Here is a 71256-nt window from a genome sequence, read left to right on the forward strand (position 1 = left end):
GGCTGCAGATCGGGCAGCCGGCTCGCCGTGAAAGGACGAGGGGGTCGATCGGGTCCACGGGGCAGAGGTCCGATAAAAAGGTCCATGGGGCCCGGGGTGGAAGGTGGGCGGGGCATGCCCTCTCGCAGGACCCGGTCGAGGTAGGCCCGAGCAGCGGGCAGTAAAGCGGCCTCCACCTTCTGAAGTACGCGCCGGGGAGTACGAGGGCTGGAGAGCCCCATGCGCTGAACGAGCGTCAGGGGATCCAGCCAGTCTCCCCAGTCGTAGTCCAGGAGGTCTCCGACCCTGGTAACTTCTGCCAAGACCAGCCTCTGGCGTACCGCGGGGGACTCCGCCACCTGCACACGAAGCTGGGGGTTGTGTAGCAGGGGCTCCGCGAGGAGATCAACCCCCACGGTGGCCGCCACGGACCTGGTCGTCGAAAAGAGCTTCCAGGTCTGGAGGAGGTCTTGGTAGAAGACCGGCAGCCCGGAGAGGTCTCGCAGAAGACCTCTCGGATGGAGATAAAAGAGCTGCCGGTCGTATTGGAGCCCTCGGAAGCGGCGGAGGAAGGCATGCGCCAATACGCTCCACGCCGGACTACCCGCACCATACAGGAGCCTCTGCAGGGCCTGGAGGCGGAAGACGCGGACCTGAGTGCGCAGGCACTTCAGGCCCTGCCCCCCCTCCTCCAGGGGCAGGTGGAGGACCCCTGCAGAGACCCAGTGCGTTCCTGGCCAGAAGAACTCCAGAACCGCCGTCCAGAGGTTGGCCAGGAAATCCGGGGCCGGGACCAGGGTGTTGAGCCGGTACCAGAGCATGGACAGGACTAATTGATTCAGCACCAGCGCCCTCCCCCGGAGAGAGAGGCACCGGAGTAGTCCTGTCCATTTCCGGAGCCGCGCCCTCACCCTGCCCTCTAAACCATGCCAGTTCTCCGGCGGAGACGGATGCATGGCAGAAAGGTAAACGCCAAGATAGAGCAGTGGACCCACACTCCACCGGATGGCCTGAAGCGCGGGTGGGAGGGAGCTCGCCTGCCACCCGTCCCCGACCACCAGGCCAGAGCTCTTGACCCAGGCGGAGGAGGCCGCCAAATAAATGGCCTGGCAGGCCTCCACCTGCGCCAAGTCGCCCGGGTCCTGGACCACGAGGAGCACATCGTCGGCGTACACCGACAGGACCAGCCGCAGCTCCGGCTCCCGGAGCACCAACCCCGTCAGCCTCCGACGGAGGAGACAGAGGAAGGGCTCGATTGCCAGAGCGTACAGCTGACCCAAGAGGGGACACCCCTGCCGTACTCCTCGCCCGAAGCTGACCGGCTCGGTCAGGGTCCAGTTGAGCCTGACCAGACACTCCGCGGAAGCGTACAGCACCTGGAGAAAACCCACAAACTGGGGTCCGAAGCCAAACGCTTGCAGAGTGCCCAGGAGATACCCGTGGTCCACCCTGTCGAACGCCTTCTCCTGATCCAGGGACAAGAGGGCGAACGACAGACCATCCCTACACCCTAATTCCAGAAGGTCCCGGACCAGATACAGATTATCAAAGATCGTGCGGCCCGGGACGGTGTAGGTCTGGTCCGGGTGGACCACGTCCACCAGCACGGACCCTAGCCGCATCGAGATGGCCTTTGCAACGATTTTGTAGTCCGTGCTGAGGAGCGAGATGGGACGCCAATTCCATAAATCGCGGAGGTCCCCCCTCTTCGGCAATAAGGCGAGCACGGCTCGCCTGCACGAGAGAGGGAGGACCCCGCCCCGCAAAGACTCGGCCCAGACGGTGACCAGGTCTGGGCCGAGGACGTCCCAGAACACGCGGTAGAACTCCACGGTCAGCCCGTCCATGCCCGGAGATTTATTGGTGGGCATGCGACGGAGGGCTTCCGAGAACTCGGCCAGAGTGAGAGGCAGCTCTAGCCGGTCCCGGTCGCCCGCGCTGACCGTCGGGAGTCCGTCCCAGAGCACTGTGCAAGTGTCAGGATCGGTCGGATCCGGGAAGAAAAGAGCCACGTAGAAGGCCCTGGCCCTCCCGCATATCTCCACCGGATCCGTGAGGGGGGTGCCGTCCTCCGCCAGGAGGCAGGTGATGTGTTTTTTGGCCCCCCTCCTTTTCTCCAGGGTGTAGAAGAAGCGGGAGCCGCGATCCATCTCCCGAAGGAGGCGGATGCGGGATCGAACAAAGGCACCCCGGGCTCGATGATCCTCGAGGGCCCGGAGCACCTCCCGCTTCTCCCGGCATGCTCCGCAGAGGGATGGATCCTCGGGGCTGGCGGCCAGACGCCTCTCCAGCTCCAAGACCTCCCGTTCCAACTGCTCTATCGCTGCATCCCTCCGTCGGCTGGCGCCCCGGGTGTAGTTGCGGCAGAAGAGCCAAGCACGCACCTTCCCCAGGTCCCACCATCGCCGCGCCGAGGGAAAGGCACGCCTCTGCCCTCGCCAGGCCAGCCAGAACTCCCGGAAGGATGCCACGAAGCCCACGTCCTCCAGCAAACTATTATTAAAGTGCCAATAGGCCGGCCCCAGCCTCTCCGCGCAGAGAGAGGCCGTCACGGTGGCAAGATGGTGATCCGAAAAAGGGGCCGGCCGGACGCTGGAGGAGAGGGCTCGCGAAAGGTGGAAACGTGACAAGTAAATGCGGTCCAGCCGGGAGTGGCGCGACCGATGGGCCTCCACCCGGACGAAGGTGAACGTCGAGATGTCATCCGGGTGGTGGTCGCGCCAGACGTCCACCAGGAAGTGGCGTTCGACGATCTCCTGGAGGACGTCTGCAGCGGCCGGGCACTGCTCGGTCCCCGAGCAGTCCCGTTCCTCGAGGGTGGTGTTAAAGTCCCCGCCCAGGACCAGGCACTCACGAGGATCCAGGGAGCCGAGGAAGGCGGATGCCTGCTGATAAAAACGCAAACTCTCCGGGCCCGATGTCGGGGCGTAGACGTTGACAAGATTAACCACAAGCCCCTCCATGCGGACCCGGAGGTGCAGCAGGCGGCCCGGCACAGCCTCGGCAACCCCCAGCACCTCGGGCCGTAGGTCGGGGGAGAACAGGGTCGCCACTCCTGCCGAACGAACCGAGAGGTGGTTAAAGTAGATCGTGTCCCCCCACTCCAGCCGCCAGCTAGCTTCAGCGGCCGGATCCGTATGGGTCTCCTGCAGGAAAACCACAGAGTACCCCCCGTCCCGAAGGAAGGAGAGCACCTGGCTCCTGCGGAGACCCATCCTACAGCCCCGGGCGTTCAAAGTGGCAAAGATGATCCTCGCCGGCAGACACGCCCACGGCCTCCGTCGGGCCACGCAGCAATCCGTGACCAAACCTGTAGGTGAGCAGAGAGTCACGGAAAAAGCAGATCCGCCGGTAGGCCGCGGCGGCCCGCTTCCCGGTCCCCTTACCCTCCCCCATGAGGGCCCTCGTGGCCCGGAGGATCAGGTGGAAATCCCCCCACCGCTGGAGCACAAGATGGACTTTGTTATGGGAGCCACGGATGTCCTCAAGGAACTCCCGCAGCTCCTCCCTCAGCGCATGGGGGGGTGGGGTAACGGATCGACGACCGTCCCCCAGCGGGGCCCCCGTCCCAGCCCCATGGCCCACTGAGGTGGGCAGGCAGGGGGCAGACCCTCGACGTGGCGTCCAATGGGACGCCACGCGGCCCGCCACGCTCCCCGGTTCAACAGGGGGCGGCGGAAGGAGAACAGCAGCCTCAGATGGGTCAGGGCAGGGAAAAACAACTAAGGCCACGCCTTGGAGGGTATCCCTAGGGGCGGCAATGGCATCACGGGAGGCGGAGGGGACAAGGGTGGGGCCGGCATCAGGGATAGGGCAGGAGTCAGGAGTAGAGGTGGGATCAGGATGAGAATCGGTCAGCAATGGGGGTGGCCCACACCCAAGTGGGACACCCCCTGGGATTCGGGTCTGGACAGCGGGGCACCGGTCGTCGCCCCAATGGGCCCGGCGGCCGTCAGTGGGGTGCCACCTGCAGCCGGGCTGATGGAAGACCCCAGGGGACCCTCAGAGGCGGGAGCAGAAGCGGCAGTCAGGGCAAGGGAACCCGGGGACAGAGGGACCGAGGTGAGGTCACACAGATCGAGGCCCGCTGGCAAAAGGTCGTCCTCCCCCTGTGTAACTGGGGTCAGACCCAGGGCCTCGATCTCCTCATAGATGGAGGGGAGATCGCCGTCTGCCACACCGGGGCCCTCCCTGCCAACACCCGAAGCGATGCCCACCTCAGCGCTCACGGGGGCTGCGGATGGCAAGCAGGCAAGAGGGGCTCCCTCGGGAAGGGACCCTGGAGAAGGGGCAGTGTCACCGTCCGGTGCTGCCACGTCATGCCCAGCCGGCACCACAAAACGGGCGTCGTCAGGGGGCAAGGCAGAAGGCCCGTCATCAGAGACCCCCTTCCTGCTCTTCCGGGGGGTCTCCAAATCCGAAAGATGTAACGGGGCCTGAGCCTTCTGCTTGCCCCGCTTCCCCTGCACTAAGGACCAGCCCTCCATGGCATCATCCGGGGGCCGGCTAACAGGGGTCAGGTCTGGGGGCAAGGGCGATGGCTCAGAGACTTGGGGAAGCAATGGAGGGGCAACAGGAACGAGGGAGGAGTCTCCCTGGGGCGGGCCCTCTCCCACGCCCGGCGTTATCTCCGTCATACCCTCTTCCACAGCGGTGGACCGAGAAGGAGGAGGGGCAGCTTCAGGTGCTGGGCAGCCAGGGGCACTGGCGGTGACAGGGCCGGCGCTTTGCCGGGGCTCGGGGGTCCCGGATGCTCCTCCGTGCTGGGCCAAGGGGCAGTCCCTCCGGACGTGCCCCATCGCCGGCAGAGGTAGCACCGGGCCTTCCCCGTTGAATAATGCACCCAGTAGTGGGCTCCCTAGTAGGGGACCACAAAGGACCCCTCGAGCGCCTCTCCATCATGCGCCGCCGGCGGCAGTTGAAGCTGCACTTGCCAGCGGAACGAGAGGACGTGACGGAGGGCGGGGTCCTTGCAGCCCAACGGGAGAGGGCTGATGACAGAGATAGGGCACCCCAGGGCAGGAAGGGCGGGCAGCAGGGAGGCATTGGGCAGGAAGGGAGGGACGGAGGTCAGGAGCAAGCGGACCCCCAGGTCTTCCAAGGGCTCAAGGGGCACGAACACGCCCCCCCACTGCCAGACCCGTCTCTACCGCCTCCTAGGCGGCGGCCTCCGACGCCAGGAAGAAGACTACCTTCCCGTACATCTTGGAGGCCGCCACGATGGCCGTGGGCCCCACCACCCTCGCCAACGCCCGCACGTAGGTCTCCACGTGGGGCGAGGCGGGCACCAGGAGACAACGGACGCCGTGCCTCCTGGTCAAGGTGGGGAAGGGGCCCCGGCCACTATAGATGGAAGCGGAAGCGGCGGGTGGAGGAGCAGCGGCAGGCAGGGGGGCCGCCGTCACCTGGGCATACGCCCTGGGGGCCGGGGGAGGGACACCTGCGGAACTGGTAGAGGGAACAGCGGGGAGGGATGCCACGGCTGGCAATCACCCCTCCCCGCTAGGCTGCAGGCAGGGGAGGAGGGTGCCAGAAAGGGAAGGCTAAAGGGGCGAGGGGAGCAATCAAGGACCCAGGGGCGGGAGGGTGGCAGGCCACCGACCCAGAGGGGAATTCCGGCTCCTCTAGTTGCAGGGGGGCTAACAGCATAGGGGGTGCAGTGAACAAGGGCAAACTCAAAAGGGGGAAGGGCACAAGCGCATGGGAGGGAGCATGGGCGCACGAGGGGAGGGACCAATCAGGGCTGGGGGATCACAGGGCTGGGGAAGGTCGAGCTAGGAACGGGGCAAAGGGACCACGGGGCTAGCTGCAGGGGAGGGGCCAGGCCAAAGGGGTGGGGAGGGGCGTGCCGCACTCAGGCAAAAGTCAGTGGTGGTGGCTGCTGCTGCAGGCCCAAACGGTGGAAGTGGGTGGTGGCAAGCAGGTGAGCAGCTCAGCAGCCCAGCCACGGTGGTCTTCAGAGTCTCCACATGGTCCTCCAGCAGCAGGCGGTCCTCTCCTTCTCCTCCTCGGGGCTCCAGCAGTTCCCCAGTAGCAGACACAGTAGCTCCAGCAGCTCCAGGCAGTGGTCTGGTGGCCAGGCAGGAGGGACCCCGCTCAGAAAATGGCGGTGGTGGAGCCCTCAGCAATAAGGGCTGGAGCTGGGGTCCCTCACTCCCCTCCTCCGGGGAGCAGGCCAGCAGCCCCCCCCCCAAGGGGCTGTTGCTGTTACTCCACCTACAACTGGGCGGTGGGGGGGGAATCTACTAGCCAGCCAGCAAGCAGGTAGCAGAGAAAGGGGGTGGGTGGTGGTGTCTAGCCCAGCCAGGGGAGCAGCCGGAGCAGCAGCAGGAGCAGCAGCGAGGGCCCAGCAGGAACAGCAACAGCAGCAGCAGCCGCCCTCTCCCTCCTACCCTCTACAGCAGAGTAGCAGAAGGGAGGTCTTCTAGCCACTGGAGAAAGAGTTTTCTGTTCTCTGAGTGACCAGAGCAGGGGCTGCACTAGAGTAATCAAGAACCTGCTAGAACCAATTAAGGCAGACAGGCTGATTAGAACACCTGCAGCCAATCAAGGCAGGCTAATCAAGGCACCTGGGTTTAAAAAGGAGCTCACTCCAGTCAGGCCAGAGGAGAGGAAGTGCATGTGAGGAGCTGGGAGCAAGAGGTGTAAGGAGCTGTGAGAGTGAGTGAGCGAGCGCATGCGTGCGCTGCTGGAGGACTAAGGAGTACAAGCGTTATCAGACACCAGGAGGAAAGTCCTGTGGTGATGATAAAGAAGGTGTTTGGAGGAGGCCATCGGGAAGTAGCCCAGGGAGTTGTAGCCATCATGCAGCTGTACCAGGAGGCACTCTAGACAGCTGCAATCCACAGGGCCCTGGGCTGGAACCGAGAGTAGAGGGTGGGCCCAGGTTCCCCCCGAACCTCCCAACTCCTGGTCAGACACAGGAGGAGTTGACCCAGTCTGTGGGGAAGATCACTGAGGTGAGCAAAATCTGCCAATAAGCGCAGGACCCACCAAGGTAGAGGAGGAACTTTGTCACACCACCACAACTCTGCCCAGTGGATAGTGGGGACTACAAAGGAGCTGGTTGATCCTTTCATACTTTAGAGCAGACTTAGGGCTTCTCTGAAGCATGCTGGCTGACTATGGCCTCTCAGAAGCTGTTCTGCCAGCCCAGAAAAGCTGGAATACTGTACCACTCCAGCCCCCCTCCTCTACTCCAGGGACTGCAAGTAGCTGGTGTGGAAACCAGCTATGGAAGCTCTACTCCAACTGGTGACTCCTCCATGCCAGAATACCCCACTGGGAAAGTTCAGTGGCCTTTTCAGAGGCTGCTGTGAAGAAAATAACCTGGTTCAAAAGAGATGCCCTAGTTATGAGCACCAGCCTATAGATTAGCCACCAGACACAATCTAATATTCATTCCTGGACAGCAAATGCACATTTATCTTCCAGCAGCCTGAAAACAGGAGCCCTAAGTCTGCTCCTGTAACTTAATTTCCCACATATTAAGAGTCATGCATTATATTTTATGAAGCTAGCTGACATAGGAACTGCAGCAGTGCATACAAGTAGACTTTGGTTCAAACATCAAAAGTAGAGATCAAGGGCTATCACAAAACTTGATGTGCTGAATAAAAAGTGAAGTGCTAAGTAAATATTACTATTATTAAGAGCTTAGATAATCTGTCCATTCATATTTGATAGATTAGAATATTAAGAATGACTTTTTAAAAATTATATCAGCTTTCTCTCTTTAAAAAGAGTCTAAGATAACACTTTCATCCAAAATAATTAACATACAAAAGCATGGTCCTGAAGGTCAGCAGAAAAAGCAGTCATCTTTGGGTGGGATTTTTATTTTTTTATTTTTTTTTAAGAGAGGAGGAACAGGAAAACAGAACTGAAACTCTTTATCCAAAGCCATAAGAGAGAAAGAGACAAAGGCTTTTATTCTAGTCCAACTAAACCTAAGGCAAATCTATCTGGCTTAGTTTTTGCTCAGTACTGTGATCTGATAGACACAGGTGGAAATAGGACCATAGATGAGAATCATGTTTAAGGAGCATAGTAACTGATATACAAAGAGAGCCTGAATATTTTTGTGGGGGAAGAGTGGGAGGGGCTTCTGCTTGTTGTTTTTGCATTAGAAATACCAGGTCTTGTGTTCTCTATTTTGGCTCCAGCCCTTCCCTGACCTTGAAGGACTAGAAAACTAGTTTTTTGGGCCTCAAACATGCAGCAGTGCTGAGTCTCTCAAAAAAAGCTCTTCTCTCAAGTGTTTGCCAAGAAGTTAAATAGGTATTAATAAAACCAAACTAAATTCAAGTATCAGAGGGGTAGCCATGTTAGTCTGTATCCACAAAACCAATGAGGAGTGTGGTGGCACCTCTTCAGATGCATGGAGTGAGAATTACAGATACAGGCATAAATATATAGTAACAAATTACATATATCTATATATATTTATGCCTGTATCTGTAATTTTCACTCCATGCATCTGAAGTGGGTTTTTTTACCCATGAAAGCTTATGCCCAAATAAATCTGTTAATCTTTAAGGTGCCACCAAACTAAATTCAAGGAGTTTTAAATAGTGATACACAAATTCTCTCTCCCAGTTGCAGATTTCAACCTCCTCTGATCTCACACTAGCTCTCCAGTCTTCCAAAATGCCCTTCTACAAAAAATGGAAGGGAGGGGGATATTCAGGCTTTTTTGATATATGATAAAGCAGCAGAAAGGACACAAATATTTTTATCCCCAGGTCACCATTAAGTCCTTTGTTTTGTCTCATTTCTCAGAAAGAGTGAGTGACTCTGGTGTAAGGAAAGTCTTGATAATTTGCAAACACCTATACCAGTAGACATCTCTCCTAAATCATCATTTCTGCAATTTTGCCTAAAAGGAGTTAATTAAAATAAGTTAACTCAATTTAACAAGGCTATCAAGATGTGTATATGCCCTACTGAGTAGCTGGGTTACCTTCATATTGTAACCCAGGTCCTTCCTCTTCCCTCTATGACTCTGACTTGTTTGTCAATCTGAATTTAGATGTAAGCTACTCAGGTCCAGGGCTATGGGCCTGGTTCTGCACTGCCTTGCACAATGAAGTCCAGTGAGAGTAAGGTAGATGCAGATCAGAGTGCTAACATTTTACACTAATTTTATAGATGTATAAATGACTCCACTGCTTTGCACTTCATTGTTTCAGGCTTCAAGACATTACTTGTTTCTGCAAAGCAGCTTGCCAACCACTGGCAAAAGAATCTGACACATCAGAAAATGGCAGACAAATAAACAGGGACAAGTTTTTAAAGTGCTTGTACACAAATGCTAGAAGTCTAAATAATAAGATGGGTGAACTAGAGTGCCTTGTGATAAAGGAGGATATTGATATAATAGGCATCACAGAAACCTGGTGGACTGAGAGCAATCAATGGGACACAATCATTCCGGGGTACAAAATATATCAGAAGGACAGAACAAGTCAATTATAGTGAGGGATTTCAATTATTCCCATATCGACTGGGAACATTTCACTTCAGGATGAAATGCAGAGAGAAAATTTCTTGATACTTTAAATGACTGCTTCGTGGAGCAGCTGGTATGGGAACCCACAAGGGGAGAGGCAACTCTAGATTTAATCCTGAGTGGAGCGCAGGAGTTGGTCCAAGAGGTAACTATAGCAGGACCACTTGGAAATAGTAATACAATAGCATTCAACATTCCTGTGGTGGGAAGAACATCTCAACAGCCCAACACTGTGGCATTTAATTTCAAAAGGGGGAACTATGCAAAAATGAGGGGGTTAGTTAAACAGAAGTTAAAAGGTACAGTGACTAAAGTGAAATCCCTGCAAGCTGCATGGGCGCTTTTTAAAGACGCCATAATAGAGGCCCAACTTCAATGTATACCTCAAATTAAGAAACACAGTAAAAACTAAAAAAGAGCCACCGTGGCTTAACAACCATGTAAAACAAGCAGTGAGAGAGATAAAAGGACTTCCTTTAAAAAGTGGAAGTCAAATCCTAGTGAGGCAAATAGAAAGGAGCATAAACACTGCCAAATTAAGTGCAAGAGTAAGACGCCCCACTTTTCTAACCCCCCATTCAGGTTTTTTTTTTTTTTTCTCCCTGCCGCGCCCGGCCATGCCCCAGGTTTTTTTTTTTTTTTTTTTTTTCCCAGCTGCCTGCAGCGCTCCCCCCCTTTGCTGCTCAGCCAGAGGAGGGGGAGGACGGGGGGGGGGGGGGGGGAGGAGGAGAGGAGGGCGCCCCGCCTGGTCTCCCGGCAGCCCCCCCCCCCGGCGCCTGCCTCCCCCCCCCCCCGTCCGACTCCCGCCCCCCCCCCCCCCCCCAGCCCCCCAGCCCCCAGCCGCCCCCCCCCCCCAGTCCCCAGCCGCGCCCCGGACGGGCCGGCCTCGCCCCCGCCCCCGCCGCGCCCCCCCCCCCCCCCCCCCGCCGCCCCCCGCCCCCCCGCCCCCCCCCCACCCGCCGCACTGCCGACCACGGGCCGGGAGGAGGGAGGCGTGCGCCCCGCCCCCCCAGTCCCCCCCTCGGCCCCGCCTCCCCCCCCCGCCCCCCCAGCCGCCAGCCACCGCACGCGGGGAGCGGGCAGCCGGGCGGGGGGGCGGGGGGGGCGGCGGGAGGGCGGCGGGGGCGGCTGCCCGCCCACCCCCCCCCCGGCCCCCAGCCCCCCCCCCCGAGGTCCGCTGTGCCCAGCCCGTGCCGGGACCGCGCGCACCGGGCTGGGCCGGGGCTGGGGAGCCCGGGAGCGGGGAGCCGCTGCCCGAGCCGGCTGGCCCCCCAGGCCCCCCGCCCTCCCCGCCGTCCAGCCTCCCCTCGGGTCCCCGCCTCGCCCCCCAGAGCCAGCCCCCGCCGGAGAGCCGGCGGGCCGGCAGGCTGGGACTCGGGGCTGGGAGAGCGCCGCCCTGCTGGCCGCCCCCTGGCCCCCCGGCCCCGCCGCCCCCGCCCCCCCCCCCGCCTGCCCCAGCCCCGCCGCCTCCCCGGGACCGCGCCGCCGGCCCGGGGGGGCGGGAGCCGCCCGCTGGGGGAGCCCGGGCCGCTGGGGGCCTGCCTGGAGCCCGCCCCCCCCCCGCCCCCCCCCCGCCCCCCCACCTCCCTCTCCCCCCCCCCCTCCCCCGCCTCGCCGCCGCCAGGCCCCCCACCCCCCGGCCGCGGGCTGGGCCCCCGCACCGGGCAGCTGCGGAGCCGGGCCCGTGCCCCCAGCCGGCCGGCTCCCCGCCAGCCGCCCCGCGCCCCCCGCCCCCCCCCTCCCGCGCCCCCCCGACCGGCTGCTCGGGCCAGGGCAGCGGGGCTTGCCGGCGGGCCGGGCGCCGGCGGCCTCCAGCGCCCCGCCGGCCGCCCGTGCCCCCCCGGCGGCCCCGGCCGCGCCGTGACCTCCTGCCCGGCGGCCCGGCCCACCTACCCCGGCCCCCACCTCCGGGCTCCCGGGCCGGATGGATCCAGGCGCCAGCCAGGGATGGTGGCAGGCGCCACCAGCCACGGGAGGGCAGGATGAGGGGCAGGGGGTGGGGGGGGAGGGGCAGGGGGGGAGGGGGGGGGGGGGGGTGGGGGGGAGGGGGGTAATAAGAAAAGCCAAAGAGGAGTTTGAAGAACTGCTAACCAAAAACTCCAAAGGTAATAACAAAATGTTTTTTAAGTACATCAGAAGCAGGAAGCCTGCTAAACAACCACTGGGGCCCCTTGATGATCGAGATACAAAAGGAGTGCTTAAAGATGATAGTCATTGCGGAGAAACTAAATGGATTCTTTGCTTCAGTCTTCACGGCTGAGGATGTTAGGGAGATTCCCAAACCTGAGCTGGCTTTTGTAGGTGACAAATCTGAGGAACTGTCACAGACTGAAGTGTCACTAGAGGAGGTTTTGGAATTAATTAATAAACTAGACATTAACAAGTCACCAGGACCAGATGGCATTCACCCAAGAGTTTTGAAAAAACTCAAATGTGAAGTTGCGGAACTATTAACTAAGATTTGTAACCTGTCCATTAAATCAGCTTCGGTACCCAATGACTGGAAGTTAGCTAATGTAATGCCAATATTTTAAAAGGGCTCTAGAGGTGATCCTGGCAATTACAGATTGGTAAGTCTAATGTTGGTGCCAGGCAAATTAGTCGAAACAATAGTTAAGAATATAATTGTCAGACACATAGAAAAACAAACTGTTGAGCAATAGTCAACATGGTTTCTGTAAAGGGAAATCGTGTCTTACTAATCTATTAGAGTTCTTTGAAGGGGTCAAAAACCATGTGGACAAGGGGGATCCAGTGGACATAGTATACTTAGATGACCAGAAAGCCTTTGACAAGGTCCCTCACCAAAGGCTCTTATGTAAATTAAGCTGTCACGGGATAAAAGGGAAGGTCCTTTCATGGATTGAGAACTGGTTAAAAGACAGGGAACAAAGGGTAGGAATTAATGGTAAATTCTCAGAATGGAGGGGGTAACTAGTGGTGGTCCCCCAGGGTCAGTCCTCGGACCAATCCTATTCAATTTATTCATAAATGATCTGGAGAAAGGGGTAAACAGTGAGGTGGCAAAGTTTGCAGATGAGACTAAACTGCTCAAGATAGTTAAGACCAAAGCAGACTATAAAGAACTTCAGAAAGTTCTCACAAAACTAAGTGGTTGGGCAACAAAATGGCAAATGAAATTTAATGTAGATAAATGTAAAGAAATGCACATTGGAAAAAATAACCCCAACTATACATACAATATGATGGGGGCTAATTTAGCTACAATGAGTCAGGAAAAATCTTGGAGTCATCGTGGACAGTTCTCTGAAGATGTCCACGCAGTGTGCAGAGGTGGTCAAAAAAAGCAAACAGGATGTTAGGAATCATTAAAAAGGGGATAGAGAATAAGACTGAATATATTATTGCCCTTATATAAATCCATGGTACGCCCACATCTCAAATACTGTGTACAGATGTGGTCTCCTCACCTCAAAAAAGATATACTGGCACTAGAAAAGGTTCAGAAAAGGGCAACTAAAATGATTAGGGGTTTGGAGAGGGTCCCATACGAGGAAAGATTAAAGAGGCTAGGACTCTTCAGCTTGGAAAAGAGAAGACTGAGGGGGGATATGATAGAGGTATATAAAATCATGAGTGATGTGGAGAAAGTGGATAAGGAAAAGTTATTTACTTATTCCCATAATACAATAATTAATAGGCAGCAGGTTTAAAACAAATAAAAGGAAGTTCTTCTTCACACAGCGCACAGTCAACTTGTGGAACTCCTTACCTGAGGAGGTTGTGAAGGCTAGGACTATAACAGGGTTTAAAAGAGAACTGGATAAATTCATGGTGGTTAAGTCCATAAATGGCTTTATGGTGTCCCTAGCCTCTGTTTGTCAGAGGATGGAGATGGATGGCAGTAGAGAGATCACTTGATCATTGCCTTTTAGGTTCACTCCCTCTGGGGCATCTGGCATTGGCCACTGTCGATAGACAGATACTGGACTAGATGGACCTTTGGTCTGACCCGATACGGCCTTTCTTATGTACTTCTGGATACCCAAAAGTAATAAATAAGCTTATGAGCACCAATGATGAGAGCTCAAAATATGGCCAGAACAAAAACAGTTAAAAATAACTTTAATATTAGTAGAGCATTTAGTTTATACATGTGTCCTTAACACTACTGAACCCTTTCTGCATCCTACCACTTTTCATGTAAAAGATAGTATTTCTAAAAAAAAATTAACAAAATTTCTTCTTGTAATCAATGCATACAAGTCTTTTTTGTTTTTTTCCATGGTACACTTTGTCTACATTTTACTGGCCTTCGCTTTGCTGTAATATAAAATAAGACTACAGTGCAGTTTTGCTTAACACCACAAGACATTCTGACATTGAAATGGGTTTGAGAAACATTCAGTGTTAATTATCATCCCACCACTTTAAGTATACTAAGAACCAAATCAGACGGTCACTATTTATTTAAAGTTTAAAATTAGTTCCAACAACATTTTTTAACCTGAAATCTTACAAAGAATGCATCTTTTGCACAGTTTCTGAGCATGTCTTTTCATTTCCTTTGAAAGCTTTTGAATCATAGGCCCACACCACGTCTATTCCTTCTCCAGTAGTATGATCTGGCATCCAGTGTGGGAAAGGAAAACGGCAAGCAACAACTCTGGCATTGTGATCAAGTTCTTCTTCAAGCTTCTTCTCTAACTGTGGCATCTGTGGAACAACAACAAAAGCCCTTCAGATGGTGTGCATGACAGAAGCGTTCCCACTTGAAACTACTTCAGGCACTCAAAACTAATCCAAGGCTTGAAGATCTCTGTTTTAGTCTTAGAAAGCTTCCATGATGCAGGGTCATATGCTAACTTTGATGTGCAGGTACACAGTATATGAAGCCAAAACACGGTTTTTAATTTATTCTGATTAATGGTAAGATTAAGAAAGTTTTAAGTTTACGTAACTTTTTAAAACTTGTATCACATTTATTGGGAGCTATATCATCCTCTACAGAGAAAAACATGTGTAGGGGGACAGGATACTCCACAAGTTTTGACTCAATTTAATCCAGCTCACAGGACTAGGGGTGGGGTTTGACCCTCTATGGAACATCCATGTGGTTTCAGTCCCCTAAAGTTTTATGTTCCAGGATCCATACACATCTTGGAGAGTCCTGGAGGCTAGTGCCTCTATGCTGCTTCATGCCCCTATGGCAGCTTTTGGAGAAGTCAATGGATCCCTGGTGGCTAATGATCAAATCAACAGGAGTGGGGGTTGGAAGGTGGAGTTACTGAATAATATTGTGATTGAAGAGGAAACAATATTACAGAAAGGCCAGTCCTCTTGGGTCTACCCTCACGCTTTCTGCAGGTTAATCCCTCCCACAATAGCACAGGGCCAATATGCACAAATCCCCTCACATGTACAACCCTCTGGTCCGAGATCCACTCAATCCAGCTTCCCTCCTCTTGCAGAAGGCTGAGTATATAGTTAGGGACAAAGAAAATAGGATTTGCCAGACCAGAACAGACCAATGGTTCGTCTAATTGGTCATTTTACCTCCAACAATAACTTATACCAGATGCTCAGAGGAAAGTGAAAGATCCAAAATGTATCTAGACCTAAAAGGAATTCCTTCCTAACCCCAGATGCTCACCACTTTATGACCTGAAGCAAGAATGCTGACAGACCTTCTAATTTGTATCCTGGCTCAGAAAAAGGCTCATGGTATGCATATACCTATCCAAGTTTAACTGTTTAGATTTGCTTCAAAATCTGCTTGTGGCAGTGAGTTATACAGACTAGCTGTAGTGCTGTGAGAAAAAGTATTTCCTTTTATTTACTATAAATTTTTTTTTATTTTCTAAAAAAATGACCATGTGTCAAAGAAGAAAAGACTAATTTATGGATATAAATAAGTTTAAAAAGCCACAAATCAAAATTATGTTAAACCAAAAGTTTCTCAAAAATACAAAATATGTTTTATATGGGATTCTTCGTGTCATCAGTGGCCTTAGTCAGACAATAAGACATTCTTTCACTAGTACCAGAAGACAAATTTAGAGAAACATTATCAAAGGTTGCAAATAGCTTCCACTATCACAAACTTTCCTACAGCTGCAGAATACCTGTAATAATTATTCTATTAATAGCTAAATTAAAGTTTCAAATAGATCCTTTCCTTTGAGGCAATGACATAACTTAATGTACCAAAGAGAACTTTAAAATAATGTAGTGTCCCATACAAAGAATGATTGTAAACATTCATGTTGATATTTTATAGTTTCCATTATTTTAAAATGACATTAGAATCTCAGACTGAGCCAAGATAAACCTGAAAATAAAGGAGCCAATTATGTATAGAAATTAAATCACTAAAGCATGCATAAATATGCAACTAATCTAATTCTTAATATATAGAATACAAAGTGGTTGTGTGTCATGTTTGCATAATATCAGGCATAATTATGTTTAAGAGTTATATAAATTCATTAATTGTAACCAGTTATAACTTTTATCCCTCAGCTGACAAAGTAGAGATATAAAAGAAATCTTAAAATAAACTAGAATTTACCCATAAAATTATTAGTAACAATAAATGTCTCAGACATTGACTGTTTAGATAATTGGGTTTTTATAGAAGGATGCTGATTTTTATTTTGTGCCAGCACATGCTTATAGATTTATTTACTTCACCTTAACAAACACTAAAGCAATAGGCACTATACAAATTTATTATAAAATATATATAAAATTTTCACTATTAACATGTTTTAAAAAATTTCCCCAACCCATCCCAAGTTCTTTCAGTTCACCCAATATGCACAAAACAACATCTCCATCCACCACAGATAAGATCCTCTCCCTTCAATCCACCCACACGCATATACTGATCAACCCTCTCCTTCAGAGAAAGTTTGTGGGAACAGAGGTCTTGCTGTGTGGCCTGTGGATCAATAAATCCAGGCCCTGTCTTTGTAAGTTAGTCTTGGACATTAAATAGAAAAAAAGTAATATGCTCATGGCTTCAAACTAGGCCAACACTGTAACTGATCTTTCTATAAGTAATAAGATATATTCATCCACAGAAAAAATGATAGAGAAACTGTGTTACAAAGCATCCTGAGGCTGGGCTCTCACAACTACGATACTGAAGTCAATGGCGGCATTCCACAACCCTAAGAAGGTCCTCAGCATTTACTTCAGACATTTGGGCCCACTGCATTTATGGCAACATTTGTGATCATATCAAAAAGTATTTTATTACTGGAGGGATTTAAAAACACAAACAAACAAATAAAACACACTACTACAATACTGGATGAAGTAGTAAAATACTGTTTTCTTTGCAAATGTTGTGGCTCTTCCTTCTACCTTATTAGGTCAGTTAGCAACAATGACTAATTTACCTCATCTTAGGCTGCCACTAATTCTGAAGTTTGTTCCAAACACGTATGTATAATCAATTTGCTCACATTTGTTTTTCTGTGCAACTGTTAACTTCCTATTTGCCAAACAGTCTTCCTGCCTCTGCACCTTTGCCCTTAGAGATTCTGCAATGCGGCTACAGAATTTCTAATTGCAAATTCATATCTGTACTGGCAAGTGAACCAAAGTGTGATCATAGTATCACTCAGTTCAGAAAGGGTGGTCTAATTTCCTCACAAATTAACTGCTTCAAAGAACAATTACTACATGACAGTCTTGTCAAAATCATGCAACTGAACACTTGGTTTTGTAATTACAGATATCCCTGTAAAAAAGGCATCTACTGCCCTCTCCTGGAACAAAGACTGCTACGCTGCAGTAAATCAACCAAAATGGTTGGGTTATTATCCAGTCTCTTGGGAATGCATACAATAAAACTGCTGGAACACTTGATAATGCAGACTTGCCTTCAGTATGCCAACTACAGAAGTAGAAATAAAACTACATTTTAAAATACAGAGTTTTCAAAATGAGTGCACTATGGTTCGTGTCTGAATCAGATAAGCTTTTAGTCCTACTACTTACAAGAGAAAAAAAAGGACAGAAAACAAAACAGAATGTAGGTATTATTATGCTTCCTACTGTGACGCCCTGTTTATGTTTCACCAATATTTTATCACGCACTGTTCCCATTTTACACTATGACCATATAACACACTGCTCTGGCATAAACTCTTCACACATTCCATCCCACACAGTCGCCTGCCCTAAGGAATGAAACTACTTACAAACATTAATGCAGGAGTGAAAAGAGATCTCTCTGTGCATTCATAACACATACAAGGCAAGTGCTCTTATAATACTACTGTCATAAAAGTATGTAAATGGAATAAAGAAATACTAAATTTTCTTGCCCTTTGAAGGAAAATGTAAACATAACCAAATAGCACTTGAAAAAACACAAAAATGAATTTTAAAGTTTGAATTAGTTCATCTACTGTACCATAAAAGTGGTCTCTCTAGAAATACCATTTTCACAGTAATTTTAAAAAGCCATACAATTTCATCTGGAACCTGACATTTTATGGGGGATACACAGCTTTCTCAAAGTGAAAAACAATTTCCCTGTATGCTCTGCAAACTAGCAATTATATTAAAAGCACCCAAGGTAATTGAAGACTATTGCAGTACGACGAACTGATACATCACTGAGGTGCTTTCCGTTTTTGAAAAGTGCATAATCAAAGTTCAATACTCTGTTTTTTTTTTAACATACAAGTCCACAGAAGTGAGTTGAAACTAGTCAATACTCATCCTCCCTGAAAACTATTTTACTGAAAATCTGGAGAATGATCAATTTCAATGATCAAATAGAAATTGGAATTTCAAAATGGAATTTGGAACATTCCATTAACTTTTCAAGTAATTTAAGTTGTTTGTAAGAGTTCACAGAATTATAGTTCTGAACTATATTGGAATTTGGACTTCATGAGGCAGTACACAAATTGGAATTTTAGAACAGACAGACAATTGAGTTTCAAGTTATAACAGGTTATATTATTTAAATGTCTATAAACTATAATCAGCATTTTGTCAAACCAAAGACTTGAATGTCAAAGGTCCTGATAAGTGGACTCACTTTACAGATCAATATCTCTATGCTGAATACCTTGCTATTATGGTCATAAAACACAATACAGACCATGAAAGAATGAAAAAAGACTTACCATTTGAGGTACCCCAAAAACAACAACATTTGTATACTGGGAAAAGCTAACCTATAAAAAAAAATTTATATTACCATCATTGTGGACGATGAATATTTATAATACGAGTGGATACTGGGGGGAATGTTAGTAATAATAGTCTTCCCTTTATTCACACCCTTTTTCACGGCCAGGCCTCCTACACCAGGGAGGAGGACAGGAAATGATACAGAAGCCACTATGCCAGCTCAACATAGCCAAGGATTCCCCAACACAGGTAGCTTTGCACCAACTGAGAAGCACAAAACTGCTTCAATGTCACCAAGGCTCTGGCCCTAAATTCTCTGAATTGATTAATATTCTGGAAGTTGCACAGGTTTACTCATTTTTACTGCTGTTCTTATCCCTAAGGAAAACATTTATCATTTAACATCCTAACTTTGCCCATGTCAATTAAGTCTTTAGCAATATATCTAAAGTTAAAACTGACTAACCATTTCTATTCAAGTCTGTGTTTTGAGTCCCTCACAACTTTCTGCAGTTTTTAATTATTGGGAAGGAATTATCTGTGTCAGTTCTCTGCCTTAAGGAGAATTTTTTTTAAAAACTCTCATTCAAAAATAGTTGATCTGTTTTTCAACATGGAGGGGGGGAGGGGGAGATACAGTTTTCCCTTTATATAAAATTCTTGCCATTCTTTTTCTTTATCACTCAAAGGCTGAAACAGCAGGGGGTAGGTAAACTGAAATCTTGCAGAGAATTAATCACTAGGAAGTGTTCTGATAGAAAATTATTCTGATTCATCTGAATTATGAGGTTTCTGAAAAAAATCAAAACCGTACTATGTTTCTTTAAAACAGCTTTGTTCAAAAATTGATTGTGTGCACGCACGCTCGCACATATTATATACACATATAAAATGAAAGAAAGTGCTACGTGACATGTATGCACAATACAGAAGCTGCATGTGAACATGCACATCTCATACAATGCCCATTGAAGCCTGATCCTGCACTATTACAGAGAATAGCCTTGCCACTGATTTCAGTTAGTGCAGGATCAAGATCTGTCTACGGCAGGGCTTTGTAGCACCCAGCCTCATTCAGTAAGTACTTAAATGTGAGCAAAACACTCCAAAAGAACCCTTGCAAAGGGAGTATATCGGAGGACCAAAAAACAGCAAAGCATTTAAGCTAGTGAGTAGTCATAGTTAGTATGTGCTTGTGTACTTTGCTGTATCAGGGCTTGAAAGAGCACATTATGGGGGACAACATTCCAGTGGTGTCTAATAAAATAATTCCAGATTATGAAATTTATTTTTTTCTTTCTTTTACAAGAAATACCTGAGACTTCCATTATATATAAAAAAAATACTGCAATAAGAAAATGTTGAGGCTGCACAGTAGTATACTCAAGACAGTAAATGCTAAAGTTGAACTTGCTAGTGCAATCATAACTCTTTTCCCTTGTGCACATGAATCAGTTACATAATACTACACTATTCTCAAATAATACAAAATAATCTAGTTAAAGTTGTAGAAACTATATATTTTTATACATTAGCATATTTAAAGTTGTAGAAAATATTATATGATATAGGGTATTATTTGAGAAACTGTGTGATTATCTAATTAATATCTGCATCATAATGCATAAGCACATTAGCTTTGCATCTTTACCTTTGGTATTTCCTGACTTTTGAATGCCTAGATGTATAACAACAACAACATTATTTTAGCATAGTTTTTTTTTTTATATAATAATATCTGCAGCTGTGTGTTTTCAAATTGATCACTTGTAATTCACCAGTGGAAATTATTATTACATACTTGGATTTCTATAGGGCTTTTTCACAAAACACCTACCTTCCACAAATCTGAAATATAAAATTTGGCATTATGATGCATCCCTTCTCTCCAAGCACGATATCTGGAGTACCAGACTAGCCAGGGATTTAATTCATAACCAACAGCTTTGAATCCTTCTTTTGCAGCTGCTATCACCTACAAAAAGACAAAGTACACTTCATTCAGGGCCAGAATAAACTACAGTATGACACTATTTATGATAGAATTGTGCTTGCAGGAAACATGAGAATAGTGTAATTTTATTAACAGCAGAACCCCCCAAAAAACAAGTGCTATATGTCTTTATTAGTTGTGTTTATCCACCTTTGGCGGTTGAATACTAAAGCCCCAATCTGCAAACAAACACTTACATGTGCTTAACTTGAGTATCATGAGAAGCCCCATTGAAATCAATAGAACTACTCATGGTAGTGAAGTTAAGCACAGGAGTATTTGCTGGATCACAGCATAAGGCCCCCATAGTGCCATGACATATCCATGTGCTCCATTTCAAGCATGACAGTAGTTTCAGTGACTTACCTGTATATTAAATGTACAATTGGCCAGGGGCACAGCAGTAAACAACACTATACACGTACATGCACTCACCTAAGATCAAAAATACAAAGTGACCTACCAACACGGAAAGTTCCACAGTGAAAGATTATATACTCAAAAAACATTCTTTGACACAGGCAGTTATAACATATTTTCCTAATTCACAGTATAGCACTCTGAAATGCCAGATGGATATGCACTTTAAAAAGTTAATTTTATCATAACTTCAAGCACACGCTAGCTGATTTTTTGGTTTTTTTTTTTAAATAAAGTAGTTTAGACAATACATTTTCAAGATTTAAAATTGATAATTTAGCAAATGTCTTTTGATGACTTAAATTCTGCTTGGTGTATTGATATGAGTTATCCCACTGAACTCAGTTGGGCAAACTAATCTAGTACGGAAATACATTTTGTTCCCAAGTCTGCTGTATTTATTGAACTTTAGCATGAATCACTCTCACTCTCCATGTAATTTTTTAAATAAAGAAAATATACTGCAAATCCCACATATAAACAAAGACGTGTATCCATGCCCTCATTTTTCAGAGGGGGATTAGATAATTAAAATACAATATAGATTAATCAGGGGAATATGTGGTAACAAAATTAGCAACTTTTAAAATATGCAATATGTAAGATTTAAACTACTTGACAAGCATCTTTAAATAAAATGACTCAAATCATGTAAAAATAAAATTAAAAAATTCTGTATTAGAAATGTATGGAAAAGTAGAAAAGGGTAAGAAAGTAAATATTTTGTTCCTGAATAAAACTAGTCAAATATTCAAATAGTTTATTCCACACATTTTGAAGTTTTCCATATCAATTATTTAATGCAATTTTTTTCCATTATGCACCATAAAAAAAATTCACAAACATTCAAATAACCTGATTATTCATATTATTTGAATAATACTATTTTCATTATTTGCCCAAAGGTATTCTTGAATAAGTGTCAAACATTCTGAAGCCTGTAATAAATACTCTTAAAAACAGTCCAATTGACTGTCTGAATTTTTGTGGGATGAGGAGGAAAACTTAACACAGGGTATAAAACCTTCACAAATACCAGGAAAAAAGGGGTGCATAATGAAAAATATCTACTACAGTAGCTCACTTCTTTAACACTGTTTGATGTACATGAATTTAGAGGAACCAGAGTTTTATAACTCACAATACGTCCATCGCCGCTACCTATGTCAACCAGAGAGCCACTTCTGTATTTTAACGTTTTCAAAACATTTTCAATCTGAGCTGAAGTTGCAGGTACAAAAGGAAGGCAGATTTTTCTCAGTGCTGGAGTTAGGAATGGAGTGGCAACAGCATACAGTACCACCAATGTCCCACCAACAATGCCAGTGACCAACAATCCCCAATTTCTTTTTCTTGATCTGTCATTATCAAGATTCATATGCAAAATGTCTTGGGTATGGCTTTCTCCTTGAAGTACTTTTGACATCGACAAAGTGTACCTGAAGAAAAGGAAAAACATACGTAACATGACTCCTTTGAAATGCCAAGTACATATCTATTTATTTCTACAGACAAAACCTTGCTGGTAAACAGCATACAATAATAGAATCACATACTAAACTCTAAGGCTTTAGCTACGCTTTATATAAAGCTTACCTCCTTTTGAGCTGGGATATATTCATAAATCCTATTAACAAAATATTAAGTGGCCTTTGCGAAAATCATCAGAAAATAATTGAATTTTAAAATCTGTTCTTTCTACCATAATTGACTTTTTTGCTCACCTAGGGCCCTCATAAATGTATTGGAGAGCAAGGAATACATACTAAGAAGCACATCGTCTATTTTCATCTAGAAGACAGGGAAATTACATATTTACCTCCCATTAATGCAAATAGAAGTTAAGTACATAAATCCCACATACACAGAAATGAAAACAACACCTCCACTCAAAAAAACCTGTTCTTGTGCATAACGATTGCAAAGTTTTTATTTTAAAGTATCAGTAGTGGTTTTCTCATCAAAATAGAATGATTTTCAGTCATGAAAGGAGCAGGGTCTCTTCCACTTAGAACAGAGAAAAATAGGTAAAAAATCAAGTAGTTAAGAAAGCACAGTGCACAGCCTGCTAATAAACCTATGGTTAAATGTAGTGTACAACACATTCTTCATGTACTGTATTTAATATCCAAAGCTAGCCAAGCGTTCTTCGGAATACTATGTTAGCACCCTGGTCCTTAAGGAACAGATACATTATTTCTGTATAACTGTTTAAGCCTGATTATTTTTCTTTCAACTCATTGTAATATCATATTAACACTCCAAAAACAATATGCCTTTAAAAATCTTAGCGGGAATCTGAATATCATATTTTTATGTGACATGAATATAGTGCTCATGAAAGGTGTTGACCTGACAACACTGTCTTATATTTTGCTACATAATGCAGCAAAGTCAGTGTAAGTACAGGCTTTCCCACATTGTCCCTCTAGTGTGCTTCCATCTTGACCAATTTCTTTGAGAACATCAAAACAGTTCATACGATGTTGCTAAACTTACATACACAGGAGGGCCCCCCACGTCATTAGGCATTGTCCATACAAGTGTGACATTTACCACTCATGATCCAGTACCACATGGTGTTGAGAACAAACTGCTTTGTGCCAAAAGAGCTATGGCATGATAGAAGTTTGAGTCCTTTGCAGAATCAATGGCCAAGACTTTTGAAAATGAGCTCCCAAAGTGCCCAAGCTCTATTTTCAGGTACCTAAGTAACTGTCCTAAATTTTCAAAAGTGACAAGCAACTAACAGCTACTGTTGACTTAAAATAAGAACAGCCACACTGGGTCAGACCAAAGGTCCATCTAGCCCAGTATCCTGTCTTCCAACAGTGGCCAGTACCAGGTGCCCCAGAGGACTGAACAGAACAGGTAATCATCAAGTGATCCATTCCCTGTCGCTCATTCCCAGCTTCTGGCAAACAGAGGCTAGGGACACCATCCCTGCCCCATCCTGGCTAATAGCCATTGATGGACCTATTCTCCATTAATTTATCTAGTTCTTTTTTGAACCCTGTTAAAGTCTTGGCCTTCACAACATCCTCTGGAAAGGAGTTCCACAAGTTGACTGTGCATTGTGTGAAGAAATACTTCCTTTTGTTTGTTTTAAACTGCTGCCTACTAATTTCAGTTGGTAACCCCTAGTTCTTGTGTTATGAGAAGGAGTATTTACTTTCTCCACACCAGTCATGATTTTACAGACCTCTATCATATCTCCCCTTAGTCATTTCTTTTCCAAGCTGAAAAGTCCCAGTCTTATTAATCTCTCCTCATATGGAAGCCGTTCCATACCGCTAATAATTTTTGTTGCCCTTTTCTAAACCTTTTCCAATTCCAATGTATCTTTTTCAAGATGAGGCGACCACATCTGCACACAGTATTCAAGATGTGGGCATACAATGGATTTATATAGAGGCAATATGATATTTTCTGTCTTATTATCTATCCCTTTCTTAATAATTCCCAACATTCTGTTAGCTTTTTGGACTGCCATTGCACATTGAGTGGATGTTTTCAGAGAACTATCCACAATGACTTCAATGGAAATTAATGTAAAGTACTTTGAGATCCTCAGATGGAAGACCTTACAGAAGTGAAAAGCAGTGTTACTACAAGCATGTTTTATAAATTTGACTGTAAAAATATTTCTCATGATGACCTGCTCAACAGTCTTCTGGCAATGCAATGAGTGATACCTGAGGACTGCAGAAGGGGCAAATTTAGTACCTATCTTTAAAAAGGGTGAAAAAAGAGAACTTAGTGATTTACAGATGGGGCAGCCTAACTTTGATACCTGGAAAGATACAGGAACAAATTGCTAGAAAATCCATTTGTAAGCACATAGAACAGTGGTTTTCAAACTGCGGGTCGCGACCCAGTACTAGGTCACGGAATGTAAGGCACTGGGTCGCGGCAACTCTGGTTAAAAGTCCCATTGGTGGTGCTGCCCAGCTAAGCCAGGTTAGTCCCTACCTGTCCTGACATCGTGCTGCGCCCCAGAAGCAGCCAGCAGCATGTCTGGCTCCTAGCCGGGGGACCACGGGGCTCCACGCACTGCCCCCACCCCGAGCACTGGCTCTGCACCCCCACAGGTCAGGAACCAGCCAATGGCAGTTGGGGGGGCGGTGCAGCACCTGCGGGCCAGAGTCACGCGTCTCCGCCTACCAGCCCGACCTGTTGCTGGCTGCTTCCGGGGCACAGAACGGTCCACAGTGCCAGGACAGGCAGGAAGCCTGCCTTAACACCTCCACTGCGCCGCTGACTGGGAGCCGCCCGAGGTAATCACGGACCTCAATCGACTGCCCCAGCCCTGAGCCTCCCCAAACCCAGAGACCTTTCCTGCATACCAAACCTCTCATCACCAGCTCCACCCCAAGCCCAGAGCCCTGATCCCCTCCCACACCCCAACCTTCTGCCCCTGCCCAGAGGCCCCCTCCCACACCCTGAACCCCTCATTCCTGGCTCCACCCTGCAGCCCTTACCCCCATACCCCATCTTTCTGCCCCAGCCCTGAGCCCCTCCCACACCCCAAACCCTTCATCCTCAGCTCTGTTGGGTCATGGGCATCAACAATTTTCTTCAACTGGGTTGCCAGAAAAAAAGTTTGAAAACCACTGACCTAGAAGATAACAGGGTGGTAAGTAATAGGCAACATGGATTTGTGCAGAACAACTCGTGCCAAACTAGCCTAATTTCTTTCTTTGACTGGGTTACTGGCCTAGTGGATGGTGGGAGAACACTAGGTATTATGTATCTTGATTTTAGAAAAGCTTTAGGCAGTCTCATGAGAAAACTGAAGAAATACAGTCTAGATGAAATAATGAAGTAGGTGTGCAACTGATTGAAAAATAATATTCAGTTATCAATGTACAGATACAAAATGAGGAATAACTAGCTAGGCAGAAGTACTGCTGAAAAGGATCTGCGACTTATAGTGGATAACAAATGAGAGTAAACAATGTGATGCAGATGCAAAAAAGGCTAATATTTTGGAGTGTATTAGCAGGAGTGTTTTAAGTCCTGGGAAGTAATTGTCACACTTTATTCAGCACTGGTGAGGCCTCATCTGAAGTATTCTATCCAGTTCTGGGCACCACACTTTAGAATACATGTGGATAAATTGGAGAGAGTCCAAAGGAGAGAAACAAAAATAATAAAAGGTTCCAAAAACCTGACTTGTAAGGAAAGGTTAAAAAAAAAACAGGCATGTAAAGTCTTAAGAAAAGATGACAGGGGAGGAGAACCTGGTAACAGTCATCAAATATATTAAAGGCTATCATAGAGAGGATGGTGATCAATTTTTCTTAAAGTACACCAAGGATCAGACAAGAGCAAATGCGCTTCATCTGCAAGAAGACAGATTTAGGTTAGATATTAGGAAAAGCTTTCTAACTATAAGGGTAGTTAAGTTCTGGAACAGGCTTTCAATGAATGTTACAGAATTCCCAATAGTGGAGGTTTAGAAGAAGAGGTGAGACAAACACCTACCAGGGATGGTCTAGGTCAGTGATTCTCAAACTTTTTTTTTCCCCACAGTCCACTTGAAAATTGGCAAGGATCTTGGCGGACCACTTAATGAGCTTTCCAAATGTTGTTTGTACTGTTAGCTAACTACTGTAAAGCGCTTTGGATAAAAACCCTATATAAAAAAACCTTAATAAATGTTTTTTGTTCTACAAATAAAAGCACACAACTCATCTTTTAATATCAGTAGTCTTACCTTTCTAATGCAATGGATATGCCCTCTCTCCCCTGCCGTGGCAGCCACCAAACTGGGGCTGAGAAAGAGGGCTCTCTCTCCCTGGCAGCCACATCCCTGGAGTTGGGGAAAGTCATCTCTTTCTCTGGCCATCACAGCCCTGCACATCCCACATTCCCCCCATCCCCTCTTCTCACCCTACTGTCCCCTCCCACCTACCCCTCTCAAGGCCTCCACCTCATCTTACATGTGCATCTTTCTCCAGGGTCCAGGTACCTAATTAGCGGAGCCACACCTACACGGCTCCACTAATTAGGTGGGTGGCCCTTCATTCTCTTGTGTGCGGCCGCCCAGGTGCGCAACTTAGAGGGAACTGTCCACAGACCACTTGAAATCGAGCTCGCGGACCACTGGTGGTCAATGGACCACAGTTTGAGAACCTCTGGTCTAGGTTTACTTGTTCCTGCCTCAGTGTAGGTAGTTGGACTTAATGACCTCTCAAGGTCCCTTCTAGCCCTATATTTCTAGGAGTCTATAATTTAAAACTACAGTGGAACCTCAGAGTAACCAACACCAGAGTTACGAACTGACCACTCAGCCACACACCTCATTTGTAACCGGGAGCACACAATCAGGCAGTAGCAGAGACAAAAAAAGAGCAAATACAGTACAGTATTGTATTAAACTACTAAAAAATAAAAGGAAAGCAGCATTTTTCTTCTGCATAGAATGAGTACCTCGAGCCTTGGCAAGAGCAGCAGCCCCGAGCCCGGGCAGGAGCCACGGGGAGAGGGTGGAAGCCCCAAACCCAGATGCCCCAAACCCCAATAGGAGCCGTGTATCACCCTCACTTCTGTGTTGCCTGTGGAGGTGGGTCTGATCTCCCCCCCATAACAGCCATGCAGGGGAAGGACAACTAGCAGATTTTGGGGAGATCCAATTTCACGGGGTAAGACTTTTTTCACAGTCCATAACATGTTTTTCATGACCATGAAATTGGTAGGGCCCTAATTATGATGATCAACAGATGGCTCTGGCAACAGAGCTATAAGGAGGGGTTTTTAGATGTCTGGACATTCACTGGCCGATGAGTGTTCTCATGGGATGGACTCCACCTGAGTAGGGAGGGAAATAGACTTCTGAGATAGAGGTTGGCACAACTGATAGAAGAGCTTTGAACCAGGAATTCGGGGGAGGCAGTTGGGGGATGCTCATGTTACCTCCACTCCTGATGCTAATATAGGGGGAGGAAAATCAATAAGAGAGGATACAGCAAAGGAACCAAGTGTAGGAGAATGGATATCAAGATAGTGTCTTGGTATTGTTATTAACAGTCAAGTAAGCAATAGTGGCTAGTAGAATGACTGTACCAAATTGGACAAGGAATCTGGGTAAAGCCAAGCAGAAGGAACTAAGATATCTATACACCAATGCAAGGAGCCTGGATAACAAAATGGAGGAACTAGAACTACTGGTGCAGGAAGTGAAATCAGTCATTATAAGGATAACAGAAACATGGTGGCATAATAGTTATGACTGGAGTACAGGTATTGAAGGGTATGTGCTGTTCACAAAAGACGGAAATATAAGTAGTAAAGTAGTATTGCATATTAATGACAAGGTAAACTGTAAAGAAATGAGAAGTGACGGAATGGATAAAACAGAATCTGTTTGGGTCAAAATCATATTGGGGAAGAAAGCTAACAGAGATTCGACTGGGATAGTGCTTGGGCTATGCTACAGACCCCAGGATCCAATATGGATAGAGACTGCTTTAATATTTTTAATGAAATAAATGCTAGTGGGGATTGTCTGATTATGGAAGACTAACTTCCCAGATATAGGTTGGAAGACAAAATGCTACTGACAGTGGTAGAGCCCAGATATTCCTTGATGTGACAGCTGACAGATTTCTTCACCAAATAGTCACTGAACCAACAAGAGGTAATGCCATTTTAGATTTAGTATTGGTAAGTAGCAAAGACCTCAGAAAAGCTGGTTGAAGAAGACAACCTGATCATGAGCTAATTCTGTTTAAACTAAATGGAAGGATAAACAAAAATAGATCTGCAACTAGGGTCCTTGATTTCAAAAGGGTAATCGTTAAAAAAAGTAAGGGAAGTAGTTAGGGAAGTGGACTGGATGGAAGAACTCAAGGATCTGAATGTGTACACGGCTTGGAATTACTTTAAGTCAAACATGTTTTTACAAAATGGTAGATTGTGACAGACCAACCTGATTTCTTTCTTTAAAAAGATAACTGATTTTTTAAAAAAAAGGAAATGCAGACAACCTAATCTACCTGGATTTTAATAAAGCATTTGATATAGTTCCACATGGAAAATTATTAAACTGGAGAAGATGGAGATTCATACGAGAATTGAAAGGTGGGTAAGGAACTGGTTAAAGAGAAGACTACAACAGATCATATTAAAAGGGGAACTGTAAGGCTGGAGAGAGGTTACTAGAGGAGTTCCTCAGGGATCAGTCTTGGGACAAATCTTAGTTAACATTTTCATTGATGACCTTGGCATAAAAAGTGGGTGTGCCCTAATAAAATCTGCAGATAAAGTTGGAAGTACTGCCAATAGTCCGTTCTGGCCTTAAAATCTGAGTCTATGAGCACTGGTTATGATGGAAGACTCCATCACCACTGCAACAACATAGAAGACTGGCTATCAGCCATTATTAACTAGCTACTTGCAACTTTCTTTACTTCACCTGAAGTTTTGCAGGCCACTATAATTTTAAAAAGTGACTTTTAGGTTTTCAGACTTTAAGTAATCAGTTTTAATCTTGTTTTACATTTGTACTTTTATATGTTCCTAAAGAAAGGCTGATTCGCACTGAAACATAGATTCATAGATATGTAGGGCTGAAAGGGACCTTGAGGGATCATTAATCCCAGCCCCCTGCTTTTAGGGAGTAAACCTAGAACATCCTTGAGAGGTGTTTGTCCCACCACTCCTTCAAAACCTCCACTAAGGGGGATTCCACAACCACGCTTTGAAACCTATTCCAAAGCGTAACTACCCATATAGTTAGAAAGCTTTTCCTAAATATCCACCCTGAATCTCTCTTGCTGCATGTTAAGCCCATAACCTTTTTTTCCCCTACTTTCAGTGGACATGCAGAATTGATCACCATCCTCTTTATACAGACCTTAATTTAGAGGACTGTTGTATCAAGTCTCCCCTCAGTCTTCTTTTCTCAAGAAGAAACCACTCCGATTTTTTAAAATCTTTCCTCAGAGATAAGGTTTTATTATTTTTGCTGCTCTCCTCTATACTCTATCCAATTTATCCACATCTGTCTTAAAGAGTGGCACCCAAAACTGGACGAAGTACTACAGCTCAGGCCTCACCAGTACCAAGCAGAGCAAAATAATTATCTTCTAAGGTTTGATATATGAGACACCTGTTAATACGCTCCAGAATATTAGTCTTTTTAGCAACTGCATCGCACTGCTGACTCATTCAATTTGTGATACACTATAACTTGCAGATCCTTTTCAACAGTACTACCACCTAGTTAGTTAGTTCTCCATTTTGTAGTTGCTAATTTGACTTTTTCTTCCTAGTGCAGTACTTTGCACTTGTCTCTATTTACATTTATTTTGTTGATTTCAGACCAATTCTCTAATTCAGGGGTGGGCAAACTGTGGCCCGCGTGTGGCTCGGCCCCGCTCCAGTGCTCCAGCCGGGGTGCTGGGTCGGGGGCCGCACCACAAGGACAGGACAAGTGATTGGCTAAAACTGCAGCAGAGATGAGCTACACATGAGAAAAAAAACTTCCTGTCGGGGTGGTTAAGCACTGCCACAAATTGCCTAGGGAGGTTATGGACTCTGTCACTGGAGGGTTTTAAGAGCAGGTTAGACAAGCACGTGTCAGGGTCACTCTCTAGCTAATACCTGGTCCTGCCTCAGTGCAGGGGGCAGGACTGGGCCCTCTACCACGGTCCCTTCCACTCCTGCGTCGCTCTGGCTCTAGGGCAGCAACTTCCACTCTTAGCCCCTCAACAGGCTTCGCTGCAGGAGCCACCGCTGCAGGGGCGGGCGCGGCTGAGCGGGGTCCCGGCCAGCGGGCGGTGCCTGGCCAAGGCGCTGCGCTCCCGCTGGGGCGGCTCCACAGTTACCCAACCCGGAGCAGACAGGCCCCGCCCCCTGCCCCTAGCAGCGGGGACTCGGCCCCGCACGGAGGGACCCTGCCTCGCCTGTCCAGGCCAGCGCCCCCCACACCGAGGGGCCGATATCGCGAGACTCGGAGGAGCAGGCGGGAACTCGGACCGACGCAGGCGCAGCGGAGTGGATGATACCACCTGAAACGCGGAGGGGGGGGCGACTCGCCTGTGGCAGGCTGTCTAGCACTCTAGAGTAACGTACCCTGCCTCGCAGCGCGCATTTGCGCTGTCTCTTTTTGCTCTCACTGTAGTGCCGTGGCCCCTGCCAATATGACGTGTGTCGGAGTTCCGCTCAGTGGTCTCGCCCACTCCGACTTGCGCCCTTCTTTCCCTCAGACGCTTCCAGAAGGGCTCAGTGGAGGCGCCATATTGGTCCCAGCTAAGAAATCCTTCCGGTAGTAACCCACTGCGCATGCGCGGCGCAGAATCGCCCGCCCCTCACGTTACGTTGCGTTGGGCGTAGTGGGCAGCAGCCGCGGCTCTTGCTCAGTCGGTTGGTGTCGGAGCGGCTGCGGGGCGGCGGGACCATGTCGGCGATGGGGACTCTCGCGTTCGATGAGTACGGGCGGCCCTTCCTGATCCTCAAGGACCAGGACCGCAAGAGCCGCCTCATGGGGCTGGAGGCGCTCAAGGTATCTGCGCATGCGCCACCGGGGAACCGCCGGCTCCCGGCCCCGGCTCCATGTGCGTCCCCGCCCCCACCCCGGTGGTCGCTCGCTCGCTCATCCCCTTCCCGCTGTAGGGTCTGGAGCCGCCGGACCGTTGTGTGTCTCCCCGCCCCCCCGCCACGGGGCTTCGGGCCGATGCGCGGAGCTCCTAGCCCCGCCCCCAGCGGGCCGCGGCCCGAGCGAAGCCCTTGGTGACGCGCCCGGGGCCGCCCAGAGCTGCCGCCTCGTGCGGGTGGAGCGGGGCGGCTGGACCCGCCGGGCGCTTTGTTAAACGCCGCGGCCGGGCCTTGCGGTCGCTCAGTCACTAAACTCACCATTAAGCTGCAGCTTCCCCGTAAATCCCTCACACACTGAGCCAGGCTCTTCTCCCCCGGTGTCTCCTGTCTTAACCCCCCTCCCCGCCCCGGTTATCGTCCCATCTCCCTTCCATCTTATAACCGCCTTGAGCACATTGTTCACAGCCCGTTTCGTCCAGTCCAGGGGTCTCTGCCTTGCACTCAGCTGAAACCACTCAGAGCCGCTAATGATCTCAAAGCTCAAACCAGGCTGTTATCCTCATCCTCTTTGACCTGCCAGCTGCTTTTGATGCAGTTAACTACACTCCTCCTCTTGAAATTTTGTTCTGCCTTGGCTTCCTGGACTCTGTTTTCTCTCCTACCTCTAACTGCTCCTTCAGCATGTTCTTTGGAGGATGCTCTTCACCCCCTCCCCCTTTCAGTTTTGGGGCGGGAGGGGTCCACAGGGCACTGTACCTTTCTCTTTTCCCTTTACACCTTATCTCTGGGTAATCCATTTCATACACAAATACAATGTATGTTGACAACTCAGGCCCTGCAACAAACCTGTCTCTTTCTGCTCAAGCTAAAATCTTGGTGCCTCTCTTTGACATTTCATGGATATCTAGCTGTCAGCTCCAGGTGAATATGGCTGTAACAGAGCTCCTAATCTGCTCTCCCTGTTACTTCCTTTCTCAATCACTGTGGACACCACCACCATCCTGCCTGTCATGCCCTTAAACTGGGCATTGTCTTTGACTTGGACCTCTGTATTGGCCTTCATATCCAGGCGGTGTGTGAATCTTGCCAATTCTTTATGGCTAACATGGCTAAGATATGGCCTAACTACTCCTTCCACACAACTAAAATTCTTGTCCAGGCTCTTGTCCTCTTGCATCTACATTACTGCAACATTCTTTTCTCTGATTTGACAGATGCAGTTGTGCCCTGTTCATATCCATTCCGAATGCTGTTATAAAAATTTTCCTAACCTGTTGCTTTGACCATATCAATCCTCTCTTTGCTTCCCTCCTCTGGCTCCCCCTTCTCAGTCACTTCAAACATAAGCTACTTGTTTTAATTTTCATGGTGTTTCATGGTCATGCTACCTATTATCTGTCATAGGCTATTGAGCTGTCCATATTCACCTCCAATCAGCCCATGATGTCAGCCTCCATTGCCCACTTGTTACGTTTTTCAAAGTACTTTTGTCCTTTCTCTCATGCTACCTCTCATATTTGGGAAGCACTCCTTATAAACATTTTCAAAGCTACCTCATTATCCTGCTGATCCTTCTTCCTAAGGGCTTGTCTACATGGATTTGAATTATGGGGGTGTGAATTGCAGTGCACTATGGCGTTGTATTTAACTACCTAGTGTAAACCATGCTAGTGTAAACTAAAAAATTCCCAGTTAGCATCAACGTAGTCCTGGAAACATGAATTAGGAAACAGGGTTTACATGGTGCATTTACAGTACAGTACTTCGGGGCATGTGACTCATATGCCCGATAGTTCAAACTTCAAGGCCGTATAGACAAGACCTAAAATTTTGTTTTAACATGTTGCCTATGAAATACTGGGCAGCGGGTGTGCCGAGACCATGTATTGTCTCATTGTTTACTTGTACTCCATTGTATGTCTGCCTACATCCATCCGTTGGCTCTTGTCTCGTACTTAGGGTACATCTACGCTTAAAATGCTACAGCAGCGCCTTTGTAGCGCTTCAGCCCAGACACAGTGTACAGTAACGAGAAGGCTGCTCCCATCACTGTAATTAATATACTTCCTTGAGAAGTGGTAGCTAGGTCAATGGAGGAATTTTTCCATCGACCTAGTACTGAGGGTTAGGTCGGCATAATTGCGTCTCTCAGGTGAAGTTTTCAGTGTAGACTAGTCCTTAGGTTTTCAGTGTAGACCAGTCTTTTGGTTTTCAGATTGGGCAGGGACCATATTTTTTTGTTCCGTGTTCGTACAGTATATAGCACAATGAGGTCCTGGTCCATTATTAGAGCTCCTAAGCACGTTGGTAACACAAATAATAAATGTGTTGCATTTCAGTCATTCACCTGTTGCAGTGCTGAAGGAGACTAAAAGTGTAATTTTAAAAATCCATGATGTTTGGTGTTTTGCGCCTGCAGAGGTGGGATGCTCTTGTTGTATCCTAGTGGATAATCTGAGCAGTTTGGCTACACTAGTAATGCAATGGTATGTTGAAAGGCCCAACAGATTTTAAAGAATGACTGAATGTCAACAATCCTTTATCTGGTGAAAGTCCGTCCCAGATCATCACTTTTGTATGAGAGAGTTAGGGTACGTCTACACTACCAGCCAGATCGGTGGGTAGCGATCCATCTATCAGGGATCAATTTATCGCCTGTAGTGTAGACACGATAAATCGATCCCCGATCGCTCTCCCGTCGACTGTTGAACTCCCAACAGTGCGAGAGGTGGAAGCAGAGTCAATGGCCATTGATCCAGTGCCGCAAGGATGCAAAGTAAGTAATTTTAATTCGATCTAAGGTACGTCAAGTTCAGCTATGCTGTTCTCTTTGCTGAAGTTGCATATCTCAGATCGATTTCCCCAAAGTGTAGACCAGTCCTTAGAGTTCACAGGCAAAGGTCCAGCCCACTAGTCAGATGCCTTTAATGCATCTGCTAGCGGGAGGGCAGAAGGAGAAAAGTTTGGGTATATCAGTTATATATCAACACACACAATTTGCGTGATCTAGGAATAATTATAATATAAATTTTCACATAGTTTAACTTCTGCTTGAAATAGAGCAAAATCATCTGTAGCAGTTGTTTTGTGTCTCACCCCCACTTAATACTGTTTTTATAAACAAAGGCGGGGGTGGGGGGAGAAGCTACTATGCCTTTTTCATTGCCAGTGCAAGTTTTATTCATATTTGCACCGATGGAAAACATTGGAGATGGGAATTGCTACTGGCTAAGCGATGGCCCTGAAAATACAGACACCTAATTTTCTCTGACACATAAGTGTACCTGCAGACAGCTAGAATCAAAGGACTTTCTTTTTCACTATTTGTTTGCATAGTGTTACTAACAAAGCATTGTATTTTAAAGGATGTGTCATAATGACTGAATTTATGTTTGCATTTTTGTTTCATAGTCTCATATAATGGCAGCAAAGGCTGTGGCAAATACACTGAGAACATCACTGGGGCCCAATGGTAAGTATGAGAATGTAAGTTTAAACACTTTTTTTTGGTAAGGTTTCTTTGATTTATTTATAACTTGTATACTTTTTGAACATCTATTTTAGGTCTTGATAAAATGATGGTGGACAAGGATGGTGAGGTGACTGTCACGAATGATGGTGCCACCATTCTGAGTATGATGGATGTGGATCATCAAATAGCTAAACTTATGGTAGAGTTGTCTAAATCACAGGATGATGAGATTGGAGATGGAACTACAGGGGTTGTTGGTAAGAGACATTTCAAATCTGTTACCTTTGAAATCAGGTTATTTAAAGAGTTGGCCCTACATAAACAATTAGCATCTCAAACAAACTTAGTAGAGTAGCTAGCATTTTAATTCTCTTGCAGCTCCTGTATTGCGGGCTCTCTATCAGAAGGATGGGGGACGGGGGTTGTTTGTTTTTGTTTTTAAAAGGGTAGGCTAAATTTGCAGGCAGTATTGACACTTCATCCCTTGTATTAAATGCATCCATGTATTTATTTTTTCACATATCTTAAATAGTTTTCTTCCAATTCCATCTTCACTCCTTAAGAAAAAGCAGTAATTGAGTAGTTTCCTCACTAAGATTGGTCAACAGCTGTTGATGAATTTTAGAAACTTGTGTCTGGCATAGTGTAAGCCTGCGAGGGCAAGTCTGTTAAACACACTTCCTGTGCTCTAACAACGTAAAATAACTTAGTAAATTGATGGAGGAAAGTAAATTTTGGGGTTTTTTTTGTTTTGTTTTGTAGTTCTGGCTGGTGCATTATTGGAACAGGCTGAGCAGTTGTTAGATCGCGGTATTCACCCTATGAGAATAGCAGATGGTTATGAGCAGGCTGCACGCATTGCCATTGAGAATCTAGACAAAATCAGCGACAGTTTTCCAGTTGATCCACAGAACACTGAACCTCTCATCCAGACTGCAAAGACAACTCTAGGTTCTAAAGTGTAAGTTTATACTGGGAAAACCTAACTAATGAAGTTTCATACTTGAAAGCATTTTTGGGAAGAATCATTGACAGTTGTTTAACTTTTTTAGCTGGAATATAAAATTTGTTACGTTCCTCAATGAAATTTTTCCTTAAAGCTAAACATCACTTTTTATTTTTATTTGAGTTTTTTGTACAATCTTAACTAACTTCATTACATTTTGCTTACATTTAGAATTAATCGTTGCAACAGACAAATGGCAGAAATCGCTGTAAATGCTATACTGACAGTGGCTGATATGGAACGCAAAGATGTTGATTTTGAGCTAATCAAAGTGCAAGGCAAAGTGGGAGGGAGACTGGAAGATACCCAGTTGGTCAAAGGAGTGATTGTGGATAAAGATTTCAGCCATCCACAGATGCCTAAAGTGAGTCAGTCTTTTCTGGTAGTGTCTTTATTTAAACCATCAAGGAACTTTTCTTTGCCCCTCTAACTGCTGTATCTGAACACCTCTCATGTACTGTAAAACAGAAGTTTCTCTTTCCTAGCTTGTAGAAATAATAACTTTATTAGTATGGGGTGTGGGAGGGGAGAGAGTGCAGATATTATTGAGGTCAAAATAATTAATCTTAATCTTTATTTTAACATGTAGGAAGTTAAAGATGCTAAAATTGCAATTCTCACTTGTCCATTTGAGCCACCTAAGCCTAAAACCAAGCACAAGCTTGATGTAACATCTGTGGAAGATTACAAGGCACTGCAGAAATATGAAAAGGAGAAATTTGAAGAGATGGTGAAACAGGTTAGAGTTTATAAACATATTTATCCCTGATGACTTTTCCCCAGTGTATACAAAAGTGAAATATTTTGCTTTTTATGTATGATTTGGCTAGCAGTCTCATAAGAAGCAGACCTGTTTGCATACATATACTTTTAAAAATTACAACTGAATGATGAACTATTAGGAAAAAAAGGATAGCTGTAATTAATTAACAGACTGCAGTTTGAAATTCAGTTCCATGGTTAGTGTCTTTACGGGTCATCCTTTGTATCCATAGTATTTTTGTACTTGTGAGTTCAAATTAAACCCATTGTATTGCTTTTAACTTAGCAACATATATTGGAATTGTTTTCAGATTAAAGACACTGGTGCAAACCTAGCTATTTGCCAGTGGGGTTTTGATGACGAGGCAAATCACTTATTGCTGCAGAATGAGCTGCCTGCTGTTCGTTGGGTTGGTGGACCTGAAATAGAAGTAAGTAAACTTCTCTCCAACTTCATGTATTAAATCCTTTGTCAGCCAGTCAAGGTAGATGCAAAATGATCACTTCAGAAGCTCTGGCTTCAGGAGGAGAGCAGCACAACTAATATACATGAGTCTAAATCACTGACTGTAAAATAGCACTTGTGAGAAGGGCCCACTGTGAATGGGGCCACGATTCACAAATTGAGCTTAAAAAGTGTGATGGATAATAGGTGACCTAAGACTCCATGTTTAAAATCTCATTCCTTGCTCTGCAGAAGCAACTCCTTCCCTGAAATACTCTGAAGGAGGGGAAGCATACATTTCAGTCTAATCCATAAGCTGGCGTTCTTCCACCTACGTCCCACAATTTAAAAAAACCCTTGAAAAAATTCTTTTCAAAATGACTGTTTTTTTTACTTGTAGTTGATTGCCATTGCAACTGGAGGGCGCATCGTTCCTCGTTTCTGCGAACTCACGTCTGAGAAACTAGGCTTCGCTGGCATTGTCAGGGAGATCTCATTTGGAACAACAAAAGATAAAATGCTTGTTATTGAGCAATGTCAGAATTCCAGAGCTGTGACCATCTTCATTAGAGGAGGAAATAAGATGGTGAGATGCTCAATATGTAAATGAGAGTTTGAACATGTCTTCTGCTAATTCCTATCAGCTTGCAAAATCAGCAGGTGCATCCAAAAGAAGCCTCAGTTTTGTACTGTCTTATCTGAAGTGAGGCTAGAGGGAGTGAACAAGTTAGTAGTCCACTTGACTGGGACAGTCAACAGTGATTGCTTGTTAAGAGTGGCAACTCACTGTGCGAAGTACCACTAGATTCACATTGTTTGGTGTTGAGTAAAACTAATGATCCTTTATCATCATGCACTACGAGTAACTTTATTCTTGTGCCTAGTGCCTTTTACTTTTAAGGGACTGCTCGTGTGAATAAAATTATATTGAATAATTTGGAGGATCAGGCACATAGCAGTAGATATCTAATCTTCATCTGTAAATCTTGGCTTGACCTTTAAATAAGAATGGTGTCTCCTGTACACAGAAACCAAATTTCAGAACTTTGCACTAAATCGATTGGTGTCTAGTGTGTTGCTCTTATCCTGCGGGGACTTAAGTCCTATTTGGAGCCAAAAGCATAAGAAAGAGGGGAAAACTGAGAGGGTACAAATAAAAAAAAAAAAGTACAAATCTCTTTAACAAAAACTGCTTTTGAGGTTTAGTTTTTTAAAAAAAAAATATAAAACGCATCGATATTAAATGGACCTTCTAAAGTATGAACCATAAATATTTTAGTGTAAAAACCTTGTTTTTATCTTGGAAATACCCCAGGCTTGAAAAGCGATTTGGTCATCCAAGTGAAGGATTGAAAATCTTTTAAAATGTGCATGTGTAATTTCTAATTATTGAAAAGCTGATTATTTCAAAATGTAAAGTTTCATGAAAACAGTGAATTAAAAAAATCTAGGTCATTACAACAATAGATTTCTATTCAGATATTACTTGGCTGTGTGGAGTTTCTAATTCTGTACTAGGAAACCTTGATGAAGTAAGGTTTTCGGGATTCTCTTAACTTTACATACTGTAACATAACTTGTTATATTCTAAAATTCAAGATTATCGAAGAAGCAAAACGATCTCTTCATGATGCCTTGTGTGTAATCCGGAACCTGGTTCGTGATAACCGCATTGTGTATGGAGGAGGTGCTGCTGAGATCTCTTGTGCTTTGGCAGTTAGTGAAACAGCAGATAAGGTAAAAAAAAAGAAAAAAAAACCCATTTTCATCATTCTCCTGCTCAACAAAAACATCAACCTTTAGTATCTGTAACTGAAAAACAAGTGTGTTAAGGAATTTCATGCTTTCACTTACGCACAGTGTCATGTAGTTTTAGTTTTTCACATAGTAATTGCTGCTGCTTCTCCATTAAAAAAAGCAAAGTAGAAGAAGAAAAGCTGTTGTGCTTTTAAAAAAAAAAAAAAAGGCTGTTATGCTTTAGTAAATTACTTTGTGGTTAGTGATTAAATGATACTGTGAAATTTTCTATTGGTTTGCTAGCTCTCTTTCCAGACTGATGTACTGTTATCAGTGAAGTTCCTTTTGCAATACTGATATTGTCTTTTGACAGATGAAATAGGACAACTTAAATTTATCAAAGTCATGTCTGAATTCAAGTACAGATTCAGTTTTGTTTGGTTTTAAAAGGTTGTAACCTTAGCCAGGTCAAAATGTGCAGCTCCTGGAATGGAGACTATGGTTGTAGATGGGGCATTCAGTGGCACATGACTCCATCCCCTACCCCTAGACACTCATTTCAATATGATGATAAGATTGCAATCACTCCCACCATTTCATGCCAGGACTTTTACTGCATTGTAGCAGGGTCCATGTGGTCAGTTACTGAGCTTCCAGCAGATGCATTGTAGATTCACACAGTGAAATGGCTTGCCATGTAAACAAGCCGTTTGTCCTTAAGACTGATGTAGGATGCATTATGCATATAAGTATGTTGGCACCGCATATAAACATCCTGTTGGGTAGGATGGGCCATGTTTTTAAGGAACACTTGCATTTATAGTATATGGATAAAGTCTTTCACTGTTTCAGTGTGGTGATCTGGTTTTGCCAACAGTCTAATATAAGCCTGTACTCTCCTAGTGCCCCTCTTTGGAACAGTATGCTATGAGGGCTTTTGCTGATGCCCTAGAAGTCATTCCCATGTCACTTTCTGAAAACAGTGGAATGAATCCCATTCAGACTATGACTGAAGTGCGAGCTAGACAAGTGAAAGAAAACAATCCTGCTCTTGGGATCGATTGTTTGCGCAAAGGAACAAATGGTAAGAAATCCTTAATATGCTTTGACTATTGTGGAGAGGAGCTAAATGGAAGGAATTTCTCAACAAATGTAAAAAGCCATAATAGACTTACCATGAGTACTACAAAGACTTCGGAAAATTTCCTATGAAGAATTTAACTTTTTTGGGTTACTGTGTATAATGAAGTTCTTGTTTGCAGCTACTTATTGGACTAATGTGGCTCCTAAATTTTCTGGTAATTTTTGTAATGGGTTAAAAACACCTGTTCTATCTAATAGAAAACTATTGTTCTAACTTTTTCTTCATTCTTTTCTCTTAAAACACTTGTGTAGAAATTATTGTCCTCTCTCTAAGAAAATAGTGTTATTTATCCCATCAAATGTCTAGTTCAAGTTACTAGAACAGAGTTAAGAATTTTTATAATCTGAACACTGGATCCCAGAATTGTTTTGGTACAGAACATTATAAGAGTAGTGATTTTTTTTTCAGAACAATATTATAGTTTTAAACAAAATTTGAAGTAGTGGTGTGGAAAAAAAAAATCATCAAGGCTAGGTTTGCGCTATGAGCTAGGGTCAGGATTCCCCTGCTCTTGTACACATGCTTGTGGTAGCTTGATGAGAGCTAGCAGTAGCATAAATAGCAGTGTAGCTTAGGCAGCTGCAATGGAGAGACAATCAAGCTATTCTGAGTACAAACCTGCCTGAAACAGGTACATATGTACCATCCTGGCTCAGCCACGCCTCCGTTGCCACTACCTATGCGACTGCATCTTCACTACAACATTGTTTCATCCATGCTGTTTTCCTACTTAAGACACTACTTTCTTTTCTGAAAAACATAACTTGAACAAGTGAGTTTAAGGCACAGTGGGAAGTTTGTCATAATATGGTATTGGCACGTTTATCCATACAAAATATACTGTGTAATTTTCTGTATGCCTGGTTGACTTCCTTGTGATGAAAGTACTTAAGCTTCTACATAAAGGACTGTTGTCAGTGTGCCTTATGGTAGTCTATCACTGGCACATGGAAGCTGCATTTATTCTTTTCTATGAAGCTAAAAATCATGTTAGAGGGGAAAGAGATTGGAATATTGAGGGAGTGGAATGTTAGAAAAGAGAATCTGGATCCTCTTATTTAAGATCACTGTGAAAGCTCTAAAAGTTACTCACTTTGTAAATAAATGTGTAGCTTGATGAGATTTTTAAAAACATCAGCAGTCACCTTTTGACCCTCAAGGTTGGAGCAGTAATCAAAATACGTTGTAGGGGATCACACAGTAAATTACTTAATTTAATCCAAGAAATTTAAGAGTATTTTATGACATGTAAACAATAAAAAGTAAAAATGTTTGAGCAACATGTTTTGAATCAGATGCCTTCAGGAGGCCATAAGTTCTTTATTGCTCTGCTGAGCATTTTTGTTGTTTATTTTAATTTAACCCCAAATAATTATATGTAATGTTTGTTAAACTCACTTGTATGTGAGGTCACCCACAACATGTAAAAAATCAAGGCTGCAACAAACAGGTGAGTGTCCAAATGTTTGTTTATGTACTCCAAATTTGGGTGCCTATTGACAGATTTTCTAAATGAGCTCCTAACTGGGATTGATTTTTGGATTTTCTGGGTGGTTGACTTTATTTTGAAGAATGGTTATCTACCAAACATCATCTGTTGCAACTTGAATTTCTGAATTCAAGCTCTTGAAACATCAATTAATCACTTATGAAGAAGTACTATTTGGAATAAAAACCTTAATTTTATACTACATGAGCAAAACATTTGGGCATAAGTAGAATGAGTTCAGATGAGGATTTGATTTGGAACTGTTTTTACTTTTGTAGGTATGTTCCCTTCACTGTTTTACTGCTGTGCCTTATTATCATGATTGATGTAATGTGTTGCCCTAGTGGATATAGATAAATTAAAAAAAAAAAAAAATACTGTGCTCCAAGTTGGGAACTTTCAGCTCAGAGCAATTTTTGAGACTGAGATGTAAACCTGAAGTCTTTTTTCAGGAAATGTCTCAACTGTAGTATGAGCACTTGACTGGCCAAACAAAGTGTACAATGTCAGAGAAATAAGTCAGCTGCTTGTACCAGCATGTTTTTCTTCACTATACCTCACTATGATCTCTAATCAGCTGAAAGGGAATAATATGCATGTAGAATAAAATTTTGCGTTTTGGTAGAAGGGCGTGATTGTACAGTACTAGAATTTTAAATCTGAAATGTGATTTGCTCTCTGCGGGCTCTTTTAATGTGTCTTTAATTTGGTGGGTTTTGACTTTTGGGGGGATGTCTAATTATTTCCCTTCTTTTGACAGATATGAAGAAACAACATGTCATAGAAACCTTAATTGGTAAAAAGCAACAGATTGCTCTGGCTACTCAGATGGTTAGAATGATTCTAAAGATTGATGATATTCGTAGGCCAGGAGAATCTGAAGAATGAAGGCTGAAAGACAAGGAATAAAATGTAATGGAGCCACTGCAGTAAGAAAAATCAGTGGGATCTCAACAGCTCATCTTCAGCTATTTATTTCTTGACAACGTTTCTTTTTGTTTTAGATACTGTAACTGCTCGTTGTTGAAGACAATAAAGTACCATTTAGCAGTTGTGGCTTCAAGAGTTGTTTGAGGTATCATTGTATGTTCTTATGTGTTTCCTAACAAATATTCACATCCTTTTATATTGACATGTGTCAAGAAAGATAGCTCAGATGTTCTATTGTTCAAATTATTTATGGCCCTTCATCCAATGTCCCTGCAGCAGACTCCTTCTGTTGCCTGTAGGCAGAATCTCTTACCATTGCATGTCCAATGGTCTGTATTATCTAGCTCTTCAGTGCAGCAGACTGGAAATTCTGTGTCAATTTACATAAACTGTTTAAAAATGGAGCCTTGTATGGAATTAAATATGCAAATGAACAATGCAGTATTCTTTGTTCACATGATAATAAATTTGATTTTACACTGTCCCATCCTCCCTAATTTTCAGTTTGTTGCAGAATTTTGTGTTAGTCATGGCTGCATTTTAGAAATGTAGAAAGTCCAGTCCTTTCATTTTCCTCTAAAATTGTACTACTTCATTTGTTCTTATCTTTATTTTGGCTCAGTTTCAGCAAATCACTTAAATCTGCGCTTAACTTTAGGAACTCGAACTACTTGTGCTGAAAATTATGTATGTTAAAGTGCTTTTCTGAATAAAACTACTTATATGCTTCAGTGCTTTGCTGAATTAAGGGTCTTTATAGCCAGTCTGTTTTAAAGCTTCCATTTCCCTTATGTGAGCATTTAATTTTTATTGTTGTCTAAACTAGTAGTTTTAGCTGCTTTTATTTAACAGTATTTCATTTTAAAATGAAAACTTGTGATCATCTTAATGATTAGTGCTACTCCCTATTGTTGCCACTTGGGGTACAGATACACAAGGATAAAAGACCCACAGCATGGCTATGGTTGGCCCAGGTCAGCTGACTTGAGCTTTGGGGCTAAAAGTTGTTGTGTAGATGGTTGAGCTCAGGCTGGAGTCAGCTCTGGGACCCTCCACCCTCACAGGGTCCCAAAGCTCAAGCTCCAGCCTGGGCCCAAATATCTACATAGCAGTTTTTCAGTCCGAGTCTGTCAACTGACTGGCCAGTCATGGGTTTCTATACCTGTGTAGACATACCCTTGAATGCTGACTCATGATGAAAGACCGCCTCACTGGAGAAACTAAAGCCTAACATGGTAAAACTCAATGGAGACCCAAGGGCATTGTTTTACTGCAGTTTAAGAAGGAAAGTTTAAATTCTTTCACTTGGGAAATTTAAACCATAAAAAACCCTACTTTCCTAATAATTAAGCATGTCACCCATTTCTAATAAATGAAGTAAAACTGAACTTCAACTTCCATGTGCTCTAACTGCACAGATGAGCTCTCTACTATGGAAAGTGACATACTGAAGAATAATCTACATTATGTGTCAGTAATGGCTATTTATAGTGTAAACATTGAGAGGTGTGGATTCTAAGCAATTTCAAAAATAAATTATCAATCATGTCAACAGCTCCAGTATTGTTTTCCAGAAATATTGTAGCTGTCATTTCAAGACATACTTGTTTCAAAAGCGTTCCAATACTACATAGTATATTGAGAATGGTACAATAAAATTGCTCAGAAGACCTTAAATGAGAAGTGGCTGGCAAGTTACCATTCCACTGTAAGTTATTTGTGTGTTAAATCTCAAAAGATATAAGCTAATATCTAAAAGACCTTTTCATCGATGCCTACCTGCTAAATAGATTTTTAAATGTGCAATTCTATAGGAAGAATTGAGGATTTGTTGACTCAAGTCCAAAGATTAGATTAACATCAAATCATATTTTTTTTAAAAATCAAATACCCTAAAGTTTTAGTTGAGACTTTAATAGGGAAATTCAGTTTATGGTTTCCTAACTCACCCGTGTTAACTGCATGCATCCATTTCAGTAGTTGTGCTGTAGGGGGCCACTACAACCTGCCTGAGCATTAGGGCTGCCAAAAGATAGGATCCTTCATGGGCCTTGCCCTGCTACCATGTTTCCACAGTCGCATGCAAAGTGCTAGCTTGGTGCTTCTAAGGAATCCTCTGCCAGTTTCTGGGGCAGCAGATAGATATCGGAGCAGCTGCCTTGTACAGTTTTAAGGCTACAACTTCAAGCTCTCCTTTTTTTGCTACAGAACTTACGTCAGCTCCCATACATGGGCAACATGTTTAGTTTTGGGGGAATGCCGAGATGGGGGAGGAAGAAGACAAAAGAAATTAAAGCCCTCAAATCCTCTTTCCTCCCAAAATACTAAATTAACAGTTGAGAGAAAATAAGAGTGGAGCTAGTTCACTATGTGTTCATAGTTCACACCCATCTATGCAGCCTTTGGAAGGTAGGGGTGGAGAGGGCTCCAACAAAATGGGTTGTGAATCATAAGATTAAAGTGGAGTTTCTTTTATGTTGTGTTACTGGCAGGAGATTGTCTCCTTGCTTACTGTGTGATTCTGTACTCAAAAGCTATTATAGGCAGGGCTGATACTACTTCTCTTAAGGCTGCCTGATACTTCCCATTATAAGATCCTGTGTTCAGTTGCTTAAACTTTGCCAAACTTCAACTCTTCAGAGTGAAATTTTCGAAGCCAGGTGTCAGCCTCCGGCTGAATCTCTTTGGAAAATTTCAGACAAAACTGTTCCATTTCCAAGAACAAGGTTAGAGATTAGTACATTTTTGCCCATGTTAAATTGTGGAAACCTTTTCTTTGAGATGGTCTAGCACCTCCAGGCCATAGAGTAGGGCTTTTGCCATCCCTGTGAAAATTCACCTAAATGTGGCCAAATGCTATGTGTTTGAAAAATTGCAGTTCACACATTCTTGGGGTGATGTGGGAGCTTGGCAGCTAAATTCCCTAAAGCTTCCATTTGTTCTGAGCAGGACTTTCCCTGCAGTTGTAGCTGTTGGCTCCTGCTTGTGCTGTCAGTGCCTTCCCTGATGACACAATCACCATGGAGGAGGAAGTTAACTGCTTTGAATGCAAAAGGGGAAAGATCCACAGGTTTTAGTGGGGATGGGGGAGATTTGGAAAATGATCCTTTGTGGAGGGGAGAGTGACTGGCTGGACTAAGAGGCTGGGACTATGAAAAGAAGTCTGAGGAATGGAAACAAATTGGGTAGGCAAGGAGAAGGGGATGCATGAGGAGCCGGGGGTGTGGAAGTGATAGGACAGGGACAGATTGGAGGGAATAGAGCAGAAGTGTCTGTTCCCCGCTATGCTCCAGAGCCTGGAATGGAACTGAAGATTCCTGCGTCTCATCATTCCTCTGCTGTCAGCAAATATCTGTGAAACCCTCTCTCTCTCTCCCTCTTGTAATGCTGGTCTATGTGGAAAATGACAACCTACTGTTGCTATAAGTTATTCCTTTAGTTCAAGTGGCAGAGGTCTGTGCAGTGAATCTAAAGGTTCCAACCCTTCTGAAAACACACGGGGGCTCAATATGGTTCCACAAGACAGAATTTGATTTTTATTTTGTTTTTTTAATTTAGAAAATTACATAAAAAATATATTACAAATGTTGCAAAGTCAAGCACTCAGAAGTTAGGAAATGTCAGAGTTAAGATTACCAGTGTGTTGTGCAGTATGACAGTATTTAATTACATGATCACATACAATTTTTCCAGAAGACCATTCAGTGCACAGACTGGACTCTGCTCTGGGAATGAATCAGGGTTAAACACTATGTAAAGTACTGGTACAGGCGAGTATGGGCCTACCCAAAACTAAAGGTCCTTCCCTTCAACTAAGGGAGAAGAACCACTAAGTCCAGGCGCCAATTGATTATGGAGGACAACAAAGGAGAAAACAGGAACACCAGTGAGGTCAAAGATTAAAAATCAAGAAACCAGAAGGGGACACCAACAAGAGAACCCCAGACAGAGCCCACTGTCCCTCAGGATTTTAGGGAGTCAGTGGGCACTGCCCAGAAGAACTCTGCCAGGAGATGTGCTAGGGCAAGGGAATGGAAACAGGCCCCACAGTTGCAAAGTACCCACCCCCATCCCACTTCCTCCCCCTGGTATGGTAGATGGCCACCATGGCCAGTGTCAGGAGGAAGTTGATGAGGTCCCATGACTTTGTGGGGCCACGGATGGGGTGTGTAGAAATCAGACGATGCAGGGAAAAGTGAAGCCAGAACCTTAGCAAGAGATGCTGCAACCTGATACACCATACAGAGATCTCCCTCTTCCTGCAAAAGGGACAGGTGTCCAGTGAGTTCACGAACCACAACAGGTATTCACACCTGTGTTCAAGGCTCCACGAAGGCACTGCCAGCTAATATTCCTGGAGGGCCCACCAGGGTTTCTCACCCTCCTTAGGTGACAACAGGTCCTGCCATTTTATGTCAGGATGGGACACAAGGGCAAGAAAGTGGATGGTGTGAAGCACAAGCTTGTACAGATGTTGGGTGCAGTTCAGAGGTGGACCAGCTGAATGTCATGCAGCCAGCTGAGGTGGCATGTTGGGTGGGGACAGACAGGGAGGGTCATTGGGCAGGGTACCAAGGGGGAATTCTGGAGGGCCAGGGGTGAGGCATGGGTGGGGAGCACCCTACCACAGGATCCACTTATGGAAAGTGAGAGAAACAGGAGACAAGGCTGCCCTCATTTCCTGGAGTACACAATTTGCAGGAGTGTTGAGCATCCACAGCTGTAATTAATGTCAATGGGAGCTGTGTTTTGTACATTTAAAGTTCTGTATAATGCTGGGTGTCCACATACTCAGTTATGTTCCTGTGGGATCCTTCCATTCTGAAGTCTTTGAGTAGTGATTAAAATCTCAGCCTTAACCTTGCATATACATAGTGATATACATGTACCAATTTTTTCAATGTGAACATGGAAAAGAAAATACTAGAGCTACAGTTAGAACTGCAGGGGGCAGTATAACTCCATGACTCCCCTTTGGGTGGAACTATCCATACACACTATAGAACAGAAATACATTTACAATAACTTTTGTCTTGTTTCTTACCAAAATCAAACTCTACTTTAAAAAGTTTATTTCACAACCAGAATTGGGTTATAGTTCCTAATCATGCTTTACCAACAAGTATAATCCTAACAGTCAAACCCTGTTAAGGTAATGGAAATGTAAGCTCCACCTGTGCCTATCAGCAATGTTCTGACAAACTTTTCTTGATCATTTTGCTCCTGGTTGCCTGACCTTCCTGCCCCTATTGCATGCACTTGCCACTAAGAATTTTGTGTGCACAATGACTGCAGGATTAAACCTGGAAGAACACCAGCCTGATAATTAGTTGCAGGTCTACCTTTATTTCATCACAACACAACTTAATCATTTTTAAACTAATTGGAAGTCATGTAATGTTTTTGAATTAGTTTGTAATATTCCAAAACCACCACCTTTAAAAATACAATTAGAATACTGTTTTAAGTATCAGGTCACTATTAAAGTAATATTCTTTTCTATGATGCTGTGCACTTCATCTATCTTGGACAGTGAAAAGAGACAAGGCAGTTTAACATTTGTCTATACTCACTGTGGGTGGGACCCACAAAGGGATTTAGGCAATGCAATGATGAGCATCATTCACGGTGCCTAACTTTCAGGTGCCTAGGAAATCATAGGGTCAGCACTGAGATCCACAAGCCTAGGCTCCCTTTAGAAAGAATGGGATAAGATAGGTACTTAGGTGAGGTCTACACAAAAAAGTTAAATTAACGCAGCTACATTGATCAGGAGTGTGAAGAATACACATCCCTGAGTGACAGTTAAGCAGACCTAATCTCCAGTGTAGACAGCACTAGGTCTAAGGAAGAACTTTTCCATCGACCTAGCTACTGCAATGGGAGAACCTCTGCCATCACTTTGGTGAATAACTACACTGAAACACTACAGATGCAGTGATGAAGCTGCACCACTGTAGTGGTTTAAGAGTAGACATAGTCTTAGATTGCAATCAACAAAGCCAGCATGCTAGGCAATCATCTAAGGCATCCAGTGGGAGATACCAAAACAAAAGAGGTGTGTGCTAAGCCCCACCCCTCTCTAGTAGGTAGATGCCTAAGTCTGGGTTCCAGGGAGGCACCTATCTCTGCTTAGCAATCTACAAACAGGAACCCACCACCTTGAGTCAGGTGTTTCTTGCAGGAATGAATTAGATGCCTGACTTGCTCCCTGCAAAAAGTTCAGAGAAGCAGGTGCTGATCTTGTAACTTTTAGCCCCATGGTCAGAACATGCTCCTGGGAGACCCATGTTCAATTTCCCCCTCCCTGCTAGATGAGGAGAAAGGATTTGAACAGGAGGCTTTAAGCAATGAGCTATAGGGTCTTATGATGTGGGGCTCCCTCAGATTCTCCTGTTGCAACAGTTCCATTCAGGAATCTTGGGTTCCTTTTAGGGCTCTAGAGGGGAGTGTTCTTTAGTGGTCACAAAGAATATTGAGCCAACAGAAGTTTGAATATTAGCCTTACATATGTCCTCTCCATTTCCAGCAAAATGACAGTTGTGAATTAGTAGCATTAACTGGACACAATGCTTTGTGAGCACAATTGTTATAGAGCTCCCTAGACTTTTATTTTTCCCAACTAGGGCCTCTCTGTAAATCCTTCCCTCTTCTGTAAAGAGCTTCTCCATGGCCTTACGAAGGATGGCTTCCCCCATGCTCTCCAGGGAGGTATCTGCACTTAGTTCTATGGCAAACTTTATTTGGCTTTTGCTTGCACTGAGAGCTGTCTCAGCTAAGGGTGGTGAATCCTCACTCCCCTCCCTTAGAGACTCATGACTACCTTCTGCTGCTAACAGTGCACAAGACTCCTCTCCCTTCTCAACTACCTCTTTCTTCTCAAAGCTTACCTCTGGGAACCTGGGACATATTCCCTCTTGCTACAGGTTACAATATTAACAGCTTTGTGGAGTAAGATACTCTGCGGTGCAATCCCTCTCCCTGTAACTCAGGCACAGTGTGTCCCAGCTGCGTGCTCCCTGTGAGGAGTACACAGGGGCTGAGGGCTCTGTCCTTGTAATGCCAGCTTTTTAAGCTCATACTGCCTTTTTCTTGGGCTGCCATTTCCCCTCCTCCTTTTTTTCCACAGGTTTCAGCTACCCACTTTCACTCTTCTGCCTCCAGCTCTTTTCCTGTCCTGGGTTCTTTCCACTATATCCAGTTTTATGGCTTGGCCCATTCTCCCTTTCACAACAAGCTATTAACCCCCTCTCCCTGTCTCAGTAAACACCAGGCCCTGTTGCAAACTAACAATCTAGCTCTGACAGTGATGTTTTGCCAGCTTTTTAATATTGCCCCATAGGAGGAGGTGATTAAATTGTGGGAAAGCAGCGTGTTGATCCTCTGTCCTCTACGTTGTCTCTCTCTGCATAGAAGTGCTTCTGCACTTCCGCTTTTGGAGGGGTTCCCAGAAACTCACCTGCTGCCAAGAGAACATTTCTCACCCTGTTAAAGAGCCAGTTAAATGGATTGACAGTGTTTGGATTATAACTACCTCAACAAATCATCTCTGGTGCAACAGGCAGCACACTGATCTTTGAACCTATCCAGGGATGTAGCTACTTCCTCTGTTTGTAACTTATCGTCCTGGGATGGCTGCCTTCTGCAGGCGGGCACTGCCTGACATGCTTGTACTGTTAGTGTGGGACCTCTGTGTGAGTGCTGCTAGAACTAACATTCACCAGCAACAGTTGGCTGGGAGTTCTTGCTGAGAAATGAAGTTGTGACTTAGTATACTTAAGAAGAAGTTACATGGTGAAAGAACTAATATGAAGACAGGTGCACACTCTCTCTCTGACAGTGGCCCTCCTGGGTGGGGAAGGGTAGGTGAGTAATTGTTCCATTATTGAAGAAGACTGGGGCAGAAGTCTTTTCATTCACACCGTGCAGTGTGGTGTGACATTACAGCCCTCAACTCTGTGCAGCAGCAACTACTCCAGGTCCTTCAAGTGAAGAGGATAGGTTACATGAGAGTTTAAGTGTGAAGCTGCAGCTTAACCCATTATCGTGCTTTCTGCTCTTCAAGGGCTTCTACTCAGCTGTGTGTACAGGCTTTGGTCACATTAGGGGACATCCTTCTGGCTCTGTGTGAATGCCTCTTTGTCTTCTTTCTATAACTGGCCTGCTCCTTCTCTCTTCTCTGCTTTCTTCTTGTACCAGGAAAACTTGCCTTCAACTCAGTCAAACGCAACCCTAGCTTGGTGGCTAAAACACTCCCCCTATTTTTGCCCATCTGCAGATGGTTACAGGAAATGAGCTCATTTATTCACCGAAATCCTGCCAGGGAAAAAAGAGAAAGCTTGCCATGCTTTTATTTCCCTAGTTTGTGCTTTTTCCCCAGTGAAGCCGCAGAATGCTGAGCTGATCAGTGGCTAGAAGAGAGCTCTATTAAATGACAAGCCACAACTCCACCTTTATGTTCATTGTTCTATAGCCAGGTGTCATGTGCACACTCCCCATATCCCCCAAAGTCAGGGATGGCCTTAGGGCCAGGCAATCAGGGAATCACCCTAGGTGCCAACTTCCAGGGGTGCCAAATCAACATCTGGCAGGAGTGCCACCCACCCACTCACTCACTCAGCTGTTTGTTTTATTTTTCTCAGGCACTTGGGGCACCAAAAATGTTTTCCTGGACAGCAAAACATGTAAGGCTGGGCCTGCCCACTCTTCCTTTAATAACAACTCTTCCACCAGGTCAGGTGCTAATGGCTCTACCTTCTTCTGATCTCGCTCTGTCCAGTGCATTTTGGACCTGCCTTATATGAGACTAAGTGTGAGGTGTGGGTGCAGAGAGTCTTTAAAAGCCCTGGGCTCAACTATCTCTCTAAAGAGCCAGCACAGCTTATCTCCCGGGTTCTATTACAAGGAAATGGAATGTACAATTGGAAGAGAGTCTAGTTTCATTCCCTCATAAAGGGCAATGAAAATGTGAGGGTGAGGTTTGGGGACACTGCTGGTTGATCTTCTGTCCTCTAAACTCCCCTCTCCCCTGCCACAGGCAGATAATTCCAATCTTCAGATCATACAAGGCTGTCAATAAACTGAGCTGGAGCAACAGTCTCCCATTGCCAGTTCCACCCCTCTGATTCTTCTTACTTTGGTAAAATATAAGTGGCACAAGAGATTGCATTTAGCTCTCAGCAGGTTGGTGGTTGAGCTCCTCCAAGCAATCTTGCCATGGCCTCTCTCATTGCCAGTTCTTGGTTCGTCCATGGGCATCGCCTCGCCCCCGGCTTGCTGATCTCAGATGGGAGCCTGTGGATGCTAACAGTGGCATTAACTGGCAACAATATTCTGAAAATGTATCATTACCCTAAATGACAATTTGTCTGAATCACCCAGATGAATAAAGAAAATGGACCTGAGGCCAAAGGGCAAGAATCAGAAATGAAAGATTCTGTCTGAGGACAGTGAGATGCTCCTTGCTACCCCACATCACATGGGAACCTGGAGAAAAGGGAACAGCTAGAAAAGAGACTTGATGCCTACCATTCCTGAAGGGAGTTGCTCCTTGCAAATGCTCGCTCTCTCTCATCAAGCACACATTCCTTATTGCTCTGAGCAAACAGCTCCAATTCCAAGTCTTCCTCTCTGCCTCCTCCCTCCCATCATCCATGGGGGCTGGGGTGACTATGGACAATCGGCAATTCACCTGCGTCACCCACAGAGCACTGAGATTGAGCTAGGGGTGAGTACCGTGCAAATTATAAATAAGAGAGCAAAAGCCTGATCATTCTAGCCTGCTTGTTCTCTCTCACCTGCTCCCCTCATCCGTACAGCTGCAATTGCAGGACGCTTCTCTAGCCTAGCCCAGGCAGGATCCTGGGAGCAGGGACTGAAGACAAGTTTCAGAATGCCCATGCTCCAAGAAATAAAACCCAGAGCAAAGCTATGGGTCTGAATTGTCCCTAGAAAAGCTGGGAACATGGAGCTATCTTGCCCCATGACCCCTGCCTGCCCCAGCACTGGAGCTTCTGAGGAGAGTGGTGAGGTAAGTGCTAAAAGTTGGCATCTTACGCTCCAAACAGAATGAGGTCTATTTCAGACAACTGAAAAAAATCAGGCCATAACTGGAGGGAAGGCCAAGAGCAGGGTGTAACACTGTATGATTAAAACATGACTAGTTATATCATTAATATTGCAACTGTTATCAAATTGCAACAAATCTTGAAAAACGTATGTCATGTAAGATATCTATGGATAAGTTACAATCTATCAAATATGATTATCCTGTTTGTATGCATGTATCCTCTTTGTATCTAAAGTTATTAATATTGACTATGTACCAATATTCCAAATGTGTTCTCTCCTGGGGTAACACCCAGAATGTAATTTACATCCAATCTGGCCAGCACATTGTGAATGGACTATTCAAGTTGATGGCCTATCAAAGAACACTTAGCTCCCACAATGGATATAGAAGAAGCTCATCTCTGCCCAGTTAGCCTTCCTGTACATGTTTTAGCCAGAATATGGGTAATGGCTGCTCCTATGAGTCATCAAAGCATACAAGGGCATGTGACTTGCTCATGTGACCCTGGACTCCAGTTTGTGCCTGTAATTTTCCACAAACAACTAAGACTGAGAGCATCCCTTCCACATGGGAGAAAGTATAAAAGGCCCTTGGAAGTATCTCCATTTTGCCTCTTTCCTGCTCTGATCTCTGGACTTACACTAAAAGAAGCATTCTGATCAATGGACTGAGAACCTTCCAGTCTTTTGGAAGTTACCAGAAACTTTACAAGCCAGCAGTTATTCCATCAGTGCTTCAAACTCTGATATAAGAACTCTGCAACAGTTGTATGTATTTGATGCCTTTGACCATTTTAACTCTCTCCTTTTTTTTCTTATAAATAAACCTTTAGATATTAGATACTAAAGGATTGGCACTAGCTTGATTATTGGGTAAGATCTGAGTTATATATTGACCTGGCTATGTGGCTGATCTCTTGGGATTAGAAGAACCCTTTGTTTGATTAAATTGGTTTTTAAATAACCACTCATCATAAAACCTAGTGTCTGGATGATGAAACAAGGGCTGGGGTGCCTAAAGAGACTGCCATCTGGACTTCTTGTTAACCAGTGCGGTGAGACAGACGTTTACTTTTGTTACTGGCTTGGTATATTTTATGGAAGAATAACCACCAGTTTGGGATGGGTCTTCCCCATTTATTGCCAGTTTGTCCTGAATCTGGTATTCTCGGCTGTGACCCACTGAGGCACAGTGACACAGGGCTAGCTATCAACACCTTATCTCCTATGGGAATCTAGTTTGACTGGACAGAGAGTAGAGGAACAGAGAACTCCTCTTAAGCAACTTTCTTCATTTGTAAATGTAAATGTAGGATAGGAATGAGACCCAAACACCTCGTTTTTGTCAAGATTTAGTAGGGGTGGGTGGGTGTACAAGTGTATTAGAACTCGTGAATCTCCAGATGACCAGCTTCTTATTCTACAATCCATGGTCAAATAATAAACTTCTTGAGTGAGGTAGTTGATGGTTTCATTAGTGTCTTGCTGTAGTGATGAATTCTGTGCAATCAAAATCATTTGCCTTTTTCTTGTTTCTTTCCTATTGTGTCCTATGTTGTCATACTCCTGGCTGGGCTGTTCCATTGAATTCTAAACTATTCAATGATGAAGAGGGGCAGTCTTGTCTGTGGTGAAGGAATGCACTCTGATTGGGGTGTCCTAATTCCAAATTACTGTGTGAGCACTAAAAATGACCTTACTAGAGGAACCCAGTGTTGACACAGCAGATAATGCGCCATGGCCATAAATACAGAAAGGGCTAGAAGTTGAAACATACTCTAGTGAGTAAATCAGTTATTGAATCACTATAGTATGCTGCTTTCACTCCAAAATCAGCTAGCACTCCTATCAGCCTACACAGCACTGCACTTTAGTGTGGAGGTAATTACAAACTTGTCCAACAGAGGAAATGCAGGGAGGCAGCATGTTGCTAACCAGAACATGCTGGCATAGGCCAGTGGCAGAGCTGGGCTAGTCATTCCATGCAAGCCATATTTCTTGTTATATTAGCCCTTCCTCCCATTCCTGAGTTGCTCAGGACCTACCCCTGGTTTCTGCTAGTGCTTGTTGTTCACCAGTGGTGGGTTACAGGAAAGCAACTGTGAAAAAACGGGATGGGGTGGGGGGTAATAGGCACCTATATAAGAAAAAGTCCCAAAAAATGGGACTGTCCCTTTAAAAATGGGACATCTGGTCACTCTAACCAGTGAGAACAATCCCAGCACATGGGACATTTGCCCACAGTCACTTGACTCTTGGCTGTGGTCTATCACCTATGCCCCATGTTCCTGTCACTAGAAGGAATGATCCCTTTTCAACAGGATGGTAGTGAATAATGAATAGGTTATTTTCTGGGGGGCATTTTTAGATGGGGAATAATCATGATCAAATGCCTGCAGCTTTGGGGATCTGTGCACATTTTTATCAATAAATTGGCTGTCTTCGGTGCTCCCTCCCAGGAAACATCACTGAACAAGACAGAAGTGAAATGCACATGGGGTTGCATTCTGCTGTCAGACAGCTTGGCTCAGGACACCAGCAGTCACAGCCCAGCCATCACAGAAAGGGTCACAGGATCTCTTGTCCAAAGCCACCCAAAAGCTTATGGCAAAGCCAAGATTAGAAGTCTGGCCCTCCTGAGTTCTAGCCCGAGTCTTCACTGTCCAGAGCACAGACTTGACATTTTAGTGAAAGGGGTTCACGGGTTGTTAAAGTTTGGGAACCACTGCCCTAGGGGAAGCACCTTGTGCTTCCAAAAGGAGGGGCACAGCTTTTGGCACCAGTGTCACTGCAAACCCAAACCCTCAGCTCATCTTGGAAATAGATGGAGCTTCTTGAGTCTTACTGTGAGATGGAGCTTCCAGACCTTGAATCTCACTTGTTTGGAAGTGTGGACACCAGAAGTAGAGACAGTATTCTCGTAACTGTCTCCCTAATGACATACACAGAGGTAATGCCACCTCCCTATCCCCCACTCAATACTCCCCTGCTTATACATCCAAGGATTTGTGTTTGCCCTCTTAGCTACAGCATCACACTGAGAGCTTGTGTTCAGTTGGTTTCCACCTCTAAATCCTTTTCAAAATCACTGCTTTCCAGAATATAGCCTCTCATCTTACAAGTGAGACCTGTGTTCTTTGTCCCTAGGTGTAAAACTCTGCATTAAATCACTTTAAATGTTATACCCACTCCTAATCCCTGACCGTCTGTTGTCCCTAGTGTCCTTTGTACAACACAACACCCTTCATGACAAGGGGTGTTTGATCCATCCAGGAATTAGCCCCTCGTGGAAGGGCTAGGGATCCCCTTTGCTCCCTGACAGGGAGTTGGTTCCAGCCAGGGAATCATTCCTCCAGCAGAAGGGCTGCAAGCCCTGTTGCTCCCCAATACAGGGATGAATTCCTTGGCTGCAATATCCCTAACAGCAGTGATGAGCTGCCAAAATCTTAACAACCGGTTCCCTATAAAAAGTTCTGATTTAAGGGGGGAGGGAGTGGGGGTGGGGGGAGACATACTCATGGGGTCAGGGGCCCCTGCAGGGCCTGGTCCAATTGCCCCACTTGCCCCCTCCCCTCCCCTCTGGCCAGCCCTGGAGCTTGTAGCAGCCCCACCACCACCACCACCTTGCCGGGCCACTGAAAAAGCAGCAGAAGGACAACTCCCGAGCTCAGCTGAGCTGCCCAGCTGGTGCCGGCGGCTGGCCATGCTGCAGCTGGGGGGAAGCAGGGGAGGGGCCCAGGGAGCCTCAGCCTCCCCAGCTGGGAGTCCTGGGAGCAACAGGATGATCCGGCCTGTGGACTGGAGTTCTTTGCCCACCTCCTGGCCCTTTAACAACCGGTTCTCCACAGAGGTCTAATTTTAGCAACCAGTTCTTGAGAACCTGTGGGAACCGGCTCCAGCTCATCACTGCCTAACAGATAAACTCTGAAGAAAGTTGCTGTGATGCTGGTGGATTGAGAGTAGTGGGTAGGGGATGGGAAGGCTGCCTGCAGCTGTGAACATGTGGGTTATAGATGACCACTCAGTGCTTTGCTTGCTGAAGGCAGTTAAAGATATGCTGGGTCTGAGCTCTGAGCAGAGGGGATACAGCAGGGATGTTGGTGCAGGCATAGGGAAAGGCCAGGGCTGGAATCCCCAGAAAGTCAGATAGAACAGGGTGTGGTTTCTAATGGAGGGCTGGGAGTCAGGACTTGTCGGTTCTATCCCCAAACTCTGCTGCTCATTTGCTGTGTGACCTGGGGTACAGATTAAATCTTTGCGCTGTGCCAGAGTTTCTCGCCCTGGATCCTTGCTGGTTGCAGAACTGAATGGATCCTGCTGGGCATGGGGCACAGGAAGTGCTGCTGAGGCAATTAGTGAGGTTGAACCTGTCCCATCACTGACTCCTGCCCACCTTGTCCCCACAGCCTGATCCTGCCAGCCCCTTTGTGGCTCCGGGGAGGCCACGAGACACCACATGCTGTAAGCTCATCTCCTCTCCCCGGGTGATGAAAGGAAGGGAAAGGACAGAGGGCTCTTGTTTCAGCCTGGCTCTGCAAGCCATATCCAATTCCTGACATGTGCCTGTTTAGCCAATGGCTTGGCGCTGGGCAGCAGCCTTGGTTGGGGGCTTCAGCTCCTGCCTGGCCTTGGTCAGTCACAGTCCTCGGCAGCCGTGGCTCCCAGTTAATCCCCATACACCCAGTTAAGAGTGTGCCTGCCCCCGCAAAAGGGACTGTGTGGCTTAGCTGTTCCTTGGGAGCCTCACACAGCAGCCCCCCATTCCCTTTGCTGTGCAGATGTGTAAGCTCAGGCACAGATGGGAAATGACTGCAGTGAAAGCCATGCAGCAGGTCAGCAGGAGTTAGAACCCTGGAGTGCTAGCTCTCAACCCCCTGCCCTGGCCATTAGACCCCACTCACCTCCCAGAACTGGTGATAGAACCCAGGAGTCCTGGCTGCCAGCCCACCCCGTTCTAACCAGCAAGCTGTTGCTCTCGGGGTGAGTATTTCCATATGCTCCTAGCAGAGGGACACACAATGCTGCTGTGAGATGTTCAGTGTGGGGTGGGAGGCCACACAGTTGTTAGAGCCTTCACTGGAGAGAGGGACTTAAGGTGTGAAAGGGGAAAGGTCCCCACTGCCTAGTCTCTCGGTGTGTGCTGCTATCGCACTAATAAGGATGGGCAGTGCCCAGTTACCCCATTGCAGGGTCGGCTGGGCAGCCCCTGGAGACTGAATCCTCAGTGCATGGGGTGGCAACAGGCAGAACTCCCTCCTCACACAACTCCCTCTGGGGGTGGGGCAAAGGGGCAATCAGTGTCCTGGCTGGGCAGAAGTGACCTGCGGTGCCCCCAGTACTGGTGGGTAGCAGTGTGCACACAGGCCCCAGCCCCGGCCCAGAGGTGCTGGACAACTGCACTTACTGCTGCTCCCCATCTCAGCCATGGGGGGTGGGGGGGGAATGAACTGATTCCAGTGAGTGGAGTGTAGGTGTGAGAAAGAAAGCAGCACCTCCCCCGGGCTGGAGGGGAAGGAGCTCAGCTGTGCACCAAGCACCCTCTACTGCTCCCTGCCAGTGCAGAGTTTCCCACAGCTCACAGGCAGGGAGGCTGTGGTTGGAGCAGAGGGGTCTGAGCTCCAGAGAGGATGAGGGGAAAGAGAGAGCAAGATGGAGACTGGGCTAAGGAGAAGGACGGGTCAGAGAGTAAGAGCAGTGAAATGGTAATGAGGGAGGGGGTTCCCCACAGGCTCCAGGGCAGCCGAGGAAGGGGAGGGAACCCTGCTGGCTGCATCGCCATAGCGTGAGGGGTATATGATTCTTCTTCCCAAGCCTGTTGTGGCTGTGTGGCATTCCCCACCCTCATGCGGACAGTCAAGCTCACTGCCCAGGCAGGCCATATGCCAGCTGGCCCATTGGGATCCCCGCATATGTCTCAATAATGATGAAAGTGCCTCTGTGGTAGGCATAGAAGTAAGTCATGTTATGAGTACTGAGCTGTAACCATTTTATGAAAACTGGATCAGTGAGGGGAAGTGATTGTATATTGCGTTATTAGAATTCCCTATGTGACTGTATTGATCTAGCTTATATTGGGGGTAGTGGAATGTTTATTATACACTTCCAATGTCTAGGGAAGGTGACAAAATGGCTTCCCACATAAACACACCAAACCGGACACTTGAAAGACAGCAGGACAGGCTGCTGGCTTCAAAAATCCTCTCTCCTGTTGTAAGCCTTGTTTTGCCTGTAGACATGTAGCAAGAGAGAGCCTGAGACATGAGGCTTGGTATAAGGGGCCTGGTATGAGGCCCAAAGCTTTGGGCAGTTTGATCAGAGCCCGATGTACTGGGTACCTGGCCGGAGCCGGTTCAGCACCCAGAGAGAACACACACGCAGACCATAGACTGGGTTCAGTAGCGAAAGCACTCAGATAGGTTTATTGTCAATGAAGCATTGTCCTAGTGCCCTGGCTCAATGATTACAATTTACAGGTACACTAATATATGTATGCTCGTTACAATGGACCAGCCCAGGAACGGCAGGATTTTCCACTCCCTCCTTGGCCAGTCAAAGACACCCCTCTTTTATACACTGATACAAACAAGTAACCTAGTGCCCCTCTAACGTGGTTAGTTACCACCCTTTATCTTATACCCGTTGGTTTGATCAAAACATCTCTAATCCATCACCCTGTTACCCCGACCTTATCTTTAGGAGGGGTCTGTGTGTCCCTCTGGTGCCGCAGGGGTCTTGGGGTTCCAGCCAGTCCAGGGGGGCTTCTCTGGCTGCGAGAGGGGAGGTTGCAGGGTCTCAGGGTTCTGGCCAGCCTTGGGGGGCTTCTCCGGCCACGGGGAGGCCAGGGGGGCTTGGGGTTCTGGCCATGGAGTGGAGCGGGGCCTCATGCTGAAAGGGGAGGGCTGGGGGCTAGCCTCCCTGAAGGAGGGGTTTACTCGCCACCCATGCTCATCACCATACAATTGGGACATCTTCCAGTAGTGCATTAAGCAGCATGACTAACATCTGCCTCAAGTTGTTTGTTCTCTCATCCTCTCCCAGGGGGATAAACATGTGCAGTGGAATGTCTTGCTTTGGCAGGGATTTTTTAAAATATACTTGTTGCTATGAGTTTACAAGAGAAGGTAAGGCCAAAGAAATTGCACTTAGAGTGGAAAGTGGTGAAGTTTGTGATGGTCCTTTGTTCCTGGGGGAGTTCATTCCACAGTCCTGGATCACACCAGAGAAAGTTTTGTCTCCTGTGCAGATGAGCTTTACTCTTATTGTTGAGAGCTCCATTGTGAGAGAAGAGCAGAGTTGTTGACCATGGTCTTCATCCCAGAGCTTTAGATAGTCTTTTAGGTATCGTGGGCTCAGGCCATGGAGCAATTTGAAGATAAGGACCGAGACCTTGAATTTGATTCGAAATTCCATGGAAAGCCAGTATAGAGAGTGGAGCACAGGTTTCATGTGCTCCCAGTAGTCTGTGTTGCTGAGGAGACATACTGCAGTGTTTTGTACTAGCTGGAAATTCCTAAATGCTAGATTCCTTCCTGCCCAGTTTATTGCATTGCTGTAATCTAGCTGAGAGGTGACGAAGAGGCATGAATAACTGAGGCCAGGTCTTCATTTGCCAGGATGGGATAGAGTCTCCTAGCCAACTGGACATAATGGAAAGCATTACTCACAGATGCTGCTAATGGAGCTCAGTGTTAGCAAGGAATCCAAGAGTACTCCTAGACTACAGACTGAATTAACCAATTGTGGGTGTGCACCTTCAACCAAAGGAGACTGAACGATGGCTTCAAACTCTTCAAAATGCTTTACTCTTTACCACCAGCAACAACAGACCAAAGGGCACTATGAACAATTAATCAGTGTTTTGAATCATGCAAAGAGGGGTGAGTTGCCAGGAAGTGTCAGTAAAGTCTGAGTGGGAGTAAAGTTGACACTGAGCATAGAGGAGTCCATAGGGAATTAGTCTGTCCAGGGTTGCCCATGGAACATGGTTAGACCCTTTGTAAGCAGGCATGCACAGAGGCTGTTTTATTGTTTTTAAGACACATTTTCTCTAAAGTGCTTTTGTTCTAAATAAACAATCCTTTGTGTTGCTGTCATTGCACTAGAGGGAACAGAACTGCAGGGTCTGAGTCTAAGTCAGACCTCCTGAAGTAGTCACAGTGGATACACAGCAGACTGCAACCCAGCACCCAGTCCAAGAGTGGGAAAATTATCTGATTCCACCCCAAGAGACTACTAGGGACCTGAGACCTAGATAGGGTGCCCCCGGAGACACCTGTAGGGTCAGTGGTGCAGTTAGAGCCATGTGACAATTATGACAACCTCCTGTCGCCGTCTTGGGCCTAGCCAACCCCCCCTTCCCTGTCTCCCACACACAACCGAGCCAGTACATGAGTCTCGTAAAGATGCCCAGCTGCCAGTCAGCCCAGGGGAAGGAAACAAATGCCCCCATAGCAACAGGCAGCCCTGAATGCCCACGGCTCCCCACTGGGACAGCCGCAGGGCCAGAGCACAGGCCTCGCCAGGTCAGGCCTTGTGTGGAAGACAACCCAGGAAACCCAGAGTGCTGCAGAGAGCAAAGTGGGAGCTTGAAAAGGGGCACTCTCCTCACAGCCATTGCACACCCCAATGCTTCAGCACAGCATTAGGAGCAGAAGGCTTGGAATCGAATCCCTGCATCTCTCCAGGTCAGCATGGGATTATGTTACACAGTCCACCACACTGCTCCCCAGCTCGAGGGGCCCAGGCACTCCCCACGCTGCTCCACTGGGCATGGAAGACATCAGGCTAGTCACTTTGGGCCCCTCAATACAAGGCATTTCCCTCTGGCTCACATTGTCCCTGACCTCTGGGCTGCATAAGCCAGTAACGGAGGGGCCTGGGCTGCAGCATCATAAGGCATTGCATTCCTGTCTACACATTTTCCTGCCAAGAACATGTCTCTCCTGTACAGCTTCTCCAGCCCATCTGGCTCTGAGCCTAGAGGTCTCAGTCCCTCTGGGCTGCAATAAGATCATCTGATGTTGTCATGACTCCTCAGCCAGTGACAGTTATGGACCATTTCAGAGCTGTTGTCTCAGGCTCTCTGCAGACTCAAGCAGGCGGCACTGTGTCAGTTATTCTGGTTGTGATCATGACCCTCACTGTGGCTGATGGGAATGGAGGGTGCTAAACAGCTTGCAAGCTCCCACTCAAAATATTCCACAACTGCTGCTGCTTCCCTCCCCTGTCATTTTTTGCAGTAAGTGTAAGGGCTCCAGGCTGGCTTTCCTTTGAAATGCAAGCTGAGATTCTGGTGAAGAAGGGAGCCTGAGAGGGGGGGCAGCATTGCAGCCCTATGCAGCCCCATTCCAGCCTGTCAGCACATGCAGGAATACCAGTCCTCCCCCCCTTCCTACCCCCCAAAGCCTTCAGTTGCTGGCCCTACTCCTGCAATAGTATCTGCCACTCTATTACTTAAACCTGTAGTGAGTAGGGATCTGCATGGCCGCAAGGGTCCCCTTGCACCATCAAGGCCTGACATGGTGGCATATGGGAATATTTAGGGCCACGCCCTTTCTAAGCACAGTGCCTCTGCTCTGGGAAGCTCCCAGCCCCAGTGATGATATGTGGGTTCCCAGGCAGCAGGGGGAGATCAGGACCGGTCAGGAGTCCAAGGGCAAGAGGGAGGCAACAGTGTTGCTGGAACAATTTGTATGGGGGGGGGGGAGTGCTGAGAGCCATTGAACCAAACTGTAAACCTTGTATAGGATGGAAACCACTTCAAGCCAGGGGGTGCAGCAGCACCCTCACACCCCTAGTTCCAGTAGCTATGGGAGGCAGCCTGGCACTGGGGACTGTGAGGCAGTTGCAGCTTGGGACAGAGCTGGCCAGTGCCATGGAAGTGCTGTTCAAGGGCTTTGCCAGATGCAGGAGGTTAGATGAGACCAGGAAAGGCGACAGAAGGTACCCCACATTGTTGCTGGATGCTTTAGATTAGCTCCCTGCACCACAAGCCTCTGAAAAGAGCTCCAGGGCTTGGCCCAAGTGGGGTCACAGGCAGCCTCCATGCTGTGCAATGTCAGTGGCTGAGCCCCCTGTTTGACAGCATGTCCCACCCCAGCCCTGCATCCTCCTTGAGCTGCAGTGGAGATGGACCAAACCTAGTGCCTAGCCTGTCCCTGAACTGTGGGGCCTGCATCCAGCCAGTGCAAAGAGCTCGGTTGTGGGACGGACCAGCGTACTGATGTAAGCAGAGTCAGGATGAGCTCTACCCTGACATCTGGTGGTAAATTATGGGAAGTGCAGAAAGAAGTTTCAAGTATTCACATTAGCATTTCAATTATTTGCATTGGCACTCCCCCACACACTTAGCATACTGCACAGCAGCCTGGAATGGTTATTTTCACAGCTGTAGGAGCCCCAATTTCGTTGTTATTGGGGCAGGAGCAATAAAATGTCACCCCGATTAAGTAAATGAGGAACTACAAAACTGTCTTATGATCGAAGGTTTCATTGTCAGCTGGATAGCGCTTGCTAGATGGGGGACATGGGTTCCAAAACCCATTGAAAAGAGAGAGGCTGGGGACAGATATCTGTACTTGGTGGTGCAGGCTCCTTGTGTGAGCCAGAAGTACCAGTTCCACCTGTGCCTCTCTCCACTGTGGAATGTCAAAGTTAATATTTGATTCCCTTAAGAATCTAGATACAGGTTACTGAGTTGAACTCACTGGCGCTGAGGCTCCCCCCACTATAACCTGAAATCACTGAAGAGCTGAACTTGCTGAGCTGAGAGCACTGAGTACTGTGCTAATGAGTGGGGGAGCCTGAAGCAATACCGTGGAGCAGAGCAGCTGGCAGAGCGGAGCAGCCCACAGAGCGAGCAGAGTGAAGTGGAGCTGTTTGCAAAAACGACTAGTGAAAGCAGAACCCCACGAAGAGGCAGGGCAGTTGGCCCCGAAACCACGTAAGGTGCCCCTTTCTACCCAGGCTGGGGAGGGTACCTCTGCAGAGAGACTCTTAAACTCTGGGGCTGCACTGACCCGGGACAGAGACTTCTGGATTGTGGGACTTTTGGGACTGTGGGTGATTTGGGGGTTGCTGGACTCAAGGGCCCCGAGAGAAGGACACAGCCCTGCTACACCAAGACTCTGTGCTTGCGAGAGGGGAAGTATTGCCTCTTCAACGTGCCCAGGGGTGTGTGTAACATTTTCCCAGGTCACTGGGTGGGGGCTCAAGCTGGTTTTGCATTATGTTTTGGGGAAGGAACCCCTATGTATTGAACCCGGCCCTGGCTGCTATCGTTTCGGCCCAGCAAAAGGGTTACACTGGGGTGCTGGAGTCCTGGGTAAGAACCCCAGTGCGCTGCCTGAGCCCTCTCTGCAGGAATCTCCCCTTTAATTCCTGGAGGTGGCTGGTTCGCTGCCTAACCATTATCACCTCCCCAGCTAATCTCCTCCTCAGCTGCCCACAAGTATCACCCTGTACCAGGGCCTATAGCCCTCTCATAGTTTCCCCATCCATGCTGGCTTCTTTGCCCCCTCAACTCCCACTCCACTTGCTCCCAGGCTGGTCTGGCCAGGTGGGCTCCCCAGCCACTGCCATGCTGCTTCCATCTCCAAAATGCCACCATTCATCTGCTTTCTAACTATTGTGGCATGGAGAACTGCACTGAGCTGTCTGCAGGGCACGGGCTGAAGAGCTCCCAGCTCCAAGCATCATCTGGCCCTGAAAACACAGCCCGGCCCTGCCCTTCCCCACTCTGCTGCTGCCCTGTCCTCACCTGCCTAGCCCTGTCTGCATCACAGCCCACATGCTGTTGCAGAAGTACATACATGGGGAATGCATATTTCATAACGGGCTCTTCAAGTCTAGTAGAGAAAGGTAGAACATGATGCAAGGCTGGAAGTTGAAGCTAGACAAATTAAGACTGGAAATAGGGTGTACATTTTAAGCAGTGAGAGAATTAACCACTGGAACAACTTACCAAGGGTTGTGCTTAGGGTTGCCAGTTTTGGTAGGATGTATTTCTGGAAGTTTCATCACATAACATAATCTTTAATTAAGATTAATCTTTAATTCCTGGAGACTCCAGGACAATCTTGGAGGGTTGGCAACCTTACTTGTGATGGATTCTCCGTCACTGACTATTGTTAATTCAAGGTTGGCTGTTTTTGTAAAAGTTGTGTTCTAGCCGTTAGTTTGGGGAAGTTCTATGGCCTGTGCTATATAGGAGGTCGGTCTGGATGATCACAATGGTCCTTTCTGGCCTTGGAATCTATGAATCTGTTAAAAAGCAACTGCCCACACAGCCAAGCAGAGCACTCAGTGCACGACTAAAAACTGAATAGCCCTGTGCTGAGTGCAGAAGGGTCCAGACACCATGATGCCAATGCTGGAATCCTAACTCCCAAGCCTGAGCCTCTCAATATTGACATCCCTGGCCTATGGGTTTAGTGGGCTCTGGGCACCAGGGCATTAGTGCCAGGATTCACACAGTGCAGTGGGCTCTGTACTTACCCCTGTTTCTGTCTTCATTCCATTTCAGGGAGGAGATAAGTGCTGGGTTCTTTCCTCCCCTTTTCAGCCACTCGATACCTCCTCAGGGATGTCACCAGATCCACCCCATGCCTGCATTAGCTGAAGTGTTGCCCTTTAGTGTGCCCGGCATCTGGCCAGCCCCCCACCCCCCTCCACCCAGCCGTGGGTGGCTGAGCGTGCAAAGGTCTGGCATGTTTGCACACAGAGCTGTTCTGTTTGGCTTCTTTCAGCAGCTGCTGCAGGGGTGACAAGGGTGAGAAGATCCATTTCCAGCCCCCCCGCAGAGAGAGACTTCAACATGCCTGCTTATTAGTTGATTTAAGAAACCTGACTGTGAGCATGAGGACCCAGGGAAAGGGAGCCCAACCCAGGGGCAGGTGCGGCGCATCCGTCCCAGCCTGCCCAGGGACTTGTGCCTCTGAGCCAGGGGCGGCTCCAGGCCCCAGCACGCCAAGCGCGTGCTTGGGGTGGCATGCCGCGGGGGGCGCTCTGCCGGTCGCCGTGAGGGGGGCAGGTGGCTCCGGTGGACCGGCGACCGGCAGAGCAACCCCCGCTGTGTGCCGCTGTGCTTGGGGCGGCGAAATGGCTAGAGCCGCCCCTGCTCTGAGTCCTACCTGTGGGGAAGCCAGGAGCACTGTCTTTATGCTGGTTTCACCAACACCAAAGGTGTGGTGCAGTCAGAGTGCTGACCTTGAGCTGTGCACCAGACAGAGCTTCCTGGAGGCAGAGATCCTGCCTATCCAAAGGGTCAGGACTCTTTGAGTTAGAGGAGACATGCAGGACAGTGACAGACCATCCTGGCTGGGCACTGCCATAGCTGCGCACTTCACCTTGCAGCCCATCTGGGGTGGCTCAGAATCACTGCACCCCACTGGCAGAGGTGGACACTGCACCACACAAAAGGTAAGCCCGGACCAGGGGTGGGTGGAGAGCAGTGATTCCATTTTGTGAAGAAACTTGCTTGGAACTTGGAAGGAGGAGCACAGCTTGCAGGAGGGAAGAGTTTGGCTGAGGCACCAGGAAGTCAGTCTATGTGCACATGGTTAGAATGGCTGCTGCTGATGCAGCACCTCTCTAAACAGTCCTCTTATTAAGCACCAGTTTAGTTTAGAGCCAGTAACATGGTCCTGTCATGTTGTTACCCAGTACGCAGTACATGAAACATAGTGGCTGTTGACCAGTCAGTCTAGTGAGACTCACAGCAAGGAACAGAGTGTTATTAACAGGCAAACAAAACTGAGCACCTAGAAACAGAGCACAGGCAGCACGGAGGGACTCAGACCACTGGGAATACTGGATTTCAACAAAAAAGTCTCTCACAAACATGCAAGTAAGAACTGAATCTGTACACAGAGCTGACCATGGGGTAAACATGAGAAAATGAAGGTAAAGCTTTTTTAGTATCTCATTGAGGGGAAAAAGACAAAGTGAGTTAGACACTATTGCCAGGAATAATGCCCAAAATACTGGAACTGCTGATAAAGATGTTAGATGACTACTTTGATCCCAGACGGAATGAGGCTGTAGACAGAAGCTGTTGTTTACCCAAAGCCAAGAAGCAGAAGAGGGAATAGATATTAGGTTACAGAACTGAGAACTGTGGCATCCGCATATAACTTTGGAGACATTAAAGATTTCCTATTAGAGACAGCATCATTTGTGGGACGCATGATTCCACCTTACAGGTGAGATTGTTGAGAGATACAGATCTAACGCTAGAGAAATGCCTCCAAATAGCAAGGGCAGCTGAACTCCCCAGGGAAAGATCAAAACAGTGACAGATACCAGTGCAGAACAAGTAAACAGGCTCAAGCTAAAGAAACCCCAGAGACAGGCTGACCAAGAATGAAGGTATCATGGTCCTGTATATATATTAAGGAAAGCAATCCGAAAGGCAGAAAGAAAAAAGCCCAGCAACAATGGAAGGTGTGGATGAGAAATAGAACAACTCCTGTGTCCCAATGCTGCAGCTACTCTAGGAAGAAAAAAGCAGCAGTACATGCTGTGATTCAGGACCTAGACTTACAGCAAAGAGGACAGTATTTGCAGTATGACTTTAGCACAGGGGTCGGCAACCTTTGGCATGTGGCCCATCAGGGTAATCTGTTGGCGGGCCGCGAGACATTTTGTTTACATTGACTGTCCGCATGAACGGCCCTCCGCAGCTCCCAGTGGCCGTGGTTCACCACTGGGAGCTGCAGGAGGCTGTGCCTGGGTACGGTCAATGTAAACAAAATGTCTCACAGGCCACCAGCAGATTACACTGATGGGCCACATACCGAAGGTTGCCGACCCCTGCGTTAGCAGATCCAAAGAATCTCAGTGTACATGCACTGCAGAAGAAGGCTGCCAGTCATTCAGCTGCCATATTTGTAACTATGCTATTAGATCAACAAGCAATTTGATTCCAGATTGGATTCTGGAGCCAGCTGCAATGTAATCCCAGCAACACTGGTAAGCAGCAACATTAGATATGAGAAAGAAATGTGGAGAAATGTGGCCAAGTGCTTGTGATGGGCTGTCAATAAGAAACTCACCGAACAAGAAACGTTATCGTTTGGAGTTTAGCGCAGTTGACACAACAGTATCACCCACACTAGAGTCCCTATCAGGAACCTGTGAGCCCTCCAGCCCCAGCAGTTGACATTCAATGATGCAGCATGGGAAAGGTCAGAGACCCAAGAACAAGCATTTGAAAGAGTAAAGAAAACCATAAGCAATGCACCAGTCCTAAAGTGCTACAACCCTAAAGAGCAGCTACAATGTGATGCTCAAAAGGAAGTGTAGAAACAGCACTGATGCAAAGCCTCCAGCCCATAACATTTGCTAGCAGAACTCTGACAGACACAGAAAGGGACTATACTCAGGTAGAAAAGGAGCTACAAGCTGTGGTCTTTGGAATGGTACAATTCCAGTTCACTGTTGATCACAACTTGGATGTGGAGTGTGATTACATGCCATTAGAAAGCATCATGAAAAATCCAGTGCTGAGTGCACCCAAGTGGCTACAACACGTGTTACTGAGAATCCAGCGCTATGATGTTAGGGTAAGTTCCTGCCCAGAAGAGTCACTACTGGTGGCAGATACAGTGAGCAGGATGTAGCTTCCAGACTAGAACACAGATGGCTCTGTGGAACAGGAGACAGAATCTACCAACATGCTACAATCCCTTCGCATCTCTGATGAGAGGCTCCAGACAATCTAACAAAACACCAGGCAGTAGAATGACTGATACTCTGGGTTTGGCCAGATCTCAAGGAGCAAGTGCCACAGGAGGTTACCCCTACTACCGGGTGAGGGATGAGCTGTGTGTGCAAGGTGGGATTCTGTTTAAAGCAAAGTGAGCAGTAACCCCGGCAGATTTAGGAGCTGACATCATGAGATGGATACACGGCTCACCACGTGGGTATAAAGCCATGCCGCAAAACAGCCAGGGAATCTACTGGCCAGGCATGAATGCCCATTTGTGAGCATACATGGAATAGTGTAAGGTGTACAAATAGTATAGTGATCAACATAGGTAGTGTGTGAGTCTTTTGTTTGGGGATGCTACTTCCAGGAGCACCAGAAGCTCCCTAGAAGTGTGGGGGGAGGGCACTGTGGCCCTGCCCCCACACTCCCTGAGGCCCTGCCCACACTTGGCCTCTTCCCCCAAGGCCCTGCCCTTGCTCCACCTCTTCCCGCCCCACTCCACCTCTTCCCCCGAGGCCCCACCCACTGCTTGCTCCTCTCTGCCTCCTCCGACCCATCACTTGCCCTTAAGGGGAGGGGAGGGGTGGAGCGGGGCCATGGTCTGGGTGCCGGTGGCCACCCCTCTTCTAGGGAGCTTCCAGCACTCCTGCTCCCAAGGGCGCAAAGGCAGAGGGCCAGCGCACCTCCAAAGGGAGGTGACCTGCATCTGACATTTGCCCCCTGCATAGCCAACCTTTTTTATTTGAGGAGGTTTAGCCTCCTCAAGCCTTTTAGATGCTCCTATCATAGAATCATAGACTTTAAGTTCAGAAAGGACCATTATGATCATCTAGTCTGACCTCCTGCACAATGCAGGCTACAGAATCTCACCCACCCACTCCTGTATCAAACCTGTGTCTGAGCCATTGAAGTCCTCAAATCATGGTTTAAAGACTTCAAGGTGCAGAGAACCTTCCAGCAAGTGTCCCATGCCCCACACTGCAGAGGAAGGTGAAAAAAACCCAGGGCTTCTGCCAATCTGCCCTGGAGGAAAATTCCGTCCTGACCTCAAATATGGCGATCAGCTAAACCCTGAGCATGTGGGCAAGACTCACCAGCCAGACACCCAGGAAAGAATTCTCTGTAGTACCTCAGATCCCACCCCATCTAGCATCCCATCACAGGCCATTTGGCATATTTACCGCTAATAGTCAAAGACAAATTAATTGCCAAAATTAGGCTATCCCATCATACCATCCCCTCCATAAACTTATCAAGCTTAGTCTTGAAGCCAGATATGTCTTTTGCCCCCAATCCCCTTGAAAGGCTGTTCCAGAACTTCATTCTTCTGATGGTTAGAAACCTTTGTCTAATTTCAAGTCTAAACTTCCTGATAGCCAGGTTATATCCATTTGTTCTTGTGTCCACATTGGTACCGAGCTTAAATAATTCCTCTGCCTCCCTGATATTTATTCCTCTGATATATTTATAGAGAGCAATTATATCGCCCCTCAGCCTTCTTTTGGTTAGGCTAAACAAGCCAATCTCTTTCAGTCTCCTTTCATAAGACAGGTTTTCCATTCCTCAGATCATCCTAGTAGCCCTTCTCTGAACCTGTTCCAGTTTGAATTCATCCTTCTTAAACATGGGAGACCAGAACTGCACACAATATTCCAAATGAGGTCTCACCAGTGCCTTGTATAACGGTACCAACACCTCCTTATCTCTACTGGAAATACCTTGCCTGATGCATCCCAAGACTGCATTTAGCTTTTTTCACAGCCACATCACATTGGCGGCTCATAGTCATCCTGTGATCAACCAATACTCCAAGGTCCTTCTCTTCCTCTGTTACTTCCAACTGATGCGTCCCCAATTTATAACTAAAATTCTTGTTATTACTCCCTAAATGCATGAGCTTGCACTTTTCACTATTAAATTTCATCCTATTACTATTACTCCAGTTTACAAAGTCATCCAGATCTTCCTGTATGGTATCCCAGTCCTTCTCTGTGTTAGCAATACCTCCTAGCTTTCCGTCATCCGCAAACTTTATTAGCACATTCCCACTTTTTGTGCCAAGGTCAGTAATAAAAAGATTAAATAAGATTGGTCCCAAAACCGATCCCTGACGAACTCCACTAGTAACCTCCTTCCAGCCTGACAAGTCACCTTTCAGTACAACCCGTTGTAGTCTCCCTTTTAACCAGTTCCTTATCCACCTTTCAATTTTCATATTGATCTCCATCTTTTCCAATTTAGCTAATAATTCCCCATGTGGAACCGTGTCAAATGCTATGCCTCCTCCCATGGTGATCAACAACAGAGGGAGACTATGCAGCCTCACGAAATCCCTGCCCCACCCTGGGAAAAGGTCAAAACAGACCTGTTCACTTTTAATGAAAGGAACTACATGGTCACAGTAGGTCACTGCTCCAACTTTCTATGAGGTGGATTATCTGGACGACATTCAGGCAAGAACTGTGATCAGTTTATATGAGGTAGTTACAGACTCAGGACAGAAGTGGTGATGAAACTGAAGACAACTGTGGAGTAGCGGCAGACATTTGGCACACGCAGACAGATAGGCCCAGGGCCAGGACCTGGAGAACATAGAAAGAGCCTCTGCCATCAGCTGGTCTGATTTACGACAGTCAGAAACTAGGTATATGAGCAACACAGGACCAACAGGACAGCACCCAACAGTAAGAGCAGACCAGCAACAGTGTGGAAGTAAGTGTCCTACAAACAGCAATAACACAAATGACAAGTGGGAGGCTGGTTTGAAGACCAGCACACTTGAAGGACTATGAGGCTTAGCAGGCTACAATGGAATGGTGAAGGTCACATACCTAGAGTGTGCTATGTACTAGTAACTGCTGGTCCTAGCAAGTCAGCAAATTCTTGCACATTGCACAAAGACAAAACAATATCAACAATTATTAAA

General features: G+C 46.3%; 2 protein-coding genes across 9 annotated transcripts; one reads left to right on the forward strand and one right to left on the reverse strand.

Moving 5' to 3' along the window:
- Positions 1–13898: 13898 nt before the first annotated feature.
- On the reverse strand, positions 13899–32011 carry ATPSCKMT (ATP synthase c subunit lysine N-methyltransferase). 7 transcript variants are annotated; one of them, XM_039524102.1, is made up of 6 exons: positions 31884–32011; positions 22165–22462; positions 20970–21038; positions 20448–20585; positions 18604–18654; positions 13899–14167 (listed from the first exon to the last, which is right to left on the reverse strand). In XM_039524102.1, the coding sequence occupies exons 2-6, from the start codon at positions 22447–22449 to the stop codon at positions 13967–13969; spliced, it is 744 nt and encodes a 247-aa protein (XP_039380036.1). In that variant the 5' UTR covers positions 22450–22462; positions 31884–32011; the 3' UTR covers positions 13899–13966. The 7 variants fall into 7 exon arrangements, with proteins under 7 accessions (XP_039380036.1, XP_039380030.1, XP_039380035.1 ...); XM_039524096.1 differs by lacking the exon at positions 31884–32011 and adding an exon at positions 31104–31340; XM_039524101.1 differs by lacking the exon at positions 31884–32011 and adding an exon at positions 30633–30975.
- Positions 31401–43393, forward strand: CCT5 (chaperonin containing TCP1 subunit 5). 2 transcript variants are annotated; one of them, XM_039524094.1, is made up of 12 exons: positions 31401–31533; positions 34977–35037; positions 35130–35294; positions 35800–35998; positions 36215–36407; positions 36633–36782; positions 37117–37236; positions 37651–37836; positions 38850–38987; positions 39891–40071; positions 42381–42532; positions 42625–43393. In XM_039524094.1, the coding sequence occupies exons 1-11, from the start codon at positions 31429–31431 to the stop codon at positions 42506–42508; spliced, it is 1626 nt and encodes a 541-aa protein (XP_039380028.1). In that variant the 5' UTR covers positions 31401–31428; the 3' UTR covers positions 42509–42532; positions 42625–43393. The 2 variants fall into 2 exon arrangements, with proteins under 2 accessions (XP_039380028.1, XP_039380027.1); XM_039524093.1 differs by having other exon boundaries at positions 42381–43393.
- The last annotated feature ends 27863 nt before the right edge of the window (positions 43394–71256 follow it).

This window comes from Mauremys reevesii, linkage group 2, assembly GCF_016161935.1.
Source record: "Mauremys reevesii isolate NIE-2019 linkage group 2, ASM1616193v1, whole genome shotgun sequence".
Lineage (NCBI taxonomy): Eukaryota > Metazoa > Chordata > Testudines > Geoemydidae > Mauremys > Mauremys reevesii.

Coding starts and splice junctions, on each gene's coding strand:
- ATPSCKMT (XM_039524096.1), bottom strand. CDS start 31,315: ATGCGCAGTGGGTTACTACCGGAAGGATTTCTTAGCTGGGACCAATAT. Junction 20,586..20,969: donor ATTGTACATTTAATATACAG/GTAAGTCACTGA, acceptor GTCTTTTTGTAG/GTGATAGCAGCTGCAAAAGA. Junction 14,168..18,603: donor TTTTTGGGGTACCTCAAATG/GTAAGTCTTTTT, acceptor GTTGTTCCACAG/ATGCCACAGTTAGAGAAGAA.
- CCT5 (XM_039524093.1), top strand. CDS start 31,429: ATGTCGGCGATGGGGACTCTCGCGTTCGATGAGTACGGGCGGCCCTTC. Junction 31,534..34,976: donor TGGGGCTGGAGGCGCTCAAG/GTATCTGCGCAT, acceptor TTTGTTTCATAG/TCTCATATAATGGCAGCAAA. Junction 37,237..37,650: donor TTGGTGGACCTGAAATAGAA/GTAAGTAAACTT, acceptor TTTTACTTGTAG/TTGATTGCCATTGCAACTGG.